The sequence below is a fragment of the Bacillus rossius genome, chromosome 2 (assembly GCF_032445375.1).
Source record: "Bacillus rossius redtenbacheri isolate Brsri chromosome 2, Brsri_v3, whole genome shotgun sequence".
Lineage (NCBI taxonomy): Eukaryota > Metazoa > Arthropoda > Insecta > Phasmatodea > Bacillidae > Bacillus > Bacillus rossius.
In genome coordinates, this window is record NC_086331.1 from 64973916 (window position 1) to 65046004 (window position 72089).

Here is a 72089-nt window from a genome sequence, read left to right on the forward strand (position 1 = left end):
AGGTGAGTGCTAGCGAATGGCGTCTGAGTGATGCCAAACTCTTAGTCTTCCACACCTTCATGTTTCTTCGTAGTTAACTTTAAATTTCTCGTTTCGTGTATTATTTGGTCTCTTAAATAATTTGTTTTTTTCAAAACTCGGTAATTTGTTTGCATCTCGATCCCTCTCTTTTCATGTTTATGATGACGTTATAAACTTTAACTAAATAATTTTTTTTAAAATCAGTTTCGAAGTAGTGGATGTTCTGAATAAGTTTTAAAAATGAAGTTGGGGAAGAACTAATGAAGTTTGGTATCATTGGGTGGCCTGGAGGAAATTATTAGGATAATGTTAATGTGTTAGTACTACTAAGAAAATCTTATATGGTTTATTGTTTTGATGTCGGAGTAGTGAAGGTTTATAGCGGACATGGAAGGTGCCACCTCATTTGTCAGTTCTATTTAATTGTTATAAATAAATGTGATTGTTCTATTGTTTTTAGGTTTCTCTTATTTTTTTCTCAGTATCCTGATGTTCTATTCTTGTATAAGAATACACCTACTAAGATTCAATCCTCGGTGAGATGCTCTATGTCTAGTTACTGTTTTGAGTTTATAATTTATCTGAGCTACATTTTTGAAGAATTGAACCCCCTTCTGAAAGTGACACGTGACATAAATGGTGGAGATCGCCGGTTAGTAGGTATAAAGAATTTTGGGATACTGAAAAATAAATTAAGATAAAGAGTGTTATGTGTGGTCTAACATTTTGATTTATTTTAGTGAAGAAGAGCATGCAGTGCAGCTGGTGTATTAAGATAGATGTGTTTATAGGATTAATTATTAATTGTTTAATGATAATAGAATTTATTTTAGGTTATTTCAGGAAACCAGTGGGAGACCAGGGATGGCTGTATTTGTCTAACAATAATTATTTTAAGGTGAAATGTGAAATGTATGCTTAAGTTAAGGACTAATGAAAATAATTTAAGGTGGAGTCTATTAGGAACATGAATTTTGTGTTAACAAGGGATGGCAAGTAAATACACAATTGAAATATTGGATGACAAAGTAAAAAACCCTGAGGACAGTGATAGTAGTTCATCTTCAGAGTGACGCCGTCCCCGTTGCCTGATCTGATTCTACGTGAATTTTAACTGTTTGATTAATTTTGGATCTCAAGGGTGGGGTTCCTGGCTTCGTGGCTGCAGGCAGGGACGTGGCGACAAAGGGCCCCCCGGGCTGTTATGGCCTCCCAGGACGTCTGATGAATGAAACACGCACATACTTGTAGTTGTTTTATTGCGTAGCACAATCTACACGTCACACGATCACGTAACTGGCCGCCTCATCGTCGACCTAAGCTCCGCGCACGATGAACCTGTTCTGGCTTATGCGAATGTCCGTGGACGTAACGCGAAGTGCGTGAGTGATAGGTCCCGCCAATTACTTATGAAAACACATTACACTATAAGGGCGGTAGGTCCCGCGAATTTACTTATGAAAACACGTTACACTATAAGGGCGGTAGGTCCCGCGAATTTACTTATGAAAACACATTGCACTAAATCACTGTGATAAGTCCCGCACAGGAGGATATGCACAGGCGGCTAGTCCGCGTGGTGGCGAGGGCCACGTTAATCTGGGTACGGACACGGTGGAATCTTGAACGATATCACACACGTGGCCGTGGCATGTCCCAGTTGATGACTCGTCCGAATGTTTGTGGTCGCGTTTGGCGCAGTGCCGCCCTGCGTGGGCAATGAACTATGTCCCGAGGTGGGACGTTATAGCGTGAGGCGCAGGTGCCACTAGGGGCCACCTAATTAATTACGTAGGAAATAAAAGGTCCATGGATGGACTACACACTTTATTAATAGACCGCGCGAGATCGCTAACGGCCGATTTGGGCCGACCGGGGAGCTGATATAAAAACGATTGGGCTATAATTACCTATTGCAGTTACAGAATGTTGGCGCGAAAGTTGAAGGCTCCCCGTGCGTGGGCTGCCGGCCCGGGCGAGTGCTGGATGGCGACTGACTAACCTCCCTGGCCGCCGGGGCCAGGGAGGGGGGAAATTCCGCGGGAAAACTGCGGAGCGCGGGAAGATGACTTCGGCCAGTTTTGTGAATGATTACCCTTTTTAACATGATCATTGAATTAACATTAATTAATACTGAATTTAAACTTGTTAGTTTTTGTTTGTCTTATCAAATGCATGAATAATTAATACCCTTGCGCAGTGCCACACCCGGCCGGGCGCTTTGCACACGTAGGGGGCCGTGACTGACGTCACGCCGTTCGGGGCACTGCACTACGTTGCGCGCGCGGGCGCGTTCGAGGCGCGGCACTGATCAGGTGTTGAGGACACATAACGGCCTGTGCTCTCAGAGGGAGCACTGACGACGGCGTCAAGAGGATGAATCATTGAAAGCATTAAAAGATAAATTAAGCGACATAAAACCAGAATTAAAAGATCAGAATTTAAACATGGAGACAGGCAGGTGTTTTGTGGACCCGGGATATTTTTTTGGAAAGAGATGTGAGGAGGTTGAGGAATTTTTAAAACAGTTTCGCAGAGCAGCCAAGGTAAATGGGTGGAATGAGCAAAAATGTTTGTCATACTTGCCTACATTTTTGAGAGGGCCTGCTTTAAAATGGTATGACAGCTGTGAGAGCACATTGGAGAATTTAACTACATTTGAGGAATTAGCAAACAAATTAAGGGATGCATTTGTGAGAGTGGGTCACATAGAGGACTTAGAGTTAAGATTGCAGGCGCGAGTACAAGCAGTAGATGAACCTTTCGAGTCATTTGTGTACGACATATTGAATCTTTGTAACCGACTTGATGCTAAGATGAATGAAGCTAGTAAGGTTAGATATGTATTGCGTGGGTTAAGGCCAGACATTGTAGAGAAAGTTATGCTTTTCCCAAACAATACTGTGGAACAGTTACTAGGTAATTTGAGGAATATTGAGGCAGGTCTGTATTACGCTAAAAATCATGAGAGGACACAGTGGGTAAATTCGAAACAGGAACAAGTACCTATCAGAAATCTTAAAGAAATTCAAACACCAGAAAGAGAATTGTCATCTATCAACACGAGAATTGAGGACAGTTTGATAGAGTTTAATAAACAATTAAAGCAATTACGCGGGGAACTGGATACCATGAGATTACAGGCACAACCAAAGTCACAGTTTAGAACTCAGGGAGGAAATTACAAAAATAACAGTACACCAACACAATACCATCGAAATCAAAACAACAATTTTTTCAGGCAGACCCCAAGTAATTCATTTCCAAAAATAACTGACAGACCACAGTGGACCTCAGATGGTAGGCCGATTTGTTTAAAATGCAAACGACCAGGTCACTTAATACGAGATTGCAAAACATCACAACAGGGAAACTGAATAGGGCGAGAGTCGGTCGGGGTGACAACTCGTCCCTTGTTAACCAAATGTCTCTTTTACAAAGTGACAGTATTTTAAGTCAGAAGACAAAAATGTTCGGAAAAGAAATCCCCGTTTTTATCGATACAGGAGCTGCGGTATCACTAATTGAGGATACATTAGTACCGAAAAGTTGTTGGAAACCCGCAGAACCAAGAGGTTTTACAGGAGTCTCAGGAAGAGTTCAGAAACTTACTAAGATGACCAAATTAAGATTTAAATTAGGACAGTATGTTTATTCACATGCGGTAGGTCTGGTGGAAGCCCCAATAAAAGGGATCATTTTAGGATGTGATTTCCTAACCAAATATGGAGCAGAAATTTCTTGTAAGGGAGGCCAGAAAATGTCATTGACCATAACTCGTCCTGATTGTTTCGTAAATACCACAAATACCGAAATAAGGGAGGTTAAAAGCAAAACCAAAGTAAAAAGAGACAAAATTCAAGTAGATCAAAACCAAAATCTGGTTAATCATAATGTAGGTCAGGATGGAACACAGGAGTTAAGCCAAATCGAGCCAGAAAATATTTTAAGGTTAGGTTGTGTGACAGTTTACAATCATGTTAGAGTCGAGCCAAGGATGCATCATCTTATCGAAATTAATTTTGAAGGAAATAATTTACCCGATGGGGTGCTGATAGAGCCTAAGGAGGATATTTACAACAGATATTCTATACTTGTACCTAGGAGTATTGTAAACAGAAAACATCATACTCACATTTGGGTCACTAATACTACTAACCAGTCAGTTACTCTTCATAAGGGAATGAAATTAGGGTATTTAAATGAGTTTGAGGAAACACCCAGTATTGAGAACAAAGAAGTAACTAAGGTATTACAAGCTAGAGATAAAAATCAGGTTGATTTTGATGTATCTAAATTAAACATTAATCCAGAGTTACCAGAGAAACAAAAAAACAGACTAGTAGAGTTGTTGTATAAATATAAAAATGTTTTCAGTTGGGACCCCAGCCAGATAGGGAGAACAAAAGAGGAAGTAGTTTTTCTGGATACAGGGGACAGCACACCCATATCATCTGTACCTTATTGAGTTTCTCCTGGGGAACGGGAAATTATTCATAACATAGTACAAGAACACATTAAGAATGGGATTGTGAGACCCTGTGACACGAGTTGGTGTTCACCAGTTGTTCTTGTTAGAAAAAAAGACAACGATTATAGGATGTGTGTGGACTACCGTCGTTTTAACACTATTCTTAAGGATAATAAATACCCCCTTCCTCGAATAGATGATTTCTTAAGTCACTTGACTGGTGCTAAGTATTTTACTCACTTGGATATGAATTCAGGATACCACCAATTGAGAGTAGCTGAACAGGATCAGGAAAAAACTGCATTTGTTACCACCGATGGTACTTTTTGTTTTGAAACCCTTCCTTTTGGTTTGAAAACCGCTCCGTCAATTTTTCAGAGATACGTGGATAAGACTTTGGCAGGGTTAAAGTGGGGTTCATGCTTAGTCTATTTGGATGACATTCTAGTAGTGGGCAGTACGTTTAATCAACATCTTGACCGATTAGAACAAGTTTTTAAAAGGATGCAAAATGCTAATTTAACCTTGAAACCGTCAAAATGTACCTTCGGTTATTTTGAAACCGATGTGTTGGGACATTTGGTTAACCATGAAGGGATTAGGCCCCACCCCGATAAAGTAGTAGCAGTGAAAAAATTTCCTACACCTAAGGACCAACGAGGGGTGAGAAGCTTTTTAGGCCTAGCTTCTTTCTATCGTAAGTTTATAGCAAATTTCTCTCAGATTGCGAAACCCTTGTCGACATTGCTAAAGAAAAATGAAAAGTTTATCTGGACAGACAAGCAAGAACAAGCATTTCAAATTTTGAAAGAAAAGTTGATTTCTTCCCCCGTGTTAGCTCACTTCCAGGAAAACCAGCCCATTGAAATACATACAGATGCTAGTACATTAGGGATAGGAGCCACATTGTTACAAAGAATTGATGGAAAATTACAACCTATTGCCTATGCCAGTCGAACGCTCACGTCAGCAGAGACTAGATATCCTATAACTCACCTTGAATGTTTAGCCTTGATTTATGCTTTAGACCAGTTTCGGCCTTACATTTACCTGAAGCCATTCAAAATTGTAACCGATCATCATAGCCTATGTTATTTGAATCGTTTGAAATTTAATGCTCATAGCGCAGGAAGGTTAACCAGGTGGGCATTGAAATTGATGGAATATGAGTACACTGTATGTTATAGTAGTGGAAAAACTCATGTACATGTAGACAGTTTGAGTAGAAATGCTGTCAACACAGGGACAGCCCTTGACGAAGAAAAATCCCTTGAGTTACCTGTTTTTGTGATGCATGATGTGGATTTAGCTAAGCTGCAATATTCTGATGTGAGTCTAAGACCTTTAATTTCTGAGTTGACTCAACCGTCAGGAATCGATAATAAGTTAAGCCGACAAGCGAAAAATTTTTCTTTGTTAAATGGTGTTTTGTACAAAAATAACTCTAACCCAAGTGGTAGAGACAAGCTATTAGTAGTCCCAGAAAGCTTAAAGGCTGAAATTTTGAGGGAAAGTCACGACAATCCCACTTTTGGCGGTCACTTAGGAGAGTTCGCACCACAGACAAAATTATACGTCATTATTATTGGACCAATATGCTAAAAGAGATTCAGGCCTATGTGAGGAGTTGTAGGGGATGTCAGGGGAAAAAGGGAGTTCCTCAAAAGAAAGCAGGGTTATTAGAACCATTACCTATCTGTGAACCTTTCGAACGTATTGGTGTCGATATTTTAGGCCCTTTTCCAAAAATCATGTCAGGAAACAAATACATTCTTGTTGCTATTGATTACGGTACTCGATGGGCGGAGACTAAAGCCACCCCCACTAGTAACGCCAATGACGTAGCTAAGTTTTTACTAGAAAACATAATTTGTCGCCATTCTGTACCATGTTCCATATTGACAGATAGAGGAAAAGTTTTTACTTCCAAAGTCATAATGAATTACTTAGGTTAATGGATGTACAAAGTTTGAAAACCTCAGGATACAGGCCAAACACAAATGGATTATGTGAAAGATTAAATGGAACAATAGCAATGATGCTATCTCAGTATGTGGCATCCTCACAACGAAATTGGGATGAATATGTACCCTTGGTCACTTTGGCATACAACACGGCGAGGCAGGAAACATTAAAATTTAGCCCATTTGTGCTCATGTATGGTAGAGAACCTGTATTACCCTCAGATGTGCAATTAAGTCAGCCTGTAGAAGATGAGGACAGCCTTCGACTGCGTACTCGTTGGAAGGAGATCCTGCGACAGTCCAGAGAGAATTAAAAAAGACAACAGGGTATCGATAAAAAAAGGTATGACCGCAGACGACGAGCGGTGACCTATAAGATAGGACAGGAGGTTATGGTGTACACACCTGTTCGAAAAAAGGGTTTGTCAGAGAAACTATTGCATAAATGCTTCGGTCCTTATGTTGTGGTGGACAAATTGTCTAATAACCTGTACAGGTTAAAGAAGACGAGTCGAGGCAGAGATGTTTACGAAGTTACAAACGTAGAGAGAATGAAAATTTTTTATAGTGTATAAGTTATGATAAGTTATGTAATAGAGATTTTTTTTTTTGGTTGTGAATAACTAAATAAAACAAAGAGAGAGAGAAAAAAAAATTGGAGAGTTTTGTAACACTTGAAAACAAAAATCGAGCCTGTCTAATATTTAGTTTTGTATAGAATTTTTATAGAGTCTTAAGGCGTGATCATCTTCCGTCCTGACGATGAGGATGCTACACATCGTCCTGGTGCTCCTGCAGCTGGGAAGCAGCCGACAACATCGACCACTACATGAAGGAGCAGTGGGAGTGGTTGCGGGAGCGCATTTCGAGCCGATACCTCAGGTAACATTGTACACTTCATCGGTACCAGTAAATTTTAAGGTTGCTTGGCCAATGCAATTAGATGACATTCAGGATAGTATCAAAGAAATCACTTCTTGTCCCTCCAATAGTTCAAGTGAATGGTGTGTTATTTTCAAAGAATTAAAACATAGCTTAATTTATACTGACATGCTAATTAATAAGGTAAACGAAGCAGCAGGGGATGACGTATTGGATTTTCAGTCTCAGGTTAGGGAAAGACGAGGATTAAATTTCATTGGAGAGTTTTTTCATTGGTGTTGTGACATTGCCGTCAATAGTCAATTGAATAATCTTTTTCTAAATGAACAACAAATGTCAGAACACATAAACAAGATGGAATCACAAATTTTAAACACTCATGAGGCACTGGCAAATATGAGCAACACTATTTTTGTTATAAACGAGGGAATGACCGGAATTCTAAAAAGAGTACAATCAAAATTCACAAATCTGTCTAATTACTTAAAAGACCTCCGAGAGACTATGGTGACTAAGTTTTCAGGAATGGTTCAAGACATAGGACATTCATTCCAGTTTCAGGTACTGTTGGCCTCTCAATTAGCCAAACAAGCGCATACATTTACAAGATTAGAGATTCTGGACCAGTGCCGGTCAAATAAAATACCTGCCATTGTAGTTACACCAGCTCAATTGAAGGAGAAATTAAATATGCTAAATGAAATTCTTAATAGGGATGGTTATGCGTTGTCCATAAGTGTGTCAGAAGTTCAGAAATATTTTAATTTACCCATTTGTAAGTGTCAAGTTCACAAGGAAAATGTATACCTTCAAATTAAAGTACCAATTGTTAAACTAAATTCCAATTGGAGATTGTTTCAGTTCGTCGCAGTCCCATTTCAGTGGAAGAACTCAACTTGTCATTTGGATCATGCTCCAAATTTTCTGGCAGTGGATGGAGACCATCTAATCACTATTCAGGGTAGAAATTTATTAGATTGTAGACCATTTGAAGATAAATTGTGTTTTGTTCCCAGGTTCTCCGGAGACACCCTAGGTAGTGCTTTGTGTCCAAAGGCTCTTTTTCAGGGGATTACCGTTGAAAACCTTAGTACCACATGTGCGTTTCGATGCCATTCCGGAAACCAACTGATGATCACCCAGGCGGGACCAGAGCGGTACTTCCTAACAAACCCCTCAGGAAAATTAGACATCCTCGGAGCTTTAGATATAGAAGTACCGTGTGATTGTCGTTTGTATTTAAACCAAGAACTTAAAATTAACGAGTTGTATCCATGTGATTCTTTAACGAAATCTAAATTTCAATTAATACATGTAATACCAGCAGCTTGGACGAAGTTACGTAAATTGAAAATTTTCCCTCATCCTACGTCAACACATACAGTTTTTCCATCTTTAATGGATTGTTTAGATGAAAATTGGCCAACTCTAATACCACATTTAAATTTTTCTTTGTCAAAGTTTGAAACCCCTTTAGACCCGATTCATTTAAGAGAACCAGAAAACGTACCTAGATTTGTAATGAAAAACTTACAGAGTATTGCGCTTTCCATTGTAAGTAGTGTATTATTATTAATTATTATTAAAAATCCATATCTAGTAGGTATTGGAACGCTACCAAGAGTATCCGCCTTGGACAATGTTACTACCCTTGGCATAGAAATAAGTGTAACTGTAATTACTATATTGGTAATAGTTGGAATGTTGTTATTTCTGTTACTAAAATATCTGAGAAATCGGAAACCCCTCAGTATGTCTGTAGAAATCTCGACTACAGTAGAAAATGCTGTTCCTTCTACCAGTGGAAAGGTAGAATTAAAAGACATACTAGCCAGAGATAATGGTTGTGTAGGTAAGTTATCCAGTGAAACTGGGGAGGAATTGAAAGTAACCATTTCTGTTTGTGATGATCAGTAGTGAATGAATTTTGTTCAATGTAAAGCTTTACCTACGATTAGAAAAATTAGAATTTGATTAATGTTTATGTGAAGGGGCATGCGCCCATAAATAATTTTTATAGAACCAAATAACGATGGAGGGAGAATACCAGGTTCAATAAGGGGAAATTATGACGTCAGGACTAATCATTGAGAATGTGGGTGGGATCCTTTCCGTATTCCCATTTTCCACCATAAATCCCCCCCCCCCTTGTGTTTATTATTCAAGGAGTGACATTGATAGTTATCGTCAATCGAAGAAAATGACTTTTGAGGCGGACTTGTTAAGTGAAATTTCGAAAGGAGTGCTGTGGTGCAGCTCCATCCAGAACACTTGTCCCTTCTCGAGTTGGGAGAAGGCGTGTCGTTAAGGGTCAGCCAGATACCACGTGGGCCAGTTGGGAGAAGAGGACCTGCTTCTACCCATTGCTGCGGGCTGGTGCCCATATCGTCGAATCGTGTGGTGAAGCACGATTACCAGGAGTATCAGCGGTTTGGGAGTGGCCATGTCCAAGGACAGTGATTACGCATCGTGATAGGGTGTGGCCCCCCCTAACAACAAAGTTATCTAGAAGACTAGAATTATCCGTCGTTTGAAACTACTGACCTGACGTTCAAAACAAAGTGTATAGCAAGACAAGGCCAGTGTAATTATAAACTTTCAACCTACATGTGGACACAGTCAAGTTTTTGTTGTAAATTTTCCTATTAGGTACCTTACCTTATCCTTCCTCTACGAAATGTGGGGGGGTAGGCTTTTCTTCAAGATGTTGAATAGTGCAGATGAGTTACGAGTTTAGTTTTTGAATAGTTACTTGTTTTAAGAATCTTTAAAAGTTATTTTTGTGTTGATACCTGGTATGACCCTCCTTGGTTAGTTGTGTTGATCTCATGAATACTTCTTGATAAACACATGAAAATACGTCATTAATTTAAATAAGATAATTTAATTGTTTGATTTGTTCACTATTAATTTGATATTTGAGAGTTTTTTTTAGTTGTTTGTAATTGTATGACTCCTGATGCTGCTCATGTATTTTGTGTAGGAATGGTGTTGTGTACCGTGGATGACGAGCAGTTGGGACGAACGACATCGGGATGGACCGGCTGGGAGAGGCAGAAGTTGGAGTGGGGTGTGATTCTGCAGCTCCCAGTTCCGCTGGCTGTTCCTGTCTCTGCCCTGAGTTGGTTCATCTCTTCGCCGTATCCCTCCTGGCTGCTTGCTGTCCCAAGCAGTGCTAACATGTGAAATTTTGTAAAACACACTTGTCCTCCGAGAGGAAATTGTCAATAAGTGCTAGTAGAACTTAGAGTTGGTATTTATACATAAACAGCAACCACTGTAATCACTAATTTTAATTTATAACTGTAACTGGATCACATAGAAATGATAGTGAAAATTGGTTTTTTTTAAGCAAACTTAAATAATCCCCAAGCATTGTTGTAAGCTTGTGGGGCACAAGCTCCTGCCGCCCGGGGTGATGTCGCGTAGCTCAAAATTATCATTAATTTATTTAATTAGTTTATTTGTTGAAAATACAATTTTAAATTCTTTTCGCTAGTTCGGGACTTGGTTTCCCTCAAGCTAAGATGGGGTAACACCTTTGTTTGTTTTGGGTCTCCGCGGGGCTGGAAGAGTGCGAGTCTTGCACGTCTTTGTCTGGGAACGCAGGCGTGACCGCGTTTCAGCCAGGCCAGCTGACACGTTGTTTGCTGCAGTTCCAGAGAAACGCGGCGCAAACTTGTTTACTGTTCTTCTTTTGAGGCCAGCTGGAAATGAGGTTGTGCGCACGCGCTTTGCGCAGAGCGAGTGTTGCCACCTGGTGGCTGGTTTTCTGACTACGTGGACAACCCGGAGCGGCCGAACGCGCGGCCGGCTTGTTGTAATAACTTTACGTGTTTGTAAAACACAGGAAAACTTCCCGTCAGGATGTTTTCCCCGTAGGGGTTTTGCGGCCAAGCAAATAGCTTAAAAGAGATGTAAAATGTTTTCGCGGGGCTGTAATCCTGTGGAAGGCTGTCATGCTGCCCGGCCGTGCGGCGACTTGGTAATGGTTAGGTGAGTGCTAGCGAATGGCGTCTGAGTGATGCCAAACTCTTAGTCTTCCACACCTTCATGTTTCTTCGTAGTTAACTTTAAATTTCTCGTTTCGTGTATTATTTGGTCTCTTAAATAATTTGTTTTTTTCAAAACTCGGTAATTTGTTTGCATCTCGATCCCTCTCTTTTCATGTTTATGATGACGTTATAAACTTTAACTAAATAATTTTTTTTTAAATCAGTTTCGAAGTAGTGGATGTTCTGAATAAGTTTTAAAAATGAAGTTGGGGAAGAACTAATGAAGTTTGGTATCATTGGGTGGCCTGGAGGAAATTATTAGGATAATGTTAATGTGTTAGTACTACTAAGAAAATCTTATATGGTTTATTGTTTTGATGTCGGAGTAGTGAAGGTTTATAGCGGACATGGAAGGTGCCACCTCATTTGTCAGTTCTATTTAATTGTTATAAATAAATGTGATTGTTCTATTGTTTTTAGGTTTCTCTTATTTTTTTCTCAGTATCCTGATGTTCTATTCTTGTGTAAGAATACACCTACTAAGATTCAATCCTCGGTGAGATGCTCTATGTCTAGTTACTGTTTTGAGTTTATAATTTATCTGAGCTACATTTTTGAAGAATTGAACCCCCCTCTGAATGTGACACGTGACAATATTTCATGTTCAAATACTTGATACGCATAGAAATACGTTCTTGTCCTGACAAAAAAGTTTATAACTTATTCTGGATATTTATTTTCAGTAAATCATTTTAGTCAGTGATTCAAAAATCCGCTCTGTTTTGCACAAATTGTTGCCATGAACATTATCAAAACACATTTCAGCGATCTTTATTAATTCAAAAAATTCATTAGGGGGACAATTTAAGTTACCCTTCGATTGTACATGTATCCAGCTATCGTCCTCTGAATTGAAATCCGTAGTGCCATGGTCAGGATATTTATTTCTGAAACAGTGAGCTATATAGCTAGCAACATATTGGTTGAAAATATTTTCGTGGTGAAATTATTTGCTTATGTACCTGTTTTCAGAGTTGTCTTCAAGCAGAATATCTCGGACAAGGTTTCTTCTGGCCCGAATTGTTCTCCTTTCAGTTCTCTTTGTGTTTTCTGGTACTGAATCCTTGGGCAATAATAAACTTGGAACAACATATATTCTCAGTTTGCGAGAGTTGTCTGGTGAATATTGCAGTAGCTGATGTCTCAGACTCTTGTAGTAACAGGCTTCGTCAAAATGCCGAGAACATATCCGCACCAAAACAGAAAAAGGAAAATAATTTCCTTTTAAGGACTATGTGTTTAATGTAAACCTACACATTTGATTGGTATGGAATGATATAGGCTACTTACCATTTTTTACGTTAATTTTGTCGCTTCTGCGGCAGCAATGTATCCATTCTTGTTGAAGATCCTCATTTTTTGGAAAGCGGCAAAAATTTATCTCATCACTGTTTCTGATACTGTTTTTACAACCATAACCAGCACAGTATGACATTTAAACGACATTCGTATACCGTAGACAGCTTTCACTGCGAACGAAAGAATGACAAGACGTACAGAGCTACTGTAGCGCAACAACCATGGCAAGAAGCACAGTATGTGGTGGTCAATGCTCTCTTTAGTTGCTGGTGTTGGGTGAGCTATCAGCCACGTGACGTCAGTAGCTGCGGGGCGAGGGGAGGCGATGCTAGCGCGCGTACCTGTCGTCTTATTACCATGGGCTTGCTCGACTTCACTTGCACCAGTACCGTAATTGTCCCGCACGGGTGTATTACACAGTTTGTGTAAGACTTGAGACTAACCCGTGTCGGAGACAAGGGGTATTTTGAAAACTGCATCTTATACAGCCTTTCTGAAATAGTGGATATAGACGCGCCACTGTCGATTTCCATATCCAGCACCACGTCCCCCACCGACACCATAACCATAGGTCGTGACCTGGCTGCCAACCCACACAACTGGAACACAGATGCAAAATCCTCGTCCGACGTGTGTACACTTTGGCGATCAGAATCTTCACGCACAACATAATTATGATGGGTCTGGTCCTTCGTATCAGTCGACCTGAAGTTCGGGCACATTCGTTTACGTAGTCCTAAACGTTTACAATTATTACACTTGTACTAACGGAACTTGCAGTCATGCACATAATGATTAACATTTCCACAGCACAAACACCCGTACCCGCCCTGGCTTTTGACGCCATCTTCCCGCGAACGTGTTTTCACCACGTGTACATTTACTGGTCCCTCGGCCTGTTCCGCCGAACCATGTGAAATTTATACTTTCGGCATATTTACATGAAGGGCTGCATTTCCCATGGCCGCTTCATGCTGAACTGCTATGCCTACTGCCTTTTCGAAGGTAAGGTCATCGGTTTCCAGGTAAAGCCGCTGGGTAATGTTTCTGTCCCTTAACCCTACCACAAACTGGTCACGCAAGGCGGCGTCTAAGAAGGTACCAAAATTGCAAGAGCACGTTAATTTCCGTAAATTCACCACAAAATCGGAAACTGTTTCCTGTTCTTGTTGGACACACTTGTGGAAGTTGTGACGCTCGGCAATCACAGACGGCCATGGAGAAAAATGGCTCGTCAACAAAGTGACTAGCTCGCTGTAGGTGCGCTACGATGGCTTCTTAGGCTCACACAGATTGCGTAGCACTTCATACGTTTGTTTCCCTACAGACGAAATAAGGATTGCACGTCGTTTAACTTGATCCTCTGGCTTGTCTCCCACGCCGTTTGCGATGAAAAGCTGTTCCAGCCTTTCGACATACGAGTCCCACGTGTCCTCGCCGGGCGTAAAACTTTCAACTTTAAACCCCGACATTCTTTCTGAACATTACACGAGCCGTAATGCACGCAAAGAAACCAATCCCATCCTCGTCACCACTGTAGTAACTTGGGATTACAATTTACAAACTAAACACCAGTCATTGTTTGGCCATGTGTCACAAGCCTCCATGCCGGAACTGTCTGTCCGGATGTGCGTTGCCAACCTGGCAGCGCACAATATACCACAATGACATTCATTTTGTGGTGAATATGGTTCTCACACTAACAACTGAAAACCTATTTAATCTTAAAAGCAGTAACAATATTATTCCAGCATTAACACTTTTCAGCAATTACCTTCAGCCAATCTCAGGTGTGATGCAAGCAACATTGCATCCTGCGCAAAGCACGAACTTCAGGCATTGTGTTTTGCCATCAGCCGGGGTTTCGGGTGCGATTCCCGCGGTGAGTCTAAGGAGCTGTACGTGAAAATTGGGGTGTTTTCCGGGAGGGCGCCAGGCTAGCTCTGTCGTCTAACCGTGAGTGGGTCGATCGGCCCCAGCGTATCCTCTAGACTCGGTGGCTTGACTTGGAAAGTAGCGACGGCCGGGTTAATCCCTGCACCGTAGAAAAAAAACCGACCCGGAGTCGCATGGGGAGTTGCGTTGAAAAAGGTATTCGGTGATGACTATAGTTACCAGTCGTGAAGGATCAGAGACAAAACTTGAAGGCTCCCCACGGTACGCGCACGTCCGCTCCGGGCCGCGAGCTGATCAGAACTGCCTCAGGGGTTGGCGTGCGGAGGGGGGGGGGACACTTGCTCCATGCACCAAGGTTACGCCACTCGTCTCATTTGGGTGAAGACTTGGCGATGGGTGCGTTCCGCCAGCAGGAGCCAGTACTGCGGGCTGAGGCCGGGCTAATGGCCTTCGGTCGGCACGACGTCAGTTTATCAAGCATTGTAAGTAGGTATCAAATAGGCAGTTTTACTTCTTGCCAAAAACAGACTGACAATGATATTATTTCACACAAAAATAGATGGCAGATGTTATTTATTGCGAGCTGATGGTGACAAGCCATCAGCATCTAATGCATAATTCTAAAACAGGGTAATTGAAGAGTTAATAATTATTGTAATTTGGTTTATTATCCTACAAAGGTTGGCCTATTACATGTTATTTCTTTTTAATTAAAAATTCTGATTCACTCTGCTTTACACAGCATGAATGGAGCAGAAGGTACAGCCATCCACCGGTAGCATTTAATTTATCAATACAGCCATGATTATTTTTGCAAATTTTTGTCACTCCAGGTTAGTATCTTTTGAATAACGTCAAACGTCACTGCTTATTGCAACAGTCAAATAATTATTTTTGTAGAAAAAATAATTTTTTCTCTCTCTTTGTTCTTGGGAAAGTGATTATAGTGAACAATAATGTATTTTATAGTGATTTTCAAAGCAGTTTTGCATATTATGGTCTATTTTTAAAAATACTTTAACGAAAGCATATCACATTGTTTAACTGAGCAACAACTTAACATTTACCCACTTTAATGAGAATCAGAATCAGAGGCTTCCCACATTTTGGACTTGGTTGTACATGATGGATTCAACATAAATACTTATCGCAATATGATTGTAGCTAGTCAGATTGAATTACAAGTAATTGTTCTGTATCACGTATCAAAGTTTATCCATTGATCCTGATTGCATAATCCTATTTTGATCCTATGGTACATGATGCTTGCTGTTTTATTTTAGTAGGTACATGGAAAGATCTGCATATACAACCTTTTGTTATAAAAGTTAATAATGATCTTAAGTTGAATAAACAAGATAATTTAAATTGTGTTCAACTTACAATCATAATTAATTTTTATATAACAAGTTTGTGTTATGTCAAGGATCTTTCGACATACCTACTTATTAAATTAAAACATCACACATTGTATACCATAGAATAAATATTTGCAGGATCATGCCATTAGGATCACAGGATAAACTTGGATATGTGATATGGAACTTTTACTGAATTACTTATTAAGTTAAACTTTTATATAAAATACGTTGTTGTATTAGTAAAATGCTAATAATGATGTGTTCAGGGACTTAACACAGGTCCACTCACCTGAATAATTCAGCTATCTGTGCCGAAACTTACTTTAAATTTTATCTCTTTAAAAAGAAACTTGAAATGTTATCTTTAAAAAAAAAATTAATTGCTGCAAAAAAATTAATTGAATTCAATTTGACGTCGTACCGCCTGTGACAGTGAAGCCCGGCTCCACCCCGCCAGTACCTTACCCCGCTGCGAGACCGTACCCCTAGCCTAGCCTATGCAGGCTGACGCTGCCCCCCCCCCCTCTTAGGCCAGCCGCGGTCAACGGCAGTTGACAACGGGTCATCAACTAGGACGGACGTGCCGTTCCCCGCGTTTCCCCTTCGTTCAAAAACCGTCAAGTAATTACGTGCGTGTGTTCATTGTGTTCAGACACCATATAGCCTAGGAGCTTAGTAGTGCACGCTGGGGCCGACGACCCACCACAACAACGGCTAGACGCTTTAAGACTAGCCTGGCACCCTCCCGGAGAACAAACACCTCAACAGAGACACCAGCAACTACTAGGCTCACCCCGGGTATCGAGTTCAAGACCCCGGGTGATGGCAAATTAATGCAGTAATTATAAACGGCACAAACTTGGCCAGAAATACCATATTTCCTTACCTGGAAGTTGCTTCAAGTAATAATAACTAAATCTTCCCACAATTTATGAATATTTTACAACAATGGATAGAATACAAATCTTTTTACCGAAATGTTGACTGTTGTTTATTATATATTCGTGGTGAACTTCAAAAAAAAATCGAAGATACACGACTCCACCCGAACAGAATGTCGTCCCATGTCAGTGAATCTTAGGTTACCCCTCCTTGGAACAGTGTCTCCAGATTGGGTTTTTTTTCCCCATATTGGGGAAAATTATTTTTTGGGGGGAAATTTTGGGGAAACTAGATCCTTGGGGAAATTTTTGGGGAAAAATATTTCGGTAACGGGGAAAAATGGGGAAGTATTTAATCTGCCTGCCTAGTATTACTTCTAATGCCATCTCTAATCCTTTTTTCAAACAAAACATGTTTAGTTTTTTAAACACTCACTTTATTGAATGCATTTAAAAAGCAGCTAGCTACAGATGGCCTTGATTTGAATAAGTTGATAGGTATTGGTGTTCTCAAATGTTAGTGTGAAGAGAGCATTCTCCATAATGAATGTGGTGAAAAACAAATTGAGAAATAGAATGCATACAAGCACAGCAGATCACATAATTAGAGTGCGGTACAGTTTGAGAAACGAAGGCTGTAATAAATTTGAGTTAAGCACTAAAAGGCTTGCCAAGTTTAAGTCAGAGGATGTATATAATAATCATAACGATGTCGGTGTCATGTTGCTTTTGGCATAAGTATGGTTGTACTGACATTATTGTTGTTTTATTCCAGCAAAAATGATATATAGTGTTTACATTAGTAAAATAGTTATGTATAGTAGTGCCGTCACCCGACCTATGTGAAAGGCCCGGGGGGTACCTGACGGGCGCTACGGGCGTCGCGGTGCTCTTGTTGTCCGGAGGGGCGCCAGGCTAGCGGACTGCTAGGCCGTTGATGTTGGGTCGTGGGTACTCTGCCCCCGCGTGCCCCGCCAGGTACACGGCTTGAATCTACCCTGAATGGTTCTCTCTTGACTGTGAAGGCCGCTCGGCCGTGTGGAGGACGGGAGACTCCGGAAAATTAGTATACACGAGTTGGTGAGAATTGCCTTTAATCTAGTCCCGCTACAAAACACTCTCACCAACACTTGGCGACGTCTAGCCGTTACACGATTAATACAGAAAAAACATAACGCTACGCGACATTAATGGTTACCGCGGCAGTCTCGCGGGACGCGGGTCGATGCTCGCTGGAGACGGCCAGCGCCGAACATTAATGGGTGCAGGGGGTGCTCTATGAGCGGGCTCCTAAATTCGGCGAAACACTTACGTGTGTGCAGCCGGCAGGCATATGCACGGCGTCCTTAAGTAAAAACACTTTCGCTGGAGTCGGCCAGTACCGTACGTTTTGTGCTACGATACGTATCGCGGTATCGCGCTGAAGACGGTCGGGATAGGCCCGGCTCCGCAAAATACGCGCCGAGTCGACGTGGGCAGCGGTGAATTAACAAAAAGTTTTAAATTTTAAAGATTTAGTACAGAATAAAAAGTAATAAAATGAAAGAAACTTGGATGCTGCCCACGGACACACGTCTGTTCCCGGCGCGGAGTGGTTCGAGACTGCCGGACATGGCCGCCTCGCAAGGAAGAGAAACTTTCTCTTCTTTGTGAGTCGGCGTCAAAAAACTTATAATAATTTAATTTACTATATTACCAGTTAAAACATGTTCCAGGTGCCCAATTAAAATGTAGCACCTGGTAATTAGGTGCTTAAGGCTTAACAATAGTTTTAATGTATTTAATTATTTAAAATGTGACATCAAGTTGGCGACTGTAAATTTACTACCATGTTGTCCCACTGTTAATTGTTTTAGAGGGACTTCTTCTATTCCGACATTCACGGGCATTTTAATTAAGGCCAGTGGCCGCGGTGACTGTTAATTTGGTTTGTTGTCTATTGGGGTCACGCCCGAGGCGCTCGCCTGACTCAATCCGGCTGGGCAAGGGGCGCGCTCCGAAAACGGGATACGGTACTGGCGGTGCGGAGCACGGGCTTAAAGGCCATGGTCGGTACGACGTCAGTAGATTTCACTTATTTCATTCGTTAATTGTACTATGTAACACAATCTTTTTACTATAATAGGTCAATCTACTGTAATATTTATGACAGAGAAAATGTATATTTTGTGTTGGTATATAGGTACTCAATATTATCAAAAATCAATAAATAAAATTACGCTGCTGTAATTTTACTTTAGTCAGTCATTAAACCACAAATTAGCTCTCTTGTATACAATTAAAAAAAAAAAACATCGTGATCGGTAAATCAATAGAATGAAAAAAAACAAAATCATAAAAAAATCAAGTGACACCCGTGCAGCAGGTTTTATTACTTTTTTTCTTTTTCTGTTAGACAATTTTTTTATTTATATATTAAAAAAAATAATTTATATACTTTGATTCTTGATACGTACGATAGTTTTACAGTTCTGAACATATAGAGGTGTAAAAGTAACGAAAAAATGTGTACCCGTATGTATTCGTTACTATAACAATTAGTACTCGTTACTTTCGTATCGTTACTCGTTACTTCTGATACCGCATGACATGGCACATGCTATGTTATGTAACAGCATCGAATCGAGTCGTATTTCGTACGCGTACAGTATGACGTCGCGTAAATAAAAATAAATAGAATATAAACAATTAAAAATATTTGATAATTAACAGCTTTTGTTAACCAAGAAACAATTAACTCTCATTAGAGCGGCTTTATTATAATATATCTTTTAAGATAAGAACATAAAACGTGAAAATACGCGATTATAAAAAACAAAAACATACATATTTATAATTTGTAAAAAATACTTTCTTACGTTGTTTCTGTTCGAATCTAAAACTTTGTCTACACACACAATACCTTTAATAAACAGTAAAAAACTTGGACGACGAATTTCCAAATCATACTTTTATTAATAAACAAACATCGTTCTTTGTAACCAGGGTTGCCCGACGTACGACTATAGTCGTACATGTACGACTATTTCGTAGTTCGGTACGACGTACGTCTGAACATAGGGTCGTACACCTATTTGTACGACTATTTTGAAATTTTGGTGGTTAAGATGTTATGGTTAAATATTTTGGTCTCATAAACACAATATATGCAGTTCTAAAGAAGCCAGAATCGAAAATTGTAATGAAATCGATCTGAATGTTAATCCAATTCAAGAAACAATCGATAGCTTCATTATAATAGTTGAGAGGAATGACAACAGAATGCACATAAATCAATATCATATTGGATACATTATTAAAATATGTGTGATATTCTGTAAGTACCTATCATCTTTGGAACAGTACGAACAATTTAAGAATTTAACAGTTGTTTACATTGTTTGGTAAATATGAGTGACGCAGAAGATGGGCTAAGTTCGCCACCAAAAAAGGTGTGTATTCAGCAAAGTGCAGGTAAACACAGGGCTCAAAAATTTAGAAAAGAGTGGTTGTCTGAAACAGAATTTAAAGAGTGGCTGTTACCTGTACATGGAGACGAATACAAGGCTAAGTGTAAATTTTGTGGGATAACACTTGTTACCGAAATAAGTAACTTAAAGCAGCATGCAACCGGTGGGAAACATACAGCACTTAGAATGTCTGCTACTGTTAGACAAACATCGATTTCTAGATTTATTGCAGCACCTAAAGTTGATTTAGACAAAGAAGTTGCATCTGCTGAAATAAAACTTTCGGCATTCATTGCGGAGCACAATGTTGCTTTTTCTGTTGCAGACCATCTCACAGCTGTCATAAAAGATGTCTTTTCTGACCATAAAATTGCACAGAAATTGACTCTTAAACGAACAAAAACATGCAGTATTGTAAATAATGTAATAGCTGCCGATCATAAGGAGAAGTTGGCGAATAAATTAAAGAACACCAAATTCAGCATCCTTACAGATGAATCAACAGACATAGGGACAATAAAAATGTCATGCATAGTGGTAAGGTACCATGATTTCCAGTCTGGAAGGATAGAGAGCAAATTCTGGGAACTAAGAGAAATTTTTGACTCTTCAAATAAAGTTGTGTGCGCCAGTGCAGAAAACCTGTTTCGTGGCTTGGTTGCTTCAATCACAGAGTTTGGAATTCCGTTGGAAAATGTGATCGGATTTGGAGCAGATGGATGTAATGTGATGATGGGTGAACATAATTCAGTATCATCTCGTCTCAAAGAAGCTTGTCCTGGGATCGTGGTGGTTAAGTGCATTTGTCATTCGGCACATCTGTGTGCTAGTGAAGCATGTAAAGTGCTTCCTCGGTCTTGTGAAGATATGGCTCGTGAAATATACAATTTCTTGAAGAGCAGTGCTAAACGACAGAGTGAGCTGAAAGAGTTTCAAACATTTCTTTACATGGAACCTTTGAAAATGCTTCACCCCTCGCAGACCAGGTGGTTGTCTTTGGTGGCAGTTGTTCAACGCATTTTGGAGCAGTGGGATGCTTTGAAATTGTATTTTACAGACTGTTGGTTGTCACAGAGACTCTTAAGTGCAGAAAACATCTTCAATGCACTTCACGATCCTTTTTTGAAACTGTATTTCATGTTCCTTTCATGGGTTCTTCCGAAATTCACAAAATTCAACGAATTTTTCCAGACGAAGAATGTTGTTATTACAGAACTACATACCCAATTAAGAGATCTCTATACTGACATTCTCCTTAGTTTCATGAAAAGGGACTATGTCATGAAAACACCACTCGAGGAAGTCGATCCTGCCCTGGAGAAGTATCATCTTCCAGACACTGAGATGTATTTAGGAGTTAAAGTCCTGCAGCACATTGATAAACCAGAAATCACTTCCAAGCCCGATATTCGCTGTCATTTCTTTCACAGGTGTAGAACTTTCCTCACAGTGAGTTGAATCACTTGCAAGCCTCATTGTTATTTAATTTTAATTTTTGTAACTGAAATAATGATAAATGTTTGTCATAATTTTTCAGGTTGCTGCGCAAGAAATAAGAAAAAGATATAATATGAATGATCCGGTTCTGTCGAAACTTAGCTACCTGCAACCTAAAGCAGCTCTTTCACCAGTATTCAGGGTTAACTGCCCTTCCCTTCTTCCACTAGTAAAAGTAGTCCCAAGAATTGTTTCTTGTGATGATGATGCAATTTTACAGTGTCTTGATGATCAGTGGAGGGAGCTTCCATTTTCAAGGGCAAGGCTTCCAGAAGATATTGATGATGTAAACAGTCCTGACATTTTCTGGAATATGCTTCTGAAACCAAGCTGTGACACACAAGAAGCTCATTTCAAAGAATTGGCTACATTTGCACTTCATGTGCTTAGTCTCCCGCACTCTAATGCAGACTGTGAAAGAGTCTTCAGTCAGGTATGAAAATATATGCATCATAAATAACTATTTTGTTACCTACTGTTCTTATTTTAAAATTTGAGTTTTTGTTAACTGCAATATTGTTAGAAAAATATAGCATGTGTATTTACTTTACAGGTAAATCTAGTGAAAACCAAAGTACGAAATCGCCTCCTTCCAAAAACAGTGAACGGAGTTTTGCTTGCTTCCGAGTGTGTGAAGGAAAGTGGTACCTGTGCATTGTTTCGCCCTACAGCTGAAATGTTATCGCGCATGAAATCAGCAAATTTGTATGCATCCAGTGCACCAGAAAACGATATTGTGGATATTCTCTTCGAAAAGGATGACTGAGTTGTTAAGAAAATTGTTTTTTTTTTTTTTTTTTTAACTTAACATGTGTTAATTTTGGTGTAGTTTTTTTCCTTAGTGTAATTGTTTCCATGTAATTTTTTTCCTTCACGATTGTGTCATGCCAATAAAATACTACCAAAATGAATAGCAAAAAAATCGCCGGATAAAATAAAAGTTGGTACTCATTAACGTTTTATTTTAAAAATTATAGTATGTACGACTATTTGCTCCAATGTACGACTATTTCTAGTCTTCGGTACAACTTTTGGAATGTTGCAATCTGGCAACACTGTTTGTAACGAATACGCGCGCGCATGCGTGAAACATACCGAAGATGCGAGTAACGAAATGCATTCGTGTGTAACGTTTCGAGGTTGTTCGGTGGTCGAGGCAACGAGAGGAGCCTGCGGTCAGCTGATTAATGGAAGACTGACTAGATTATCTTGGAAGTCTAGATCAAATGGAAATGGAACCGAATAGTTTGATGAAAAGGAAATTATCAGAAGAAGAATTGATTGAAGTACATCGTCATGCGAAAAATCATAGGACAATCACAGTTTCTCAACCTAATACTGAAAATACCAGGTATGTACATGATTCAAGGCAGCTTTACCCCACTAACCATCCTGGCCCATTTATAGTTTTGGTGGAATCACTAGATCATAATATAGGGAACCTGCATCCCATTTCTCTCGGTAGGAAGTTACACCCGAACCACGACATTCTAGAAATTTCTCGCTCCGGGCCGAATAGGTTAAGAATTTCCTTCAGTACCGCTAGTGGGGCTAATCGCTTCGTGTCCTCGGATATCCTTGATCGACTGCGTATCACTTACCACATACCTCAAAGTTTAACCCAAAGAGAAGGTTTGATTTATGGCATTCCTCTCGATATCAACTTGGAGGAAATTATTGCGGGCATCGAATCGTCTCAACCAGTACTTCATTTAGAACGTTTAACCAAATTTGTTCCTAACAGTGCCCGTGTGCCTACAAAACTTATAAAGGTGACTTTCGAAGGGCAGGTTTTACCTGACTATATTGCTATTTTCAAAGAACGTTACAAGGTTAAACCTAGAGTGCAGTCGGTGATCCAATGTCACAAATGTCAACGCTTTGGGCATACTGCTAAACTTTGTAGAGCTAAACTACCTACGTGTGGTATCTGCGCAGAGAATCATACTCAGGATGACTGCCAAAATCAAAACAATCCTAAATGTGCCAACTGTAAAGGCTCCCATTCTTCTCAAGATAAAATACATTGTCGTATCTGGGAACTCGAACGGGAAGTAAAGCGCATAATGGCTTATCTCAACCTTCCATACATGGCAGCTAAACACCACGTGCTACAATCGACAGGACAATCTGTACAGAACACAAGCATTTCCCGACAACAGCTGGAGATCCCTACAGTAATGGATTTTCCCCCGCTCCAATCGGTACCTACTCTACCTCCTAATCGTCCTCCATCAGACCATACTTATGCACAAACGCTCCTACAGAAACCTCATTCTTCTCACATCAGGCCGGACGGCTATAATGTTTGCTACAAAGCAATCCCTCCAATTACCATGACCGCTGGTACAGAGCAGTTTAATCTTCAACGTTATTACTCACAATTCCGCCCTGACACTCCAGATATTACTAAAGGAAATCTTCATAGGGGACCAGTTCCACAGAGTTTGGACAATGCCCAGGCACAATCACCGGATTTACCACCCCGATCTCCAGAGCCCATTGACAATACACCTACACCCACCTGCCTGCAGCTTCCCACAATTCCTCGGATTAACATGGACAAACTTCACTCTTTGATTGATACTCTAAATATCATGTTTACTGAGGCACGTCAACAATCCTCCTATTCTTTAGATAAGGAAAGTTTAGTGGCCGCTTTTATTCAAGTTTTGGACTAACTTGGCTCTCAATAGGCAATTTTCTCTTCTCCAATGGAACATTCGCTCCTTCAACGCGAACCGTTTTCCGCTACTACACTTCCTTGCGAACAATCCTTGTGATGCAGTCTTACTTACTGAAACTAGGTTTTCACAGGGTCATACGTTTCGTATCCCGGGGTTTCAACTTCATTCGACATATCGGGGCGACAGGGGAACGGCAATCCTGGTAGCACATAAACACATTAGTTCTGGAATACACATTACCTTTCCTCGCAATACTACAGGTATAGAGGCGACTGCGGTTAAACTAACTTTTCAAAATTATAATTTGCATATTGTCACGGTTTATGTCCATCCTAATACTGCATACGAGACCCATGAGTGGGAAAATTTTTTTAATCAATTTCCCAGTCCATGTATTATAGGAGGTGACTTTAATGCTCATCACACCATGTGGGGTAATGCTTACAATGACACAGCCGGTGTGCGCCTATTTGATTTCCTCCATTCCACACCGTTCCTGTTACTTAATGATAAACAACCCACGTGGCTCGGTCCACCCACCACGTCACCCACTGCGATTGATTTAACTTTCATCTCCCCGGACCTAGCAGGTCTACTACGATGGAACGTCTGGTCCGATAATTGGGGTAGTGATCACTTCCCTATTCATATTAGTACACAAACATCTTCTAGTGAGGGTGCCCCCATTCTGGAATATTACTCTTTCCTCACCTCAAAGGCCGACTGGAATAAATTTTCACAGATCAGTGAAGAACTCACCATTACTACGCTCAATGAACATATAGATGATGTTGAAGACCTATATACAACGTTTTGTAATAATATACTTGCGGCGGCAACAGCAGCTATCCCACTTAAGTTGAAAGGTGTACCTACTAAATCGTGTAAGGCCCCATGGTGGGACAATCAATGTTCAGACATCAACAATCAGAGAAGAATGGCTCTCCGCGAATATCGTCGATCTTCTACCACAGCGAATTTCATTAAACTCAAAAAAGCCCAAGCCTCGGCAAAATTAATTTGGAAACGATGCAAAAAGACCCACTGGCAACAATTCTGTTCTTCCTTGTCACGTACCACCCCACTGCATTATATGTGGAAAAAATTTACTTCCTTCAAAAATTGTAGTAGTCCATCCCCTTCTATTAATATACCCCTCCCACTGTTACCTGACTTTATGAAAATGATTGCCCCAGATTATGCTCCTAATGTCAATCCATTTACCCAGGCTGTAACAGTACCCACCGGAGGTTGTGCTCCAAATCCTCACGTGCTGTTAGATACATTCTCTCTTTCTGAACTCCATAAGTGCCTTTCCTCTTCCAGAGATTGTGCCCCTGGGCCTGATTTAATAACGAATTCCATGATCAAACGCTTACCGTCCAATGCCATCAGTCTTTTGCTGCGTATATTTAATATGGTATATAATGCTGGGTATATTCCTTCTCCGTGGAAGGAGTTTTATGTTCTTCCCATCCACAAACCTGGTAAACCTCCCCTTTTACCTTCCTCTTACCGCCCTATAGCCTTGCGTTCTAATATAGCAAAATTATTTGAGAAATTGATTAAAAACAGATTGGTTTGGTGGTTAGAACATTATTCTCTTGTACGACAGGAACAATATGGTTTTAGATCTGGTATTGGTACAGTGGATGCCATCAGCTATTTATATTCACGTATTCAACAAGCGTTCCAACAAAAAGAGATCCTAGGTGCACTTTTCATGGACATTTCTTCAGCGTTTGACAATGTCCAATTACATATATTGCAACAGAAATTAATCTCCTTAGGCATTCCGCTGAAACTGAACAAAATTCTTCATGAATTATTCGCTCAGCGCCTTTATAAACCTCGAATGATTCATAATGGCCCTTATACTCGGCAAGTGTTCCAAGGTTTAGTTCAAGGAAGCTCACTCAGTCCCATTTTATTTCTTATTTATACGCAGGACTTAATCTTCCATCTTGGACCCTATGTTCGCCTTATTGCATATGCGGATGACATAGTACTATGGTATCAAGGACCCACCTTCCAGGACGTTAGTGCAAAACTGGCTGTCGCCATTACATCTGCCAATGAATGGTTAACAGCTCATGGAATGTCCTTATCGCTATCGAAGACCCATTTGGTCTATTTCACTAAAAAACGGTACAGTTCACCTCTTCCTACTCCGTCATTAGAAGGTCACACTTTTCCGGTCATTTCCCAAGTAAAATATTTAGGTGTTATTTTTGATAGAACGCTCAATGGTATTGGCCATATAAACTATGTGATCAATAAATGCTACCACAGAATACAACTGCTTAAAGCTCTAACTGCCAACAGATGGGGAGCCGATATTCATACCCTGAGGTCTATCTTTCTCGCTACCGTCCGAACTAATCTAATATACGGTTGTATTCTCCTACAGCATATATCTAAGACTCAAGCTTATCGGTTGGAAAAAGTACAGAACGAAGCCATGAGGATTATTCTAGGAGCTTTCAAATCTACACCAATTATATATCTGCAAGTTGAGTTAGGTATATTGCCTTTAACGTTATACCGACCACTAACTAACTGTAAACATTGGACTCATCTACATCCGACGAAGTTAACCAGCTTAAAAAGTTTGATGGATAGAGTATATGAAATTCCCCTGTCTATAAAACGAAGTTCGGTATCCATGCTGCCCGCCCAGATACAATCAAACTTTTCCTATGATTATGCATGTCACCATTATACTCCCACTGTCAAAATTTTCGGAGGCAAAGATGTCTCGCCTATTGCTCTCCGTCAGATGGTTCTGGAAATGCTCGCACAATACCCGGACAGTACCCATCTCTATACCGATGGTTCCAAAACTTCTACTGGAACGGGAGCAGCTTGGTTTGATAAGACTAATCACAAAACGGGCCTCTACCAATTACCTACTTACATCACCATTTATCTGGCGGAAGCATTCGCGATTTATCAAGCATTGACATATATACTCAACTGTCAGATAAAAGCTCCTCTTATACTCTCAGACTCTGCTAGCGTTTTAACCTCGCTACAATCCTTCCGGACTCCTGCGGAGCTTCTTATCCTTGAAATTAAAAAATTATGCTTAGCCATTCGTCAATACACAAACGAACCTGTATTTCTATGGATTCCTAGTCATACTGGCGTACACAGCAATGAAATAGTCGATAATCTAGCGAAAATGGCAATTACACAAGGTGTCCCTATGTACCCACGATCTCCGCAGCTCTTACAACCACTTATCAAGGCCCATTATCATTCTCTCATGATTTCCCAATTGACACAATTATCTGCGGCCCGCTCTACCTTATATCACGAGTTACATGGTACTACATTTAAGGTTATATCCCACTACCCCCTGTCTTCACATCGCCATCGTGCTATCATATCTTTCCGTCTTCGTTCCGATCACAATAGTTCACCGGCACATCTTTACAAGCTGGGTATTATTGATTCGGCGGGTTGTTCCTGCGGAAACCCTTATGCGGATATGCGACATATACTTCTGGAGTGTCCCAATTTTGTGGACAGACAAAAAATGTACCAGGACTTGCGAAAGCTGGGATTGCCTTTCCCCTTATCGTATCCTTCGATGTTATACCACCATCCACATGAGGTATGTCAGATCTTAATTGATTTCATTCTACGCAATCATATTCATGTATAACCCTGAAGTAGTAATAATCCGAGGTGGCCGGTTTCCGTCCCCATCCTCTTACTCCTTCATCCATGGCCTTCCGCTCCTGTGGTAGATAGGCCTCTACCAAGAAGACTAGCCTCCCTACCCATGTTTTTCCTTACTGTAGGTCACCCACTAACGTCTAGGTTCAGCTGCTTTGAATCATGGCTGCTGGTTCACACCGTAGGCCACTCAACCAAAAAAAAAAAAAAAAAAAAGTGTGTAACGTTTCGTTACTCGTTACTAGATGCCGCACCCGTTACTCAGTAACGAATACATACGGTTTGCTACAGCTCTATGAACATATAATACCACACTTTTAAGCGGCCAACACTGATAATAAATAATATTTTAAAGGAATAGGTAGATAAGGTAGGTTAAAGATTTTTGGGGAAATCTGTATCATATTGGGGAAATATTTTGTCTGTTTTGGGGAAATTTTGAAAACTCAATCTGGAGACCCTGCCTTGGAAGCAATAGAGACGGCGAGTAAAACAAACTATGTAGGTATTTCACAACGAAGCGTGTAACTGGTGTGTGATTATTACAAACAGCCTGTCCTTGAAGAGTGTAAAGTGTAAATAATCACAGTACGAAAGACTATGAATGAAAATTCTTTGCAGAATATTGCAAAAAATTATTTCGGTTCATTAAATCCTATCGCAGAAAAAATTAGCGTTGACATAGCAGCAACCAAAGATGCTTATGAAGATTTGTGGAATACTTTGAGTTATAAAGAACAAAACAAAATAATAGATGAAACTATAATTTATCCCGAAGTCGTACTGAAATATTCATTTTGTCCCCAATGCGATGAAAATATTGAATATGTTTACTCGTATCTTCAACTGGGTGAAAAATATGGGGTGAGTGAAACACTAAATCATGTTTTATACTTGCAGAATGCCTGAAGAAGAGGGTTCATAAAACTTAAAAATAAATTACTTATTGACCTTTATGGTAATTGTGGAGCTCTTTTGGTAAATGTTGAAAGTCTCTTAGTGATGATTATCGGGAAAAACTGCATTTTAAAATTCATTTTGGGTTCATTATACACAATAGTGGGGAGGGTGATGAATTTGAGGGAAATTGTGAGGTGAAAACTACAAAAACAGACAATATTAAATAGGCAATTTTTGAAATTTCTGATACTACCTTTTTTAACTTTCAAAACCACACATTTTACAGTGACTTCGAGGCTGAAATCATCTTATCTACCTTTAACTTACTGTTGATCACCTAGATTTTTGAAAAAAATGTTTTCATTGCAAATAGACTATAGCAAATTGTGGCCTTTAAAACTTGTATTGAAGATACAATGGCTATAACTTGTACATATTATAGGATTTGTGTTAAATTTTAGAGCTTTGTAGGTAATTTCGGATAAAGTATGTGGGTGGTTTGGGTCCTACTTTAGTAACTGAGATAAGGTAGCTGGAGAAAGTGCAGCACAGAACAGTGAGATGGGTCATGGGTATGTGGAGGAGTAAGGAAGGTAATATTCTTACAGCACTGTTTTTCTGTGAAGTGATAATAAAATTCACAAATACATACGGGTACATAATGATATGGGTAAAAGAACTGCTGGCACTACTGCCAGCTTTTAGCCTCAGCCTTCCTACGTTTGTCCCACCCCATCTTTCCCCATGTCTGAGTTACATGGGGAGTTGTCCAGCCACAGCACTCTGCCTTTCTCATCTCACTTATTCCTGATACTCTGTTCTCTCTTATAGCTTTCACAAGGGCATCATGAAGAATGTAGAAAATGTGAAGAGCTACAGTATATAAATATTTAATGGTAACAAACCATTATGCAAGATTTAAGAGGGAACTGAAAAGCAGAGAATGATTATTAAGTTAGCAGTGTTACCAAATAAATATAACCATTTTTATAATTTCTTATATGCAGTATTCTATGAAGAAAAAAATGGAACACACTAACTATATGAATATAATTAAATTAGAAAATATTGCTGCTTATTTCAACTATAGATTTTTTTCAGCAAAAAAAGAAATCTGGCAAAACAAAATATAAAGCTGTACCTTTCCTTACTTTTAAAAACGATGTGTAAAGAATTTTGAACTAAAAAGTATAGTGCTATATTTCTTAAATTACTTTTTCTTTCATTGGAAAGTTATGTGATAATATTTTATAATTTAGCTTATGAAGATTGAATTAGGGTTTAATATCTTGTGACAGCGAGGTCATTAGATATGGATGAGAGCTAATGTGATGAGAATTAAGCATTGATGGAATGCTGAAAAGGGGGCGGGGGGGGGGGGGGGGGTACGCCAAATTCCGATCACTTTGGTGGGCGGTGAGTTGTCTGACTACTCGACAACTGTTATCCCCATTTAGCTTGTAATATTGCAAGACCCTGCCTCCTCAGTTTTTACAAGAATTTCTTAAAAGATTAAATATTATATTTTGTTGTTCAAAAGGAATCATCAGCTGATTATATATCCTTCAAAGTTGTAGTGACCTAGTTTTTCCTACTTATATTTTGTTATTGATAATATTCTATTTTATTTGGAAAAGCCTATTTACTATAATTTTATTGGCTTTCATTTTGCTGACCGGGGTATTATTATTTGTATGTGAATTTCAGTATTTTATTGAAATTCAGTGTTTGTTTATAATAGTAATAATAATAATAATAATTTTATGTATGTGTTTTATAATGGTTTCAAAACAGTGAGTATTGTGTGTAGAGAGAAAGAAAGACCTGCAGTCACACAGAGGCCCTGAAATATAATTTATTGCATCCTGTATAAGAGATAGACAAACGTTATCCCAGGCCGTGAGAATATCTGACGGGAATCCCGAATTCTGTGTTAAATTAAAAAAAAGACGGAATGTGTAAGAGAAAGACAGAGACTTGCAACAGAGCGAGGAGAAGCCCTCAAAGAGGGGAATCACTAAATAGTAATTGTAAGAATAAATTTTTTTTGCCAATCATAAGGCAGTATTTCGGGGAAGTCTCTACCTAACTGAAATTTTCGAAGTGTTTTGTGAGGTGCTGAGTTTCGTCAGTCGTCGTTCAAGTACTGTGCCATGAGGTCGTGCGGGAGTGACAGTTCACAAAGTTAATAGTAATGAGCTGTTAAGAATGGACAATTTCACGTCTGGGTGCCTGGACCGTGCCGTAGTTTAATATGAACCTTCTTTTTTTATATATTGGACTTTAAACTAGAATTCATAGGCCCCAGATGTGCGGTGTAGGCCTGGATGGTCCGCTGGCCCATCAGAATTTATTTCCTATGTACCTGCCTAGTTAGATGACGGAGTCGCTAAGGACTTAATTTCGTGAAGGCACAGAGTGAGTAACGATAGGCGAAAGTGAGTGTTTTCTGCCGGAGTTATACTGTAATGAACCTGTATCAAGTTTGTCATCAATAAGAATAAAAGTGGAAATACATTTCAGACGTTTTTATTCAGTAATTATCGTGAACAGTTTCAAAATCAATTAATAATCATTAACTTTACACCCCACTACTTGCAACAGTCATCGTAATAATGTCTTTTTAATTGTTTATGTTTGTGCAAGGAACAATCATTTTCTTAGCTGGGCATGATTGTGACATGTTACAATCTACCAAAATCATAAACATGACATGTCCGCTAAGTGCTTTATTACATACCTACACCATTATATAAACATACATGTAATAAATAAAATAAAATTATTGAAACTATGTTAATCCCTAGTAGTTTATTGCTTAAAAAGAATGAATATACACAGTCATGTGACGTACAGCATTACATATTTGATGCGAGAATGAAGTAAAACATAATGTTTCTTCTCACATTATTTTCATTAATTCCATTTTATTTCTCAAGATTTTTCTAACATAAGAAAATACATGTCCTTCCCATTAGGGAGGACTTTATCATTAAAATACTAAGAAAGTCACTGCTACTTTCCTGTCACTATCTTTACTACTCCCATACTGCACCAGCTTTTCACTTCTTACTATTGTTACAACTAAAGGAGACATTATTATTTTTCTCTATACAGCAACCTTATTCAAACACAACTTATATCACTATAAAGCTCAAAAAAGTAAAATTAGGGAGGAATTAGTTATGTTACAGGTCTAGTCTTTTGAGGAGGCACTATGTTTCTTTCACTTGGTGTCATCTTGAATGATGATTCTTTACAAGTTTCTTGTCTGAATCAAAGAAAATCAGGTGTTGGCCCTCAAGTCTGTGCTGGCTGCTACTTGGAACAACATGTTGGGAATGTCACCTGCTGAAATCTCTGCTATTTGATTTTTAGATGGTTTCTCATTGGAGGCAAAACAACACCTTTGGGTTTTAGAAACCAAGAATTTCTCCTGTACCTCCCACAGGGTGTGTCATTTACACATGATTGATAATTCGGTATGTGTTCCGCCGCTTTTGCTGGTACCGGTTGTGTGCTTCACTATACATGACACTGTTGTCACCTTTTAATTAATTTGGAATGGTTTTATTTTTGTTAAATAAGTCGTGATTCAGTTGTCGCAGATTTTTCAGGTTTCGGATTACGCCTTTCAGTAATACTGGTACCAAAAGCTTGTCACTTGATGGTAGTAATGTTCTTGTCCGCCCTCCTATTAGGCACTTAAAGTTAGGGAATCAATCATACCTCTGGGTGTTTTTCTATGATCCAGGAGAGGTAACATAACTTCTGTCTTTCCCTCGTGGCATTTGAAATATAAGATTTTTTGCTTCTTGAACATAACATTCAGACAATTCATTTGAGCAGGAAAAATGGGGGCTGGATGTGCAGTTTAAATTTCTATTCAATCCTGAAGGTTTCAAATTCCTGAGAAGTGTATTGAAGGCCTCCATCTGTTCTCAGTTATCTGAAATGCCATGCATGGAAAACCAGGATTTCAATTCTCTGATTATAGACTCGCTTGTAGTAGATGCCAAATGTATAAAATAAAAAAACCCAGAGTAACTGTCTGCTATGACCAGGTAATTAGATCCTTTGAACTGGAATAGGTCAGGAGCTACATACATCCATGGGTGAGAGGGGTTATCTACCTCAATAAGACATTCTTGCAGATATTCACTTGGTAGTTAATGGCAAGTAACACATTTCTGCACATATTCAGTAATGTCTTGAGTCATTCCTGATCAGAAAACATGATCTCTTGCCTTGGATTCCTGTATGAGCACAATTCATGGTCTTTGGTATAAGTGTCTGTGTCCCTTTGAATATATCATTATAAACTGCTAAGTCTTCTTGTGAAGTCTAGGATTTTTGCAAGCAGGCTACATTTCTCTAACCATCCATGCAGAATGGTGTTTTGCAAGTCTGACAGTTCTTCACTTGAGTCTATTGCTTTTTTTTCAGATATGAAGTTTGCTCTTTTGTCATTGGAATCACAACATGAACTTCAAAGGTTGTTGGTATTTCGCTTCCTACCAAGGTCACATACTCAACTGAGGGTATCTGCAGTTTCCAATTGTGGACCTTTTTTTATATGTCAAGGTATGATTATATGGCACTACATCAAATATAATTCATTGAAGCTTTGCAGTTGCATCCAAGAGTGATTTTTTGAATATTGAAATTGAATATAAAATTTCTTGCAAGCTGTTAATATGGCTGCTTGCATCCACAGAGTTTTGTATGATCGTAATACCGTAACACTGGTGGGAACCTGAGAAATTGCTCTATTTTCTCAAATGTAGCATCTTGTTAGTTCTCCCGATGCCAAGTTACATGTTTTTCAGATTCTGTTGAAGTGGGGCGGACAGTTCAGAAACATTTGGGATGAATTTAGATGGATATGTTTCTATGCCAAGAAATCTCTGTTAGTTTTCTTGATTTGTTAAATGGTTTCTGCCTTTTCCAGGTCTGATGGCATCCTGCACTTGTAGGATATGTCCAAGGAACTTTATCTTGTTAAATAGGTATTTGCTGGGATTTAGTTTCAATCCAGCTCGCTTCAGTTTGTCAATAACCTTCTCTCTATGGGCTTCTAACTAATTTTGGGTAGAATCATGGATTCAAATGTCTGACAGGATGTGACTCATGATTTTCTGAAACACTTCTAACACTTCTGGAGCTGAGGCCACTCCAAATGGCATTTGTTTACATGCAAATATTTCCAAGGTGTCACAAAAGTAACATTTTTTGATGTCCTGCTTGATACCTTTATTTGCCAAAAACACTTTCTGCAGTCCAACAAAGTAAAGTATTTTAATCCGTCTAAATATTTTGCAATTTCTTTGATTGTGTCAAGAGGAAAGTGTCGCCTCTTCAATTTTTTATTGATGTCAGATATATATATATATTTATATATATGAAACTTGCTGTTTTGACGTACCACCACCATCATTGAAACAGCTGGAGTAGGGTCTGTGATAGGTTTGATTATACCATGGACTACCATATTATCTAATTCTTCCTTAATTTTATCTCTTGTAGGATAAGGGACTTTCGTGGGTGGGTATACTTTAAGGTTAGGTTGATCCATGGGTGCCGCAAGCACTTAATTTTTAGGGGGGACAGCCATCAAATTTTTTTCTCAATCTTTGAAGCCCATACTTATTCTTAGATTCTTTTGTCAAAGTATGGCACATACGTGGAGAGTTACTTTCAACATATTCTGCTAACAAAAAATGTTCAGGATCATTGTTATTCTGTTCAATTATATAGGTAAGTCATACAGTCATTTAATTTGGAAAAATAAAAATTAATTTGAGTCTTAAGTTACAAAAGTAGCATGTAATGTAATATCATTAATATAAATAAGAAGCTGAAGTTTCCGGCGTTGCCCAGACTAAACACATTGTGAAGAGGCTTCTTATAGTCAAATAAAGATCTACAAATACAACAATACAATAGTCATTGCCATAGAGACAAAGAAAGCATCAACATTAATTTTTGAAGAACGTATTGTTGATAAATGTGAAATTTTGAGTTCTAATGCTCCCGCAACCCTCCTTAGGAGCTGATTTTCGGAAAACCATGTTCTCAGTTGATGTCTATGTAATATAAGGAAAAATCCCCCCCCCCCCCCCCCCTTACCAGTTGTGGCACCAATGGGAACAACAATGTGTGTATCATACTCAAAATCCTATAAACACCAGTGCCATCAAACAATGGATTGTGTGAGTCATTTGTTTAGAGTTTCTTGATGAACTCAAGATTTGCACAAGTCCTCCTTCCTAGTATACACTGATACTCATTTTAAACTGTCTAAAAATGCACCATGGCAACTTTTGTCTGTTGGTTACTATTCATAACCGGTATCAATGAATGATACTAGATAATTTTTTTTTGGGTGAAGAGACTTAGTTTACATTTGCTTACAATTGAGATGGTTGTGTGTTCACCAGCATCAAATTTAAAACTAACTATAATTTGTGTGTTGTTGTGAGGGGGGGTTTCGAATCGGCATACGTTTATACCTTGGGCACGTGGACCCGGCTACCGACTCTGTCCCAGGGCCGTGACGTGACCCATGTGGAGCTAGGCTCGACTCCCCCCCCCCCTAGCACTCAACGGCCGCTCTCAGCGGCGGGCACGCTATGTTACTGCTTGTGGGGTCTTGAGGCGCCCCACACACCTCGCCTCTATGCTGGGAAACTCGTGGTCGAGAATTAAGTGCAACGAGTCGGGTGAATATTGAGCTTTATTGGCGCTGAAACGTACACTGACGACGCACACAGAAAACAGCACATAGTCCAGCTTTCATGCTGACCAGGACACCGCGTGGCCTGGCTCCAAAAGTATAAGTCCGCCGATTAATCCAAAACGCTCCGGGGAGCTTTAATTAATTAATTTACACAGTCTGCCGCTGGGGTAGGCCTTGAAGGTTGATTAGAAAAAGGTTTAAAAAAATTGTTACGACGGCGGATCTTCACGGATCGGTTACGAGCAAGAGTTGTAGTCGACGAGGTGCTGAGATGCGTCCTACCCCGCACGGCGAACGGAAGAGACTGCCCCGAGCCCCGGATGTCATGGCCGCAGGAAGTGCTGAACTTACCGTTAGTACATTAATATTAAAGACAGTTAAACATAACTATTAAAACCTTTTAAAAATTACAAGTTAATAAAGATTTAAGGAAAACATATTACAGATATTTAAGAATTACATTATTTAAAAAACATGCAGTCTCCACTGCTCCAGTTAGGGTGGGCGCCGAAAGGGTTCGCGCAGGCGACTGAACACACACACAACGCACACACGCATGTGTTGGCGGGAGGCTTGAAACAGAGGGTGTCGGTGGGAGGAGAGGGGGTCGGCAGTGGCGTGAGGAACATCGGGCTGAGAGAGTACATAGCCCTGGTCGACGTCAGTGTAATGTTAAAATTTTCCATCTAATTGAGTTCATTTTTATCTTTAGAAGTCTGGAAACCATAAATATCTTTTCAGACTCCCCTGCAATCTGGAGAGAATGTACTAGTCATTGTGTTCACTTGCCTTACCCTATACTTCTGTGCAAAATATCCTTGTTTTCCACACTTCCTGCAATATTTTTCGAATGCACGACATGATCTTTGTGGATGGATAAATCAGTATCTGGAGCATTGATATTCGGCTTGTAATGGTTGTTTCTTTACAGATTGTAATCCTTTTCTCGTTTGTTCTAAGCCAACTGCGTCAATATTTGCAGAATGATGTGCCGTCATGTTACTCGGCTGTTGTTTTGTGAGTTTTGTTGCTCTGCAGATTTTCACTGCTTGATCAAATGTTAGTTTCTCTTCTGCCAGGAGTCACACATCACTGGCAATACCCACAACAATTTGATCACAGAGCAAACTGTCAGATAAATCATGGAAATCACTTTTTTTTTTCCCTTGGTGAATGATTGTTGTGAGGAAATAATCAAAAGTTTGGCTTTCCTCTTGAATGATTCTATTAAAGATGTATCTTTCATAGGTTATGTTGGCAGTAGGTATGAAGAATGCATCAAATTTTGTTTATTACCTGAATTTCATTTTCTTTGTTACTGTTGATTGGAAATGTGTTGAAAATATTTGCAGCATCCTGTTCAATAATCATCATGAAGAACTTGTATCTCAGGAATTTTCTTCCTCTGCTTTTGAATACCATTAAAATTGTGGAAGCCACACACTGTTCCATTATTATTAACTATTTGGGATGCTTAGGCTCAAACTTGATTCTGTTTTTATAACGTCAGTGTGTCCCGGGTTCCGGCACCATGTCATTGGTTTGGTTTTGCTGGTTTTAAACATTATACTGTTTACATGGACACTTGTTTGTTTATGCTTATAAACTATGAAAGTCACTACCACTTTGTTGACTACTCCCATACTGCACCAGCTTTTTACTGCTATCATCTGTAGTGGTGCCAACCTACATTCATGACAATACTCTACAGTAATTATGGTTTTTTGTTAGTATAAATGCTGTTAAAAAAAGTGCTTTTTGCATTCAAAAAACTCAAGTTTGTGCTGACTAGTTTAACTTGCTTTTTGATATATACTAGATACCAAATACATAATTATGCTGTGGATACTAACTTTGTATATTTGATGACATGACACAGTTTTATAATTGGTATTTATGAGTTGCTACTACCAGTATTGCTACTAGTAGGACCTACATCTTAAAAAAATGTTGTTTCTTTATCTCCAGTGTTTCATGCAACACAGAACTAATCACTAGTATAACTTATTGTTTTAGAGATGGGTATTTTTTTCGTAAATAGAGGCTACAAAATACTTTTGGAAATGTGCAAAAACAATTTTTTCCCAGGAAAATGTTAAAAACTAACCTCAAATACAAAAGTAAAATGTATAACAGCCCCATTATATTTAATCCTGGCAAGTCATTTTCTTGAATTTTTTATAAATAACCACAAAATTTTACCAAATACTAATGCTTATTCAAATCGCACTGCAACTTTTCCTTACAAACAATCACAGCGCAATCAGCTAGTGTAGTCTATGCATTGAAGACAATATTCAGTTTCCTGCATAGACCATATTTGAGTGTTAGTGCAAACTTCTTCGTAATTATGTATAAACAATTATTTATTCCTGTTGCATGCACACTTTTGCATTTTTTCATTACATGTCTGACGCGTGCCACACAAATGATTTCAAGTCTGCTCAGGCTGACGAAACCATACACCTTTGAAAAAAAAATTTACAATCATCACTTGCACAGTCAATGCATTCGGCTATACTATCTAAAAGCAACAACACATTGTGTCTGCTCAGATGACCCATTCTTTTATGCCATAGTGCCTGTGTAGTATTCAGTGCTGCTGCATTTTCTCTGTATTGTACCTGGACTAACTTTACTGCTTTGGGATGAACATCTAGTATGTAAATACTATAATAGTGCTTGCAAGCTATGAAGTTTGTTGATAATTTTGGGATATAACTTACACCTCTTTTAGTTTTGGAATATTCACCTCCATCACCCTTTTTTACCTTTACTGAACAAGTTTTTAATTTTACTTCAACAGTGTTACTAGATGGATTTTTAGCTCACCAACCAATAATTTCCATTAGTCATGTGATTGGCTGCACCATGTCTTTACTAGGGCATTCGTTTGCAAAATTTACTGCTCCCCTACAGTTGAAACAATGCACAGTTTTCTTAAAATTTAAAGTTTTCTTCTACTTCACATTCAGTGGCTTTCCTTCCTTTTGTTACTGTCAAAAATTGCTGCCTTCCTCGATACAGCTTCTGTGTAGTTCTTGGCTCTTTCTATCAGGAACTTCTTTCTGCGGTAAGTTGTGCTCCTGAATGTTCCAAGTTTTTGGGCTTGTAATCTTCAGGTAAACCATTTAACGTGAGTACTGCCATTAATTAGCTTAACATCTGTTGGTTGTCCTGTGACCTTCATTTATATTGTCATAAGGGCTTTCATATACTCTTTCTTAGTTTTTTACTGATTTAATGTCTTATGGTGCAGCTTCCCCAATAGTGCAAACTTTCTTTACAGACAGTTATTTTTATTAGCTTCTTTCAGTTTTCCCTTTGCTTCTTTAGCAGTTTTTGCTAAATGTATATGTACAAGATACTGTGTGCACCATGATCTTGGCTCTTGCCTTCTGATACTTCATATTAATGGGTGTTTAAAGGTTGGCTGGTTCAATGCATTTCAGCAAATCAAATCCTCAAAATTAAGATTTAGATTCCATTTGAATATTCTAGTTGTAGTTAGTTGTTTAAAAACATCAGTTTTGTTAATAAGCGACTAGAAACTGCTAGTAGCCATTGTTGTTGTAATATTGATTGTTTTTATCACAATTTAATGTCATAGCACCCACACTTGTCATATATACTTCTTCAAAAGACAGTCTCAAATGACAATCTCAACACCCTGCTGGTTTCAAAATAATGAACTTCAAACAATTACCAAAAAAAAAAAAAATGCAAAATGTTTCTACACAAACGAACTGTTAATCTAAATAAATCCAATTGAAATAGCAGACAAGTTATCAATGTGCTGTGTCGAAGTGGGCATTTCATAAAATCAAAATAAACTTTCGCTATTTTAATCCACCAAATTTATTTTACCAAATATTTCTCTAAGAAAATGCATTTAAATGTATAAGATCGAAATAATATAATATGGCTACAAACATGGAATTACAGTTGATAACCCAAGAGGCAACTATAATTTAACTTTTTAAAAAAATTAAAAAATATTATAAAAAATTATAAGAATATACTAAGATATATAATACATTGTACATTCCTATACAGTTAAAAATTACTAAACTTCAAGCTCGCAGTAATGAAAATTTACAATAAAAAATTTACTCCTAAAATATTATACATTTCAGTTTATAATTGGAATAATGTTTATGATACAACATTCTATGCAAATTTGGAGTGTGTGTAAACCAACAAGAAAAATGTATTTTAAAAGTCATATTTTAACTTTGGTTTCAGTTTCAACTCTTCCAAAAAGTTAATTCCACAACCGACTCATTTTATGTGGCGAGCAAAAAAAATTCACTTTCGTATAATTTAATTGACAAAAAACTTGGTAATGACATTTTATAACATATTAAAGTACTTAAAGAAAAAATAAAAGTGACAAATCAAACAGATAACTGATATGAGCTCATGAGAAAAAAGACAGAAGAGGAAACAGTGGAAATTAAATAGTAAAACTTATTATAATAAAAAGTCACAGCACGCAAAAATTCAAAAAAGTTAGTAGAGCAAAATACATCTTCTAGTCCAGCTTCAATAGCTGATAAGGTTAAAATTAATAAGGCAACAATAGCTGCTAGTCGAAAACGGCAATTTAGCAACCGTAGGGAAATTATGTATGCTAAAATTTAAAACTTGAAGAAAAAGTTAAAGGAAGAAAAAAGAAGTGAAAAATTTCCAAATGATGTTACAGAAACACCAATAAATTTTATCCGTCTTCCCCTCAAGCCAAGGTATCGGTGCTGTTAAAAAATTTGAAAGCATGATGAAAGGAAAAAAAGGATTGAAATGGCCGGTAATAAAGGATGAAGAACTGTATTCTTGGGAGTTGATACTACAGAATATTGGAGTGCCAAAATTACTATCAAGAGGTTTGCATTCTGTGAAAGAAATGGATAATAAGTTATAATTATTTTACTATAATTATTATTTATCTTAAATGATTTTATGTTCAATAATAAGTTAGTTTTTCCTTAACAATTAAATTATTCAACTAAACTAAAACTCTTTATAACATATAAAATTAAACTTGTTATAAAATAACAATACAATTTTGAAGATCTCTGTAAATTTAAAGAAATATATTTATTAAAATGATAAAAAAATGTTTTTGAAAAAAATAAATCCATGATTAAAGAAAATGTTGATGATTTTTATTTAAATTTAATGTTAATATATCAATAATATAAAAAACTCATTTCCTCACCTGTATAATCATTCCCTCATAATTTATATTTTTCATGACCATACTATTTTCAATTAAATTGAGAAAAGTTGGGTACCACACAGTCAGTTGAGGTAAGGCACTTGTGTACTATGTATTTTATAAAAAAAAGTTGTGAATGAAAGCAAATTATATAATTTTTATTTCAAAAATTCATTTTTCGCAATTTCGTGAGAACTAGTCACATACATCTCTCTTGCACAGAAGCACAGCCTAACTCAGTGATACCAACTCTCACAAAAACTGACCAATACTTATACACTCATTCGCCACTCCCCGTGAAACGCAATTTTTGTATTCTGGGATTTTATATGACCTTTTAACATTTCACTGTACTTGATTTAGAAATAGTTGTTTATAAATCTTAAAGCTGCACCTGCATTAGTATTCCCTTAATGTCTAATTAAGTAATTAATAAATCTTCATTTTTACTTTTATTTAAACTCTCCAGGTATATGTGTTTCAGGTTGTATGTAAGGACGGAGCAGCGCTATGCTCAACCCCTTAGGAACGCACCCTCACTCGAGTGATGGAGATTTGAACTGAAATAAATGAGAAATAAATAAGTAATGTTATTAATGCATAAAAATTAATTTTAACTTGGTATTAAAAGCTGGAAGGGTTTTTATGTAGTTGTTAGTTCTCTCACATACTGGTTCATCACCTCACTACTGTTGCCCAGAGTAGGAAGCAACTACCGCCCCTGTAGGACTTCACCATTTGTAAATCTGATCTATTCGCATCCGCTGTTCATAATCATTATTTAAACCGTTTTCTTCATTTTCGAAGCCTACTCGGGGTGGTAGACTGTTTAACCCAATAATTCAAGTTCCTTGCTGAACATTTAAAACCAACTTAAGAGACTTTACTTCCAGACAAGGTTACTTGATGTTCTGGTCCACCTGTAAGCCGGTTGGATTGCCGTAGGCATTTATTATAGTATTGCGTACCTGCTAACTTGTATGGTTTTTCCGTAATTTGTATTGAAAATAATCAACATTGCGGTTGTATGGAAATTATGAATATCTTATGCTTTTCAAACTTACAATTTATTTAGGCCTTTTTTTCGGTAGTGGAAATGTTATTTTTGTTTGCGTTTCTTTTCTGTTGCAGTTTGGCAGCTCATCTTGATGTATTTTGTCACGTAAACAAGAAAATGTGAAAAATATGTAACAGAACTAAATCGAGCTAACCAACTGTACTTTTTTCTCTCCATTAAATAACCTAAAGGGAAACTTATTTATGTGACGTCTAGTTCCGTGGCGGAAATGGCAGTGTGTGTTTCTGTACGTCTTCAGAAGTTTAATTTCTGTATATGAAGATACACCTATCCCTCACTTAGCACATCTTCAGATTGCGCTGATTCATTTAGCGTGATGTGAATTTTACTGCCCCAGTCATGAATAGCACGTCTGTAAATTTCTGTCAGCACAAAATCTCGGCATGCAAAAAAAAAAATGTCGAGCATGACGCCACAAAGTCTGTTTTAACTTCTGTAAACAACAGATGTGCCGTGGGATACAGTTAGCCCAACAAGGGGGGAAGAGAGTATCCTATCGTCTGTTGTCAAACATCAGCTATGGCAATTTAAATTGCGGCTATGGAGTGTAAAGGAAATGTTTTTACGTCCGTGCGTATGTCGCTGTGCCGTACCATTGTCGCCTGGCCACAGACCGGGCCGCGAATTCAGTCTAGCCAGTGGCAAGGAATTCACGCAAACAAAAGCAACGTCTGCCCATTCAGCTGCCGGTAACTCTACGTGTTTGATCACTCATAATGCATCGTATTCAAGTGTTTGAGACAAAACTAGTAGTATTACGGCACGCAGATTGACATGAAGGCCACGCTTATGTTGGTCGCACTTTAGTTTTAAGCAAGTCAACTGTGCGCACAATTTTTTTGACGTGACGTCTAATAAATCGATGAACGCCGGCTGAACGCACGAAAAAGTGTCCCACTACGGATGTTCCACTACGGATGTGTCCTATTTGCTCATTGTACACATGCGTGGCATCTCTCTTCATGCTCATTGTAAGGCCTACGCATGCGTTGCATCTCTCTTCCACTCGATTGGAACGACCATCGATTTGACTTTTCAATCATATTTTCGTCGTTTGAATTATTAATATTATGTAATTTAACAATTGTCCACCTATTTTCAACACAATCGGTACAGTTATTTAAAAGTAATGTTGAATATTCAAATATGTTTTGAACCAACAATGGTGTTTTACAGTTACACATAATAATTCAAATTACAACCTGGATCTTTTGCACAATGTTTTAAAAAATATTGTAACACATTATAAATAAGTTTTGTGTATTTGGGATGCGTATTTGTTATAAAATCGAGTTATAAAAACGAAATAATATTATTCCCCTACCGTGAACAAAATTTTTATAAATGTATATATAACATCTGAAACTATTAATTATTGAATATGGCCTCGTGGGTGAGCGATCAGCGGCGCTATCTTCTAATTGTAAGGTTGTCGGTTCGAATCCCGGCAGGTCCGAAATTTTTTTTTGTACTTGTAAAAATAAATACGGCGCACGTAACATTTCAAAAGTAATAAATATATTTGAATAATGAATGCAAATAAAAGTAAATTTATTAATTAAATTGTACATTTCATTTCACTCCTTTGTATCCATACAAAATAGTGATAATTCAATAAAAATGATTCAATTTTATTCATAAAAGTATGCAGAGGTAGATTTTATCATACAAAAGATAGAAAATTTAAAAAAAAAAATTCTTCCTCAAAGAATATAATATTTTTAATGCCTAAATGGTTTGGTTTCGAAAACCTATTACGGCTCAGTCTCCGGCCGAATATGATATTTCCTTTTCTTCTGGATCAATCATTTCATCAATGTTTTGTTATGACGTCACGTTAAACTATCGTCCGTAAACCGACTTTACAGACAACCATTTTTTAAAGACATTTTTAAACATTATAACCTTTATCTGTTAGTCTGCGTCGCCGCAGTGTACCGTTTATAAAAATGTAGCCAGTGCTAGTTGGCATCATTATTGTTTGGCTATGTTGCTTCCCGTATAGAGCGCGCGCACGTAATTGAATATCAATATTGATATCTCGCCGATTACATGCAATGCGCACTCTCTGTCTTGTTCCGAGTTTACTACATTTGATAACCCGCACTATTTCGTGGTGTGTACTTCGATGATAGTTATGCATTAGTTTAGGCTCGCATTTGGGTCACAGATTTTGTTTATCTATTTAAAGTTGAAGAAAGGTTTTTGTTGCATGACTTATTAATTTAAATTGTTTGGCGTGCCTTTTTATACTCTACTTTTTTAATAAATGTACTTTCCATTAATGGGTTATGTTTTTATGAATAACTTAACCTAAAAACAAATGGTTTTTCTGCATAAAAATCTCACCACCTACTTTTTAAACGTGATATTATTATAAATTGTACGACAACTATGCAATAAGACACGGTAAGCACTTCAATTTTTGAAAAATTAAAATGTAATTATCCGGACAGTAATATCAGTTTCACTGCCAGTAAAAGATGGTTTGGAAAGATACGCGACGTGAGTTGAAGGTCACGCCCGGCCGCGCAAGTCAGCCAACCGACTGACGATAAAGTACATAACCATGTATCTCCCGTTACACGGTGTCATATTTGTCATATGGGTCATTCCATGTCAAATCAACACACACATTTTACCTCACCATCTCAGGTTTTGATGAAAATTTGCACGGATGTTACCTCCATACAGACTAACAAAAATATAAAATTTTAGAATGATATATCCATCCGTTTTGAAAATATTGCTTTGTAAATTTTCGAAAAAACACTCAAAATCGCACGACAGGCATATTTTAAAATTACCATAACTCTTCTCCAAATTAAGTTAGTAAGGTTTTCGTAGGGTCGTTGCAAGCTTTAGCTGCTAATCTCTTAACCGTACCTCCAACTCCATCGCAAGGCCCTTTACCGTGAGCTGTGGCTGAAAAATGCCATTCAGCTGGTATGTTGAAGTCTTGCTTCTGAGAACACAAATTGATGAAATTTTTCTTAGCAGACCCATCTGTAAAGTAACAGAACTTATGAGGAACGTTTATAATTTTGTAATAAAAAAAGCAACCAAATTTCTTTGAAATGTGTAAACAGCAACTGTATTGTGCTCTAGGCAGTCAGAAATTACAACGTAGTTCAAATGTTCAATTCTTTTTTCTCCTTTATAATATATCACAAACGGGTGAATTGTGGCATGTCCCTTAGTCCAGTGGTAAGTCTGGGCTTCATCTTGTACAACCATACTGTAGTTTTCTGAAAAGTCGAGTGTGATGGCAAATTCAGATTCTTTTAAATTTTCCTTTAAGTGATTCATGAAAGAGGTCTGTTGTTTTGCAATAAAGTCGTGGCGGACTAAGAGTGACAGCTTGTCACAGAGTAAATCCATGAAATCTGCTGATGATTTCTGCAGTGTTTCTAAATTGCAACGGTCAACTGAAATGCACTGCCCAAATGTGATCTTTCGTATCAGGTGCTCTTCAAATGACTTCTCAAGGACGGTCCGTATTGCTGCAGTACCAGGACAATATGTACAATGTCCAATATTGCAATGTATTGTTGGTGGATTGCATACCATTTTTGGTAGGCAATGTTCAAAGGTTTTGAATTCTCCATCTGTTAAATCACATAATCTTGCATTTTCAATCATCAATTTGACATTTTGATGGATTGTACATAAACACACTGCATGTGTCCCACTAGAACCCGCTAAAATACATTGCTTTGGATGAAGCTCCGCAAATTTTGAAATATCTATTTTAATATTTGGAAATTTCTACTTGAATAAAGTGTATCCCTCTCTTTCAGATTGTACAAAATAAGTCTTTTTGATATTTTTGACTTATTTTTATTAGGTTCAGTGACTGTTATGCAGTCTTTAAAACCAGGCATCGCTCTACCGACTTCATCATTTTCATAAAATAAATGGACAGCTTCAACTACATCTTCTGAGAGGTGTTTGCCTGGTTTGCGGTTAGGACTTTCTAACATTCCTTTTTCAGCCAAGAGTTTTTTTGTTTGTCGTACCATGTAGTTAGGCGCATCAAACTCTCGCATTATTTTTCTAACTCCCCAATTTGGTGGTAAATAGGTTAATATCATTAACTTCTTGCTCCTACTTGTAGAACTCAAAGAAATTGGCTTTGAGGTTTTGCAAAACTGATTCCTCTAAATATTCACCATCATCCTCAGAGAAATTATCTGGAAACTCAAAAAGTTTCCTTTTGATTGTGGAGTCAGTTGTTTTAATTTTGCTGGTTGCATAACTTTTTGATTTGGATTTTTTCCTATTAATAGGAGATTCTCCTAGCCCTTGTAGTGAAATATTTAATGAACCAATCACCTCTGAGGATGCAGAAAAACTGGGATCTTTATCAGAATCTGAACTTGATTCGTTATCCTGGTGAGTAGAAGAAGAAGAAGCAGCAGCAGTTTGTAATGTTGTAATTTCTATTCTACAGCTATCACAAATTTTTGCTCCCTTTGGCAATCCAGAAAACAAACTGCACATCCAACTAGTAACATTCCTTAATTTTCTTTTTTCCCTAATGTTGTGATTGCTTTTTTTAATGGATTAAAACACTGTAACTTCAAAAATGATTTACTGAGGGCCATTTCTTACCGTAAACTGCCCACCTTTTCATAAGGTTTCAGTCACTATCATGTTGAACACATTACATTTTTAAAAATAAATATCAACATTCTCAATTTAGAATGCATAAACTCCACTAAAAATATAAATCAAATGGTCACTTTTTATATGGGCGTAGCACTGATACTTGTACTGTCAACTTTGAGACTACATCAGAACAATACAGACTCCTAGCATAAACTAGCTGAAACCACTACTGTACAGTACTCTGAAAGAGCTAGGGGGAATCCCAGGGCAAAGCAAGGATATCACAGAGCTAAGGGAATCCCAAGGCAATGCAAGGAGAATCCCAAAGTAAGAGGAATCCCATAACTAGGGAAATCCCAAAGCAAATTGAGGGGAATCCCCAGTAGCTAGATGCTTGTCTGAACTAATCTTTGAAATCCTGTATCAGAGACAAGCAAAGTGTAGCACTAGAATTAATTACAATTGTGTTATTAGTGATTTGTAATCAATTTTATGTGTTTATACTTTCAACATAACTTATTATAATTAGAAAAATGGTTGAATATCACAATTGGGTAAAGTATAAATATGGTTACAATTACCAATTAATTTTACTATGAACCCATTAACTCTCCACTTTGAAACTTTGTAGACAATGTAATATTTGTACAAAAAATTTTTTAGAGTTTTTTGAAAAAAATTAAAAATTCCTTTTTTCCAATATTTTAAATTTAAATTTTAAAAATTATTTTGAAAATTATTTTTTTTTCTAGACATTATTGTGTTATATATCACATGAAATGCCATACCAAATGCTGCAAAATGACACCTGTCTCACCTTTCTAACTTAATTTGGAGAAGAGTTATGGTAATTTTAAAATATGCCTGTCGTGCGTTTTTGAGTGTTTTTTTTTTTTTTTTTTCGAAAATTTACAAAGCAATGTTTTCAAAACGGATGGATATATCATTCTAAAATTTTATATTTTTGTTAGTCTGTATGGAGGTAACATCTGTGCAAAATTTCATCAAAATCTGAGATGGTGAGGTAAAATTTTTATTAAAAGTGTGTTGTTTTGACATGGAATGACCCATACAAAGTGCGATAGGTGGCATATAAAGATTAATGGTGTGACATATTTATCGTTGAGTGTTATTCTACGCATTTATATTACGTAAAGTATGTTTTCCTAGACAATTTTGGAACACATTAATTAAATTAGCCTTGCTATGTATGGAAACTAATGCTTTAGAATACGTGTTTTCAAATAACACGAGCATTTTTAGGAACGAATTAGTCGTGCTAAGTGAGGGATAGGTGTATTTAGTATTCTGTGAGGTTGCTTGTGCTGTCATAATGTTTAAGGAACATTAAAAAACATTATGGACATATTTTAAGGTCGGCATATTCAGAACTGTTTCCGTGTATCAGAATGAAAAAAGGCCCGAACTATGTATTTTGCAGCATGTGTCATTGTGATTTAAATGTTTCTCATAACTGAAAGAACGATGCTTCTAATAACATGAAGTGTATGAAACACATTAATAATGTGAAATCTGCCGAGGGAAAAAAAATCAACAACAACGAGCCTTACCAGTACCACGGATGTTATTCAAGCAAAATGCTATTTCACCAGTTTTTTAATAGAACATAACAGTTCGTTTAGTATAGCAGATCAAGCTGGAAATTTGTTCCGGTAAATGTTCCTGGCTTCAGACAAAGCAAAAACGTATAGTTGCAGGCTCACGAAAACTGCTCCTATATTCAAAGAAATGGCATTGGTAACCTATAAACTGCAATTTATCAAAAACCTGTAGGAATTTAGAAACGCTGATTTCAGGGTACAAATAGGAACGTCTTTAGTGTTTAAAAGAAGGATTTTTGGAATTTTATGGTTTTATTTATGTAACAGTAATAATATTACCATAGATTTGAAAAATATAGACTCCTATTTACCTTCTGTACATGCATGTTACATTTATAAAATAAATATTAATTGTAATCTAAAGAATGGATTGTATCTTTTGGTAAGTTCACCTATATTTGAATCAATTAGATTCCGGTTTTCTTTGGTTTTGTTTTTTTAATATGTACTTTAATTAGTCCTTGAGGTATTAAGTAGATGTTTTACAGGTATGCATCCATTAAACCATTGATGTGTTTAGTATGTTGCTTTACTTAGGTTTCACTAACATTGATTGAATCATCAGGTATGATTTACGCAAAAAGTTGGTTTTTTTTTTTAAATCTTACTGATGGTGTTTTTATCAAGTTGGCAGCTATGTCATTGCAAGAGACTTAAATGTTTTCTACATATAGAGGAAAGTTTAAAAAAAAAAAACGTTTTATCATAACCAGTGAGTATTCTGTTTGTGCGACCACATGTATGTTTATACAAGGACCAAAGCGTATGGGACGCCTGGACAGCACAGTTAAGACCATTCTATAACATCTTAACAACATATCTGACGCTCAGAGCGGACCAGGTCAGTAAGGTTTAATGATGGTTTAGTAGGGCATTTGAGTCTCGACCACACTCAAGCGACGCCTAGACCTTGTTAAGGAGTCTCTGCTGGTTCCGTATTCCCAGTAAACATACGATAGTGCCCAGGTACCTTCCATCGACGTGCACGATCAGGATGTGTAAGTCCCTACGACATCAATACAGAGAGTTTTACTAACTGTATTTAAAACAAAAAATTACAAAAATTTCATTTCTTATCTTCAATAAAGATAATTTATAATTAATGAAGAACCAGGTGCAATTTAATGTATTTTGATCAATTACGCAGGTCTGCTAAAGAAAACTTTTTTTCTAACCCTGACACCATTTCTGAATTTTTATGTGAAATGACCTCTGGGAGCTCACTCCCACCCATTTTCATCACATTTTGATAATTTGGAGGGATGAATAGTATTATTTTACCCTTTACATTTCTTCTGAGAGGCTAGAGAGGTGAAATGTTCTGAAACATGAACATATGTAGCAAGGAGGTAGCTTTGGGGAGATCTGCCCCCTTAAATTATATAATAATAATAATAATAATAATAATAATAATAATAAAGATAGATGTTCCTGCTTTTTTATGCTTTTCACATATTTTCTACCTATTCCAGCTTTCAACCCCCCCCCCCCCCCCCTCATCCTCCCCCAAGGATCCCAAATAGCAAATATAATAATAATAATATATAAGAACATTTCTGAAGATTCACTGTACCATGCTAGTGCTCTCAATACTATGGATGCACAGGTTTGCAAAGGAATTTTCATGTTTTGACAATTTTAAACTTGCATTGCTCTTGTCACTTTAAACCTGCACCGTAATCCTTATCTTCCCTCAGTACATATCTAGCGATCGTAGAGTCAACTTGTCGATGTTCTAGGCGTTTTTTTTTTCCCAATTAGTTCACATAGTGTAAAATGGTAAAAATCATCTTGACTGCTTATGCTATGTTTCCTGGGAATTGACGTTAAAAGCGCAACAAAAACAGCTTTCTCTGTTTCTTAAAACTGCTTAAAAATTGTACTTTGATTACCAAGTTGGCGATCAGGTCACGGATTGGGCTCCAACAGTTTGCTGCACTACTTGTTACAGCAGTTTGACCAAATGGCTGAAAGGTACCCGTAAATCAATGCCATTTGCTGTGCCCATGGTTTCGCGCGAACATCACTGTCATCTCACGAATTGATACTTTAGTATGACTTCCACCATCAGGTTCTCTAGCAAAGGTAAATATACAATTTAGTATCCTAATAATCCTTCAGCTCTAAGACCAGTTCATCACAACGAATCTTTGCCAATTCAAGTGGCTCCAAAAACCTATACTGTATAGAATAGAACAAGAAACTGATTTGAAAGACTTTGAGTCACAGTCTGGACCAAAAATGATACGTCCACCGATGATGAAAAGAGTATTCAGCTGATTCAGCTCATTGACAATCTCATCTCATTACTCAGTCACAGTTGAATGATCTCGTTAAGAATTTGGAGCTACCTAAGAGTAAATCTAAACTTTTTGGATCTCGACAGTGGAATCTCTTAGAAAAGGGTGTAAAAATCTCTTCTTACAGGACCAGGCAGTCAACCCTGAGATTACTTTTTTTAGAAGATGAAGGCTTATTGTTCGGCCTTAATTCAAATGCATTGATGATAGAACTAAAGATGCCATCTAACCCAGACAAATGGAGACTTTTTACATACTCATCAATGACAAACTTGAAAGATCTTCTGTTGGCTAATGGGAATGAGTTACCATCAGTCCCTATGTGGATATGGAGGAGACACATGAAAACATCAGCTGAATCATTGATAAAATTCGGTATTATGATTATAATTGGAAACTTTGCACTGACTTAAAAGTTGTTGCTGTACTCAGAGGTCTGCAATAACGCTTCACAAACTACTGCTGCTTCCTATGTGAATGGGACAGACAAGCCCTAGACAAACATTACATTGTGTGGAACTGGCCTCTGTAAGAAAGTTTTACTCCCGGTCAGAAAATTATTGCTCACAATCCTCTGTTCCCGAAAGAAAATATTTACATGCTGCCTTTGCACATAAATCTCGGATTGATCAAACAATTTTTAAAACCAATGGATGAGACAAGTGATGCATTTCAATTTTTTAAAACTATATTACTTGTCTCAGTGATAGGCAAGTAATTTTAGACATCCGAAATTGCAATAATTACAGTAATATTCATTTTGTAGTATGTTGTTAGGGTCCATCTAGATAGTGTGAATCTAGATTTGCAACCTTGAAAAAGCTTTTGCACTTTGCTCAGTTTTTCACAAAATAAAATTGCTGAAGGAGCTTTTGAACGAAAAAGTCTGTAATACCTTTTTTTAAACTAGATCAAATTTGTTACAATTTGGGTGAAATGTAAGCCCTATAGCCCCAGTAATTCCGGAGGTACAGCCCTTCAAATATGAGTATTTATTTCCAAAAAGTGAAAATTTTAACTTACGGTATACTTCCAAGTGAAATTTTGCAAAATTACTCATCCTACAAAAAATTCATTTGTAATGAAATTGTAGAAAATTTTATTACCTTTATTTTAAGATCTGAGTGGTGCCTGTAGTTTTAATAGTTTACTCAAAAATGTCCAAAAACAAAAAAAAAGTCAAAATATGTTTTAAGGAAAAGTTGCATTAAATTGTGTACTGTCACTCAATATTCAATTTTTATTGTTCAATACTGATAACTAAAGAAATGAAAAACATTTATATAAGTGAAATTTTATATATATATAATAATGTGGTTATATTTACACATATATACTTTCAAATTATTAAAATTAAAAACGCTAAAAAACAAATTATTACAAACATTTAAAACACTTGTGATTTTGAAAAAATAACATTAACTATCACAGTGGATGAAATATTTTTTCATTGGATTCAAATTTTGAAATTTTTGAGCGCCTTGGTGCTTCAAAACAGTCAGGTTCGAGGTTCGGCAGGGAGGCATTCGCAGAAATCTTCAGTATCTTGTTCATCTTCGTCCAGTTCGACAACCTCTTAAGTTTTTGATGGGCGGGATGTTCCTTCATGTCTTGACTTTACAAAATTGGTACAATGAAGAGCACTTCATGCCTGCCTTCCTGCAAGAGCAGGACCCTAGACAACCCTTTCTGCACTTGCAGGAAAGGCATTTTAGTAATAACTTTGGGGCAGTGGCTCTGTTGTTGTGATGGGCATCAAACCTTGTTCTGAAGTGTGCCATCCCCAGAGTGTTGGTATTTTCTCTACCCTCAGTCACTTCTGCACCTGTTGGTAGGTTCAGTAACAATGATATTTTGTAGCATTTTTTGTGGGTGGAAGGTGAGCGAGATTGATTTTTTTTTGTTTGCGGCAGCCCTGATAAACAAAGTGTAATGAAGGCATTCGAGGTCCTCGATGTTTTCTCCTCCGTAAAGAGCCACCATAAATGCAGCTCGTGCTCTTTTTATGACATCATTGCTTGCATCAGATTGCAGGAACACCTTGAGATCTTGTATGAGGCCCAGGTTGTGTTGAAAGACACTTGACACTTTGTTGTGTCCTTGCCAGAAAAGGGCAGACGTGGTGTCACAGCCACTGAAGGTGTGTAAAACCAGTACCAACTCTCATGGTAACTGGAAATTTCCACATTGAAAAGAAGTTGAAGAGAATTAGCTGTTGTCTGACCCACCTCTGCCACGTTTATGTAGGTACACGTTGGTCGTTATGGAGTATATTCCATTGAGGATAACTAGGAAATTGATATGAGCGTTAACTGTAATTATTACAATTTAAGGACCTTTTTTGTGTCTTAATATTACTGGCCTATGTGGTTAAAATCAAGAAAGGAGTTTTTATGGGCCCGCAGATGAGACAACTTTTCTATTATTCAACGTTTATTGAACACTTGAATCAAAAAGAAAAATGAGTTTGGTTTTCATTCTGAAACGTGAGAACTTTTTGGGTAACAACCTAAATGATGGTTATGTTGCTCATGTCAAGGAATTGCTGTCAGTGTACAAGGCTATGAGGCAGAACATGTCTTTTAAAGTGCATTTACTTCACTTATGCCCGGACTTCTTCCCTGAAAATTTAGGAGCAGTTTCGAATGAACACAGAAAACAGTTCCATCAACACATCACTAAGTTAGTGGAATGCGAGCATTTTGGTATAGTACTGCTGGTTTTTGGTATGAGAAACTTCTACCTCAGAGTACGAAAAAAGCAAGCACTAAATGAAGCTACTTATCTGCTTTATTTATTATTCTTTACATGTTTTATTTTACGTGTTACATTTATCATAAATAATAAATTATATTATAATAAACAAATAATTATTTTACATTTATTTTTTACTTTTTATTTATTATTCTTTACAAGTGAAAAAATTGCGAAGAAACAGAAAACTCAATTTCTAATGATTTTTTTACAATTTAAATGGGAAAATCCTCCACCTCACCCCTGCAAATCTACTCTTTACTAAAATGTTAATGTTTTAAATTGTTTCACTTCTCTATCCCCTCAGAAGAAATGTATATCCTTTATCCCTCCAAATTATTGAAAAGTGATCAAAATTTAGGGGGGGGGGGAGTATACCCCAATAATAGTGGAAGATGGGGGGAAAATGGAGTTCACATTCCTTCAGGTTATTTTACATAAGAATCAGCAGAAATGGTTTCAGGGCCGATTTTCATGCAGATCAGTGTTATTTTATTTTAACATTTTTACCTCATTAACTTGAATGGAATTTGGACATTTATAATCTTTAAGTTTCTATACAAAACTAAAACATTGTTTTGCTTTTTCAACTACCATTTGTCTCTGTGTTTAGCCATCCTTCTGGATACCATTGGCTTTTATGTTGTTCGTGAAGTTGTGTCATCTACTGTGACCATGAAGGTGCATTAATAGGGCCATCATTTCAGCTATTTTATCAAGTGTTTATCAGACATATAACACAGTTAAGGAAGGTCTAAAATTACAGAAAATGTGTTTTAGATGCCTTGGGTAGCATTACCAGCACTTGACAAAGTTTTATAAAGAACACAATGTAAGTATGCATATACAATTTTACATCCCAAGGTTATGTGAGGGCACCCACACATTTCATGAAAGTTTTGTTCAACAAAGACAGACTAAACCATGGAAGGAGAGCATTTTATCTAAAAGGTTATTATCATCATCTTCATAATCATCAGCCATAATCATCATCCGTAATCTACGTATCCATAATCTTCCATTCATAACCCACCAATCCATAATCCTCCCATCCATAATGCCCTCCTGCTCCTCCTCCCCCCTTGCACCATTCTTCTCATCTCCTCTTCACTCCTTCAACTATTTGCTTTTCCCTTTCCTCCTGGTCTTCCTTGTGGCCTTTTTCCTGGGGAGCCTATTTTTTCCTATTCTAATTGCATGAACATGCCATCTCATTCTTGCTTTTTCTATTAACTCATTCAAGTCCTGTACTCCTGCTCTTGCTTGCACCATCTCATTCATTCCTGATTCTGTCTAACCTCGTAACTGCCAACATACTCTCATAAAGTTAACACAATTTATACCTATTAGGCATATTGTTGAAATGAATTAGGTTTTTTTCCTACTAAAATTTGACTAAATAAGAGATACTTAAAACAGTTAATAACCAGAATAGGTTTTTTTCCTACTAAAATTTGACTAAATAAGAGATACTTAAAACAGTTAATAACCACAATACACATTCTGTTGTGTTAAAAAATTGTTTTAAGAACACAGAATTATCCTTTTTTTAGGGTAATATACATAGTTGACTGATGTTCTGAAAATACTACCGTCAGTTGGGGTAACATTGGCCCTTTGAGGGTAACTTTGGCCCAAGACAAAAAACATGTTAAACCATGTTACAACTCTTCTAAATATTTATTAGATGTGATGATACATATGTTACATATGTTACATATGTATCATCACATCTAATAAATATTTTGAAGAGTTGTAACATGGTTTAACATGTTTTTTGTCTTGGGCCAAAGTTACCCTCAAAGGGCCAATGTTACCCCAACTGACGGTATGTCTTACCCCTTACACTAAAAAATCCCCCACATGATTTTTATTACAATTTTTTTTTAAAATTTAAAGTTGTGAAAACATTTATCTTGGTTGTAATTAGGTAAAAATAAATTCCAGCACTGGTTTCTATAGAACTTTAAGCTTTTTATAATGTCACTATATTTATCAAGTTATGTACCTCTACTTTTTGTTAATTTTTATTTTTTTGCTTTTGGTGCCTGAAAATCATGCTCTCCATGTTTTCTTCTAATCCCTATAACTGAGAAGTTTTGCCACAGAAAATAATTCTCATTTTAACTAACCATTTAACTTGACATACAGCATACCGGGATTGTTTATGGAAACAAGGGTCATTTATTAGGTTGGGGCTGCTGATCAGGGCACCATCCGTGGAAAGTGTCATGGAGCACAGACTCATTTAACATCTCAGGGTGAGAAGATTCATTTGCCAATTCCCTTGTCCCAGTACCAGTTTGTGGCTGCCCTTTCTCTTCACCATCCTGCCAAAAACTGAACCTCCAAGTCCTCGCCCTGCTCCTGCATCACAGCGCACCTGCGGTGCATGTAACAGGGGCGCTGCGGACTGCAGACAATAGTTTTGTCCACATAAAATAATTTTATTCACCTCTGGTCTTAAACTAAATTGGTTATCTTCGTATCATTTAACTTTAATAATGTTTTTTTTTTACTTTAGTTTTGATTCTTAATGTTAAATATTCATGTAAGTATTATTTTATAGTAAGATGACACAAATGCTGTTGTTTATCTTTACTTATTTTTATTAATTTTTCATGAAAATTATCCTAAGGAGTTATGAGTAATATACCTTAACTAAGGTTAGAATTACAGGTTTTATTTTTCTCTCTTTTGTGTGAAATTAGTCTTCTGGAACTTAGGAAGTTTGCTGATTTGGTTGATGATATATTGTATTGCTTGTTGCAAAGTTTAAAAAAATTTGCTATACTACTTTGAATAAGGTCTTACCTTATTTTTTACTTTGGAGTGGGAAAGGAGAACCTTGTACTTTAATATGTAAGCATGGACACATATATGCCTAATTTTAAGTGTAAGCAGATGATTTCTAATATTATAATGCTGCTGCTATTAGTGATAGTGTTATTTTATGTTATTTTGCTAGAAAATGTTTTTATTTTATAATTTACTATTTCAGGAATTTTCATGGCATGATGAACATTCAGCTCCATTTTCTTGGATGACTCGCAGCCAGCTAGACCTTAAGATCTCCTGCGACCATGAAGCAGTTTACCCGGGTGATGAGGTGCCAGCAGCAAGTTCTTTTCTCGAGGACCAAAAAACTATGTCTGTGCTAACAACCAAAGAATCGTTCATTGATCCTCCAGGAATTGTTTTGGGTGGCTCAACATCCAAATTTGCCAACCCTACAGAGTTTGAGAACAAATACACATCGAAGGCAAACAATAATGAGGAGCGAACCCTGTTTGGAAAAATTAAATTTTCAGCAGCTATTCTAAAAAATCAAACCATCAAATCTGCATTGAATAAAGCAGGCATTGATAGCAGCCATAAAAAGTTTGCAGGATGTGAAAATGACGTTCTCCTGAAAACTAAAAATAAGTGCACTGTAGTTCCAAGCTCAAAAATTTTAAAGCAAAGTGTTGTTAAACCAGTTATTTTAAAACCTAAATCTCCTCCACCTCCTCCCCCAAATAGGTCTAAGTCTTTGTTAGAAGAAAACTTTCAGAATTTTTCTGAGACCAAATCACTGCTACATGAAAGTTTACATGTTACTTCTAAAAACTACTCCACAAAGCCTGATTTGATGAATAAGACTGATAGTTTTGATACTAATCAAAAAGATACTTCTTCTCAGTCTGTAGATATTTCAGTTCCAAAAACTGGCTTTGACTTTTTGGATAACTGGTAAGGATATTGGTTACTGAGTTTACAGGGCAGCTTTTGTATTCATGTTCATTTATTGCCCAACCAGTGGGACGTAATGGTTTTTTTAAAATAATGTGACAGTGTGCAGCTTGTTATGTATTTAAAAAAACTTTTATTTATTATGTTTAGAGGTTGGTCATTGGAGTATTTATAATATACCTTGGAAAATGTTATCTAGAAAATTTCTGTATAATCTACATGTAATTACATAATTATTTTTAGAGTATAATTTTATTTTTGATTTTATACTTGACTTCTTAGCTATATTAACTATACAATTATGTGTAGAGTATAATTTTATTTTTGATTTAATGTTTGAATTCTTAGTTTAATTAAATTTTTGGTTATCTTTCAAAACAATGTAATTAATGTCCTCTTGGTTTTGCATTGATTATCATGGTCAATAGTTTACAAGGTTCCATTTTAATTAACCCTTCATGCCTTCCTATCTTGCATTAATCTTGTCATTTCCCGGTACATTCTACATGATAATTTATCAGATTCACAAATTCTAGAGTTAGTGAATTTCTTTCATTATTACCCTTTACTTTACCTCTATTGACAAATTAAAGACGCTATGATCTTAAATACAATTTTAGGTAAAATATGATTGAATTGTATTAGACAAAGAAAATAATTTCAGTGGAAACCGGAGTTATCTATGATGCATAAAGTACCTCTAATCCGCAGTAAAATGTTTAGTAGTAATGGTGTCACACCAACCAACTTTATATAGTGGATGGTCATGAGCAATAGACGGTCTCATGGTTATATTGCAGCAAATGGCGTATGGCGCACGCTGTTTCCAGATCTTGTTGCCAGATCACACGTTACATAGTTCAGGAGATGTGCTTCTTTGGCATTTGAGTGCATGAGAATCATTTCAAGAACTTATATCGTAATTTTAATATTTAATACTATTGTGCTAATAAATCACCACCATTTTATTTTTACAGAAACTAAACAAGAAACAATTCACTTCGATCCATTGCTACAAATTCATATGAAAATTCTAATGGGCACTTGAAACAGATATTTATAATATTACATACTTTTTAATCCTATTGCTACCACCGACCAAGTTGATCTTCCTTCCATAAGAGTAGAACAGGGCTGATCAGAAGAATTTGTCGGTTCTCCTTAGATTTTCTTCAATGTTTTTCTCCTTTTTCTACATAATTTGTCCAGTTTTCTGTTAATAGTAGCTATAAACTTTTGTTGTTAAGGGGCTCACCTAGTTAGGGTTGTATCTTTGTTAGTGAGGCAGAATGATAAGTGTGGTGGTGCTGGTGTTTATAGCGCGGTATCTCCTCTAAGCGCAGATCTCTGAAAAAGCATGCAGTCTTCTCGTGCATAGGACAACCATGAAATTTGAGCAGTAACATAACATTAGATGGCAGAGAAATTAAGACAAATGTGTAATGCAAGTTCCTTTGTTGCTTTCAAGAATCTTTACCAGGCATTTCATGCCTAAAAATGATTCTGAAAACAAGCATTTTATCCCTTTTCACTTACCTAAAAATACGGTTTAAAAGCGAAATACGGAAACAAAACTACCCATCTGCCCTCAGCACATTCTTAAATGCTTTTCGCAAACAAACACCTCTCGGATATCGTGAGCAGTTTTCAAATCACGTTGTTTCTTCTGAAGCTCTGCACACCGTATGACTGTCCAGATAGGCGGGCCTCTTAAGGACTCCATATGATGCACCTTGAAAGCTGTGTTAAGAATTCTTATGAACAATTTCACTTGGGCCCATATCATTTCAATAGGGTTTAGTTTGCAATGATATGGGGCAATTGAAGAACAGTTCGACTGATGCTTTTGGCTATTTCCTCAAGTTTGTTTTTTTATACTAATACATTTCCCATCCTACTGTGAGTAGCAGTCCCTGCTTAATCATACTTTCGTAAGGAATGTTTTTTTCCCTTGATCCACAGTCTTATATCCTCCCCACATACCAATTTTTTACTGTAATTGACTCTCACATTCTGCTATGGTATGATACATTATCTGAAACAATAACACCCCCCCTCCCCTTTTTGAGTGTACTCATTGTAGCCTTTTTTCTTAATTTATTATTTATCACAGCCCAAATAACAAAAATATCTACCATCTCTAACTTTTTGTTTTGTCAGCTTTATGTTATTGCTTTCAGTATTTATTCTTTAAGATATAGTTAAATGGAAGAACATTGTTTAATTTATGTATTTTATTGCCAGAGGAAGTTTAAATTTTGTTAATTAAATCATGTAGCCATGATGTGCTTCTTTTTGAATTTTTACAAAACAATTGGTAGAGATTTTAAGATAAAAATCAAGAACTCTAATTTTTATTAGATCTAATGAATGAAAGGTGAAAATTGTAGATTGTTTCATTGCTTTTTAAAAAAAGATTTACTCAGAATGCTGCAATTGGCATTTTGTGAAATCATTTATTCTGTGTTAAGTCACTCATGAGATGTAGTGTAATTTAATTTCAGTGAATTAAAGTATCAACCACCTCTCTCCAAATCTAAAAATTAGATTACAATTATTTTAATATTTTTTACATTCCAATTATTTAAAGTTTTCAACCAAAATTTGTATAAAAAAAAATGAAAAAATAAATAAAAACAACACTGGTAAATAATTTCATGTCCACCCACTCCTCGAAGTAAAGCTGTTAAATTTGTGAGGTTTTGAAGTGACACCAATTAATTAAGACATGCCATAAAGTAGCATGGTCTTAGATCTTTAAATAGAGCTCTTTTACATTTGCAGGAATTTTTATTTTCCATGTGCACAAAATAGCAATGCCACTTGAGTAATGTTAAATGCAATGGAATGAATTATTATTGATAATAATAATAATTAAAATAATCAAAAACTAATAGCTAATTCACTTTATTCATTGCCTGTTTACCTGATCTCAGTAAAAATGTTACAATTATTAATATTGTGTGAAAATAGTAATTGACTCCAGTGTGTGTTACAAGTCAACAGCAGCTTTGGTGAAAAATATCAGAAGCTTTTAGGGCAATTTTACCTCACCCCTATTATTCTGTGCTGGGGGTTAAGGATTCAATTGTTAGGAAACAACTGAGTTTATGTCTGTTTACTTTTATTAGATGTTGACAAAATAATAATATTTTGCAACTCAGAAAAAATGTTAGCACCTGCGTAGTAAGGAAATGTAACACATAAGGCCTCTTATGAAAACAATGTATCCTGTAAATTTGTTTACATATTATTTCATTTATTTGAAATGTGTAATGTAACATTTATTTGTGTTTAGACATATCATTAACACTAAAAATTGTTTTTAAATAGTATCATTGTCTCGAAATGATACCACCAACAAACACACTTCACAGGTTGTAAAACTTATTTTGATTGATATGCACTTTTATAGAAAAAAAAGTATTTATTTAGCACAGTTTTGATTAGCACTCTGTTATCCTGGAACAAATTACATTACTCGGAGTGGTGGGTATACTATGAAAACACTAGGAAACAGATGTGTTTACTCAAAAATAAAATGGAATCTCTTGAGCAGTAAAGGATTTGGAGTTATTTCACATTATAAAACTTCTAAAATTATTGGTTTATTTGAAGCCTTAATTTTATTTGAAGACTTAATAAGTGCATAGTATATACTGTCGATTATTGATGGCTGAAATTTAGTTTTCAATTGTTTTATGGTTATTGAAAGAAAGTTTGAAGTGTAAATAAAATGTTCAACTATTGGACAATTAAAACTTGTGTGCCCATAAGCTAGTTTAAATGTTTCAAAATATTTGGCTTTACTATAATGAAATTAACTTTTTCAGTAATACTATGTTTACCTCCCCTATTGCAAATTCTGATCTATTATTTTCAGTACATTAAACTTTTACTGTCTGGAATTCAATTTTGCCAGTGTACTTCAGAACATGTTTTTGCAATATGTAAGTCAAAAAAGTCTTCTAAAAATTGTAATGTAAATATATAGTTATCTGTTTTACCATTTAATTAATGTTACTTAAATATACATAACATTATGTAAACATCGTAAATTTTGTAGAAAACTAAGAGATGAACTATCCTCTTTAGGTAAGCCTGTATTTGTTCTACATGTTTCAAAAACCAATTAAATTTTCAAATTGTTTATCCACATTAACTCTCATAAATTATTAAATATGGCAGTGTTGAGGGACCAATATTGATCTGACCAACATTTATTCTTTACAAAATTTTAATAGTTAGTTTATGTGGTTTTTTTTATATTAAATATAATAACCCACTTTTTAATTTTTTTCATGGCTATATGATTTGACCTTAACCAAAAAAATTATGAACATAGTTTCAATTATTTTTAGTTGTTTGCTAAAGCATTTGCAGAATTAAATGCTGTAGTGTTTATAATGTGAACTGTGGGAACACGGTGAAACACAAATTTCCAAACACATTAGTTTTACATCATAATTAAAATCAGATTTCAATTAATTTTTTTAAAAGTTTAAAGTTACAAATTTAGATTTTGGGCACTATTTTCTTTGTACTCACCACCAACCTTATAAAAAAACAAACAGCAATAACTAATTCATCACCTTAATGAATATTTTTAAGATGGAAGAATATTTACATGTTTACATACTGTTTTACTGGCCAAAGTTTCTATAAAAATTTAGCGAAGTAACTAGAAATCAACTGTACTTCTCAAATAACAATCTAGGCGTGTTGTAGAATTTGGTGGGACCATGGTGGTTGAGCGGTCAGATTACTAGCCTCCCACCAATGCAATCTGAATTTGTTTCTGGTTTGTTGAACCTGGATTTTTTGAAGTGGGAATATGGTGGTGATTGCAGTGAGAAAGTTAATTTTTCAGGGTTTCTTCCACAAATGCATTCTGTTTGTTGCATCACACACTTCACCCCTCATTTCTCTCTAGTGACCCTCTCTAATGTTGACACTGTTCATCCATGTGTAATTTCATAGAATTAGAGTAGAGAAAAATGTGATTCTAATACTTTTTTAGGCTTGTACCAATCATTTTTAATATGTATTATATTTTATTTACAAGCAAAAATTCAATTAAAGTTTTAAGTTTTAACAATAAAATATCCAAGCCAATTTTCTACTGGTTATTTATTGTGTTTGGTAAAATAATTCCATTATCAAGATTCTGTTTTTTGAGGCTAAATGTTAATGAATTTTGGTTATCTGTTAAAGCTGTCATATTGAAATGGTGTTAAGTTACCTTCTTGTAAGTTGACCTTGGTTCCTAAAATGTGTTCGGTGATGCTTCCCTTCATATAAATGTGTATATGTTTACTATTACATACTATCATGCACATATTCTAATTAAAAATCATTTTATTCATGCATTTTAAAAATACTTGACATATAATGTCCCAACACTTGTTTATGTAACTTAATTATGTGACACCTTATGTATAAAAGTAGTTTAGCCTTGCTATTACATTATAAAATTTTATTCATTTTATATTTTTTTCAGAGTCATTTTCTGACATATCCTTACTCTAAAATAAAATTGTTGGCTGTTAAATATATGCCCCAAGATTCTGTATTATTAAAATTTGAAATATTGTAATGTTTCATACTTTTGGGTTAGAATTGATTAGCACCATACATGCCAACAAACCTATGTATGTTTCATTAGAAATCTTGTTACTTGATATATTGGAACATAAATTTAAAAATCATGTACACATTTTGTTCCCAATAGGTTGTGTCAATGATCGTACATATTGTGTCAAACCACCTCGCATTGGCCCAATTTACACACACACTCAGGTTGTTTGTAAATTTTGGGCCATAAATTTAATGGGTGGCAGGGAATGCCAAAACAAGGGGTTTTTGTTAAGGAACATATGTCCGAAAATGAAACACTGCAAAGTTTTAGGCACAAACGGTAGTGTGCAAATTTGAATGTAGTGGGCTTCAGAGGACTACCCCACTAGCTGAGGGGTCATGTGATTGCAGCACAGTGATGTTTAAATGCTCCGCTTGATGCGGGCAATGAGCCGGGTTCAGACATCTAGAGTTAGCCATACATAGTTTTGTGTCCATCATCTTTTGTGGTATGAAATTCCTTTTTTCAAGCAGTCACTGGCTAAGCCATACGAAGGTCTTCCTATTCAGTACACGATTGTTGTGAAAGCACCCTTGGTAAATGTGCTCATCTCCTGCTGAAATTTTGATCGTCTGCTCATACACCATTAACATATCAGCCATCTCTGGGAATCATAGGTCTGCCGTGATATTGCTGTTTGTCAAATCTGTAATCACAGCACAGTACTCACTAGCAGTCAACACTAAGCTTATCTCCCAAAGTCAAATGTTTAAATGTATCACAACCAACCTTCCTTTGTGCCTTGACGCCGTTCCACAAGTTGCTAGTGCATTTGACCAACTCTAAACGTCAAAGTCCAATTCGTCACCGGTTTCCCACGGAGCATTTGAACATCACTGTGTTGAACATAGTGCGTCCTCTCAGCCAATGATGTAGTCACCTGAAGCCCATTAAAATCACATTTGCACACTAATGTGGGCACCTGTAACTTGCAGGGTTTAATTTCCGGACATATGTTCCTTAACAAAATTGTTAACAAAAATTGCTTGTTTTGGCATTCCCTGCAACACATTAAATTTATGCCTCACGAATTTTCAAATATCCTGTGCACATACATGCATGCATGCATGCATGCACACTCACTCTCATTCACTCACTCATTCACTCTTACTATCACTCTCTCTTTTACTCACTCATTCACTCTTACTCTCACTCTCTCTCTTTTACTCACTCTTGCTCTCATTCTCTCACTCTCTCACTCTCCTCCCACTCTCTCACTCTTTATGTCTATCTCTCTTTCCATCTCTATTTCTCTTTTTCTTTCTCTCTCTGGATAAAATTTTGTCCAACAGCCATGAGCAATAATTCTAACTGATAAAATGCATCATCTTGACTCAACAGTTCTTACATTTCACTTAAATAAATAAAAAGATTTTCTTTTTCATTTCAGAGTTTTTATTGTCCGAAAGACAAAACAACCGAATCCAATCAATTTTCAATATTTACTTATGCGTTCAGCTCATCCATCCAATTGTAGATCATTGCTTTTTGCTCGGGCGATGAAAATTAAGCAGAAAAAAAAAACAAGCGTAGATTAAGTCCTTCAGTAAAAAATTACTTGAAGTACACAACTAGTTAAGGCCCCAAACCTGGCCGCACCTGGCGAAACACAGTCGCCATGAGCCAAAATGCCGATGAAGATGGTCACAATTTCTAATTAAATGGCCTAATGAAAATAAAAATGTTAGGATAACTTAAAACTCGGCATGGCTCTGACCACCAACGTTAAATTTTCTACCCCACAATTCTCCTACATATTTGGCGAGAAGCCACCGAACGCGCCCTCGTGCAGCGATCGACAGACGACTGACGAGATTATGGCACTGGTTCCTCCACGCAGGAAGGGCAGTCACATGACCTCACCGACCAATCACATACTCTCTTCATTCACACTAACAATTACAAGCCAATCAGAACACAGAACATATACACTGAAAACCATTTTCACACATAGAAACAGGGGATTCACTTTCTCCTTCTCTCTCCAACACCTTGGGAGAGTAGTTCTCCTCCAGTTCCCACGCAGTGACGAGATATTGTTACAGTTTCTCTCTTACTGGGGAATCACTGTTTCTTTCTCACTTGCACTTACAGGCCTCTATTGCCTCTCTCTTTCTACACATAACCCCAGACACAGTCCCTTGTTCTAGAATCATTATGCAACATCTGCATTCTAATAAAAGCGTAATAAATAATTATAATACAATATTCAAATTTAAATAAATAATAGAAAAAACTCATTACACATAATATTAGGTAAATATAAGTAGCAAAACAAAGTTGAAAGGATGACAGAAGAAACATAATTATTAAATAATTATAAATTCAGAATAAAATATACTGGCAACCTAACCCGTTCTTAGTAACAATTTTATTAGTAGGAAAGGCATGTATACTACAAAGCTACACAGTGTGTACTCATTTATTGACCCTGCCATAATGATTTACATTTTCCATATTCTTTCAAAATCATCCCAGGTGGTAGCTGGGATGGGTCCATGGAAAATACCATTTCTAGTTTTTACCCCTTTATTCTATAAGACATAATGCCAAACCTATTTTGGAAAAAAAATTATTATAGCTTTTTGTGCAAATGTATTAGTTTTTTGGCTTCAAAATTCACAAAACCAAACTTTGGACCCTCGTCAAAGTTATTTCTGACCTACTGTAAACCGGGGTAACTTTGGGACACTTTTTCCAGGTTTTTACTACTCCTGTTAGCTGACAATATAGATTGATGAAGCTATGATATTATAAGTATTTAACCTTCCTCTTACAAAATATTGTAATAATTTTATTCTAGGACCAAAAATATTCTAATAAACAGCCTACATTGTTGTTCCAATCTTACCCCATTAATTGGGGTAAGATTGGGACCGTACACTTTCGCTTATAAACACTAGTAAAAATAATTTTGTCCCAATGTTACACTTAAGTGTCTTATTTCAGACATGAAGCTTGGTATTGAAATCATATTACAACAGGTTTTAGCACATTAAATTGTAAATTAAAGTTATATTTACAAAATAATTAGTAAAAATAAACTTAACAGATAGTTTACAAGTTATTCTTATACTATCATATTAAGAAAGTTCTTTGACTTAAAAAATTTCCCATTGGCCTATTTGTACAGGTTGGTTGATTTTTTGGACTATTTCATCCTTTGAATAGAAAACTTTGTTGGGCTTTGCTGGCCATTTCCAGTTTAAGGCAGACTTCTTCATAGCTGATACAAGTATATCATCATTTTTAAATTTGACAATACGCCCCGGGTACAGTTCGTCTTCGTACCTCACCAAAATGTAGTCTCCCACCGTCAGGTTCTCGAGAAAACTTGAAGGTTGTAGGCTTGGCATTAATGGAGCACACTGCTCTTCCAAGTCACTGAAAGTTACTCTGTCTTCAGAGTCTCTTAGCGAAAACTTAGCATAACCATCATCACTGCTGCTCTCAATGCTGCTCTCTCTTCTTCGTTTTTTCTGGTGTGGTACATGCAGTAGTGCTTCCGCACATTTGGAAGTAGATGGTTGGGGATCAGGTGCAGATGGGTGATGATCAGATGGTGGTAACGAAAAAGCTTTAAGTTCTTCTGCTGAAACACTTTTTTCCTGGAAGAACATTCAGCTTCTTCTTTCTCAGGATTTTACGGACTTTGGTAGTTTCTTCCCGTTTTTTTGTAATTTGTTCTAGGAAGCTCTTCTCGACAAGGGAAGAAATTGATGAATCCAGGCTCCCTGAAGGCAATCTTTTTAGAACCACCTGTCTGTCAGTAGGATAAATTCCTGACTTGCGGAATCCGGAAATCATGTTTTCTGGACCTGTAACCAAGCCATCGAAGAGGTTTTTCAAAAGTGTTGGAAATTGATCCTTGGGTACAGATGTACACCCACTTCCAGCTGCAGTTTCCTTCCAATTTTTCAGTACCTTGACACGAACCCCTCTACCTCCGTGTGAATTTAGGGGTATTATGTTCTGTCCAGAATCTCGGGGTAGGTTCGGCCTTGTGGCGGGAGGCAGAGGTTCGACGCAGCAGGGCCCCCCGAGCTGTTTAGGCCACTCGGGATGCCTGATAAGTCCAAGAAAACACTGTGTTATAACTTATTAATTTAATCTGGCACAGCCCTTTGCATGGTGCTACCCCTCCTGGCCGTAACGGTTATTCCGAAACGAATCGTCACATGCGCGGCCACTCTCAGTGGCAGCTCGTGATTTTATTACATGGTAAGGTCATTCAGTTCTGACACGACACGATGATTACTTATACGAACCCTAAACATGACACAACTAGAACCCTAAGCAAGATCACACTTCACAATAACATTTACGTATTACACTTGGCTAGGATCGTGGAGGACCGCTACTCCGGTGACGCTACATAAGTCCTAAAACTGTCCCAGATACTGATGCGTTAGAAAGTTGGTTACGTAGTGCCTACTGGCTGCCCCGTGCGGGCTAAAACTAAGTAGCCGACTGGCTAAGATAACGCATGAGGTGCCGACAGATCATCTTACAGTCCTTGCACAGTACTTACATATGCTGTAGCACGCTCGTCTTGGAGCACTAAATAATTAAGTTACCACATGGTAAATCGAGGCCGACCACGGGACTGAAGGAAAAGGTTTTAAGAATTGCTTAATTTATGGTAACTACATGTCGGTGAAAGTAAAGAAAATGCTGGTCCTGTGACGCGCGGAGGCTGCCGGCCTCTGTGCGCTCTGGAAGGATACTGCCGCCCTCACCATGCGCGACCCCCCTCCCCGCCAGCCCTCCCGTGCATAACGCGTGATTTTCGCGGGAAACTGAACTGGCCAGGTTCGGGACAAGGCGCACGGTGAAACATAATTTTGGAAAATATAAAGTGTTAAACAATGAAAATAAAGTCTAATACGTTCCTGTGGAAAAAATGCATAAACACTCTTGTAATTCGGCGGAGGGATATGCCATACCTGGCCGGTCTCCTCCACCGACGTGGCACTAATTACGCGGCGTTCGCCCCGTTGCACTTCCTACACTCCGGTGCGCGCCCGAGCGCGTTAGGTGCACACGCTTTCGTGAGACATTGATGAGGCATAGCGGTCTATGCGACATAGAGGAGCATTGACGGTCGGCGTCAACCTTTCGCCATGCAACTTTCATCGGTCGAAAGTAAGCCACGTCCAGTGGCTGTAGGAGGTGGGTAGCATTTGGAGGAAGTGCTATGAATTTTATGTTGTTTGATTCACACAGCCTTATAACCTCCATATTGATGTGGGAGCTAAGATTATCACCGATGATAGATTTTGGTCCTTCCTGGCGGTTTAGAATAGGCAACAGTAAAGATGTAAACCAGTCTTCAAAAGCATGCCCATCAAACCAACCAGATTTAGTTCTATTGTATCGAGTACCCGTTTTCAGTCCAGGTTGTCCAAATCTTCTCCGCCTTATAGTTTACATAAGGTGGCGCTACATCCCCTGCTGCATTTCCACAAACCATTATAGATGTGCACGCTTTAGACGAATTTTGTATCTTCTCGGGGTACTTAATTCCCCTCTTCGTGATGATTTTTCTGGTGCCAGGATCGTCTACAAGATTTGTTTCTTCGTAATTCCAAATATTCTCTTTTGGAATTCCTATCAGCTCCTTTTCCAAATTATTAAAAAACTGGGGACGCGGATTTGTGTCGAAAAGATTAGTGACTATTCCGCCTAAGCAATGGCAAAAAATGGATTTGTGTCGAATCGGAATAGTCACTATTTCATACAAGATTTAAATCTCACAAGTTGGCACGGACTTGTGCCGACCCGGAATAGTCACTATTCCGGTTCGACACATTTCCGTGTAGTGAAGATTCCGGGTATGGTGGAAGTCGGGTTAGTTGTATACGGAAAAGTTTCGAATTTTTTTCGATGGAATTCATGTAGTTTGGTCAAACATGGTCCGATCCGGATTTTATTCGAATATGAATTTTTCAAGTAGTACCTACATAACGACGTTAGAGTGCAGTGTTCGCGTGGTTTAGCAACGCTATCTGTCAAGTTACTCATAACTAATTGTTGAAGCTCATTGCGAATTATCACTGAGCAGGGTGCGTCAGTATACCCTTTTCCATTTATAATTTTATAATTTATTGTGTATCTCGGTTTCTATTTGCACACATGATTTATTTTATGCCTGTACTTTTTAAGTGCATAAGTTGTCAATTCATACACTGACTATGTTTCTTTATTTTCTGTGCAATACAGAATAAATTTTTACTTTTAAATATAAAAAATAAATGTCTCTGAAACATCAAAACTGCCAATCTCCTGTTCCACAATACCAGACTAAAAACTTGAATTCTAATCGGTTGACACAGCTCGACAGGAGTTCTAGATCACGTACGGCATGTATTATGTTGTATAATAATATGTTGTACATATTTGTAGTGTCCCGCACATGGTGATGTGATAATTATAAAACTGACTTAGTGGTAGACGCGTGAGCCCTGTTTCATTAAATATATTGTATTATATTTACTAACAAGTTGAGTAGAATTCATACAGTACCCGTAATGCTATTATTGTAACAATAAGCCGATTGCAGGTTCAGCTTTTTTGAATTCTGCAAAAAAAATTATAAAACGTGTTACCACATCATTACTGAAATTTTAACGAATTCAAAAGTTAGCTAACTTATGTGAAATTTATGTTGATAGATTTATATTTTATAATTCAACTTCTTTTTAAACAATTTTAAGAAAGATATTTAAATGTATGCAATTTTGATGTTGCCACACATTTATTTAATTAATTTTTTAAGTACGATTTTAAAATAATTGTGTAATTTTGAAGTTGCCAATATACACTTTTTGGTTGAAAAACGCAGATTTTAAAACTAATTTGCAAGAGTAGGCAGCAAGTTTTGTTAATCTTTTTCGTTCGTTTCTTGATGTTTTAATGAGTTGCAAATAAGGTGGAAAGTCGGTTTTTAGGAGAAATTTTTATTGTTATTTGTTTGATGCTTACTTAATTACTATCAATTCAAAACATTATATTTGCAACACGATAAAATTATAGTTAGGTATATGTGTGTTTATAGTTATTTATTTTCTGTCTAATATATAAAGCGAGGTTTTTTTTTTGTTTTTTTTTTATATACAAAGACCATCGTTGGAAGAGAAGATTTTCTCAATTTTGGGGGACTCGAAAATAGTACAAACAAATAGCCTACTATGTTAATATGATGAAACATTTGTTTCAGTTGCAGTGTCTAACATTCAGGTTTCTCCTGATGTATAGGCCTATTTGATGGTTTTGTGTGGGGTAGGCTCAATGTGTGTTAACTGCCTTTATCTAAAGTTATTTGCAAAAAAAAATTTCTTAAAAAACTCTAATAATTTCGTAAATTCTTAAGCTACAACAAATACAAATACACCATCTCAGAAAAAAAATTGGTTGTCTGTAAGGTCGGTTTACGGACGATAGTTTAACGTGGCAACGTCATAACAAAACATTGATGAAATGATTGCATACTTTTATAAATAAAATTGAATCATTTTTATTGAATTATCACTATTTTGTATGGACACAAAGAAGGAGTGAAATGAAATCTACAATTTAATTGATAAATTTACTTTTATTTGCACTCATTAATTCAAATATGTTTATTACTTTAGCGAAGAGATTATTTTAACTATAACTTTTATACATGTTTGCTATTTAACTTCTTCCAAACTGTGTTATTCTGTTAAGGATACGACGGTGATAGGAAAAGTAGGAAACGAATGGGAGTGTTTCAAGTTTAATGTGCCTCGAAAAAGTCAAATCGATGGTTGTTCCAATCGAGTGGAAGCGTACAATGAGCGTAACGGGACACTGTAACGGGACAACGTGCGTTACGGGACACTTTTGACGTGACAACATCTAATAAATCGATGAACGCCGGCTGCACGGACAGATTGGAAGAAGTTAAATAGCAAACATGTATAAAAGTTATAGTTAAAATAATCTCTTCGTTAAAGTAATAAACATATTTGAATTAATGAGTGCAAATAAAAAAATTTATCAATTAAATTGTAGATTTCATTTCACTCCTTCTTTGTATCCATACAAAATAGCTATAATTCAATAAAAATGATTCAATTTTATTCATAAAAGTATGCAATCATTTCATCAATGTTTTGTTATGACGTTGTCACGTTAAACTATCGTCCGTAAACCGACTTTACAGACAACCAATTTTTTGGAAAAATATTTTGTTTTAAATTTTGGATATTGATTATTCTTATGTGTTTCTGATTAAGTTCGCTTGTCTTTCATGCTTTCATAAATATAATTATATATAATTTTAACTGTAAAGCCATTTTATGATGGCCTGGATTAGATGATATTATTTCAAAACTAGTTTATCTTTTATATTTAAGTTAAATATCTTCGTTTCTGATTTGAGTACGAATTATAGGTTACGAGCTGCAATGTTGCACTTATCCCAAACGTCTGGTATCTCAAATAGGTGCATATATATTTTACCAAGAATAAAAATTTTTATTTAAAATTATCTGTCTACAGCGATTCCAAACCGTAATGCACTTCAAACTGCAGACGATGCCTACGAATTCAAAAATTCACCTTAAACCTCTGCTAAAGCCAGGCTATGGCTTCCGGGACGAAGCGCAACATCCCGTGGCCCTTCCATAAATAAAAATAAATCAGTTCACATTCGTAAAAAAAAAAACCTACTTAAGAGTTTATTTCTGAATATTATATCGTTCTTGTAAATATTGATTGGGTTGGGTTACACTTCCAGCGCGCTGCCTTTGTTAATGTGGCAGAGTTCTAGCCGACATTTTCTTGTGAAGCAGTGCGCAATAACGTGGTTTGAAAACAGCGATGGCCGTGGTCTGCCAAAGGTTATTTCATGTAAGCAATAAGAAAATGGTTGTAGTACTTAATTAAATTATATTTATGGCTCCACATGCGAACGTAAGTAAATTTTGGGCAAATGTCTCAGAAAAATAAGATGACGATAACTTGTTAATTTAATAAATGAGTTTTCTGTGAGACATTTTATTGCACTACATTTAAAATATAACTTTTAAGATCGATTGAAAGCTGTTTGAAAATTCTGGTCTTTAGTTACATAATTATATAGTTATTTTGATTTTTAATAACTATAAAATATTTTATTGCCCTTGAGGCTGATATGAGTAAGCATATTCAGACAGCAGAATTTTTTAAATAACATAATTTTAGTCGTTGTGATTTTGAATATAAATATATAGGTAACTTAGCTGAAATGCTGTATATTTTTATTGATATATCTTTATACATAAAAATCCCGTGTCACGATGTTCGTCCACGCTAATCTCCGAAACTACTTAACCGATTTTAAT

At 36.9% G+C, this 72089-nt stretch overlaps 1 protein-coding gene across 1 annotated transcript; it reads left to right on the forward strand.

Annotated features, from left to right (window-relative positions):
- Positions 1 to 28439: 28439 nt before the first annotated feature.
- LOC134529336 (uncharacterized protein C1orf198 homolog) lies at positions 28440 to 57479 on the forward strand. Its single transcript, XM_063363293.1, has 2 exons — positions 28440 to 29011; positions 56371 to 57479. The coding sequence occupies exons 1-2, from the start codon at positions 28748 to 28750 to the stop codon at positions 57103 to 57105; spliced, it is 999 nt and encodes a 332-aa protein (XP_063219363.1). The 5' UTR covers positions 28440 to 28747; the 3' UTR covers positions 57106 to 57479.
- The last annotated feature ends 14610 nt before the right edge of the window (positions 57480 to 72089 follow it).

Coding starts and splice junctions, on each gene's coding strand:
- LOC134529336 (XM_063363293.1), top strand. CDS start 28,748: ATGAATGAAAATTCTTTGCAGAATATTGCAAAAAATTATTTCGGTTCA. Junction 29,012..56,370: donor AACTGGGTGAAAAATATGGG/GTGAGTGAAACA, acceptor TTACTATTTCAG/GAATTTTCATGGCATGATGA.